Below are 72,089 nucleotides of genomic sequence, written 5' to 3'. Positions count from 1 at the left end.
TTAATTAGTGTGTAAATACTTAACTCATTAGATATTATTAATTAATGCTTGTAAAGTTCTTTGAAGATGCTAGAGTGTTAATGACTGTTATTGTTTTCTCCTTATTAATGTTTGTTATTTTATTATGGTAATACATAGAGTCCTCAGCCAGGCCAGGATCCCATTGTGTAAAGCACTGTGCAAGCAGAGTCAATATCAGCCCTCAATACAAAGAGCTTACAGTGTAGGGCCCCAGTCCTGCAAACACACAACACTAGCTTAACTTTAGATACCCATTAAAATTTAAGATTAAGAATGTACATATGTATTTGCAGGATTAGGGCCTATAAGATTGAAAAGTGCTTTGAGATGATTACATGAAAGTTGCCTGATAGAATTGCCAAGGTTATTAATAAAGGATGTTTTCACAAATTCATTCATAAATTTGACTCAGAGCAAAACTTCATTATTTCCACAAGTGCTTTGAATAAAGTCCTGTTTGGTAGCAAAAGTGACAAGATTCCAACTAAAGGTAACATGCTGAGATTTGTGATTATTTGCTATTTATGTATTTAGGTGGTATTTTAACTATGAAAAGATGCCTGCACCTAAGCTCTTGGTGTCATAACAATTGATTAAATTCATAATTTGTATGGGCAGCATGACACAATACAATAATTTAATTTGCCATCAATAAATCAAAGTAGAAGTATATCCCATTCCACTTCCCTTTAAACCCCTATAGCTTAATTCCCCCCGCCCCTCAAGCCCCACCTAATAGATGGGTATGTGAAAATTTGCCATTTCTTAAAGAACCAGATTCTTAGCTGGTGTTAATCAGTGTAGTGCCATTGACTTCAATGGAATTATGTTGATTTACCCCAAGAGAGGATCTGGCCCACATTTCTTTACAGCAAAATACAAATTTCTTCCCAGAAAACAAACCATCTTCTGTTGCCATGAAAAAGTTATGGGAAAACAAAAATTGTTTGTTCATTGTAAGATACTTTTTATGCAGCTGTAAAATTCAAGATCCTTGAGAAGAACAATGTGAAGGTGTTTCTTTCAGTCCCTCAGTGTTGAATTGAGTGACTGCCTTCCTTCTCTCTCTCTCTCTCTCTCTCTCTCTCTCTCTCACACACACACACAGAGTCCCCTATTCTCCCGGCAACCATCTTTTCCAATGCCTTGATCTATCCCTGAGGAAAGACAATTTTCCTTATAATTTATTACAGTAGCACTTAAAGAAAGTGGACAAAGAAAGTATTATCCCCATTTTACAGATGTGAAAATGAGGTGAAGAGAGATTAAGTGATTTGTCCAAGGTCACCCAGGAAGTTTATGACAAAACTAGGAACTGATTTTTTGCCTTAACTACAAGATCATCCTTCTGTCCTACGGGCACTTGCAAGGTACTGAATGGGTTCTGATGGTTCCAAGTGCCCTCAACTTTCTTGCAGATGAAAGGAAGCTGAGAGTGTTCAGAGCATCTAGAAGTTCACTCATCATCTTCCTCAATCAAGTCCTATATCACCTTCATACATCCATTGGGCCTTATGTGATACAATCATTTATAGTTGATATTTTAAATTTAAAATGGTGGGTTTTCATTTGTTCATCCTTGTCTCTGGCTCTATCCCATAGAAATGCACCTGAATGTCACAACTGAGATCCGAACTGAGGTTTGAGTAATTGGAGTAAGAGGGTATTCATAAAATTCAGATCCACGCCTCCCATTCAGATTCAAAATACACCACATTTTGAGGTGTTAGGTCCATCTTTAATGCAGAGACTGTGTCTTGACAGAGATCGCTGTATGTATACTCATATGTAATATAAATTCTGCAAAAGAGAATCAGAAGAAGAAAGAAAGAAAGAGAAAGGAAGGTTATGTCTATACATCAATCACAGGATGTGATGGCACCTTGAGTAGATATATGTGACCTAGCTTTATCAAGCAAGCTAGAGTCTTGGAGTCTTGAAGCTGCAGTAACATGTATGTCAGTGCAGGCTGTACAAGCACACCCAGAGCTCTGAGTAATTACTCACATGGCTAGCCTGCACTGAAGCACAGGCTGCTGTGGCTTCACTTTTCCAGGACCTGAGCTAGATAGATTAAGGCTAGCTGAGGTTTGTCTACACAAGTGGAAATCACACTCTGTGATTGCAGTATAGACATACACAGGCCTGTCAAGAGAAATTTGGGGCCCTGGTGCATCATGTTTGCTGGGGCTCCCCCCTTCCATCTCACTTTATTTACGCAGATGTTACAGATGTTTTGGGGTCCCCCTGAGCTTTGGGCCCCAGTATAATTGTCCCCCATTTCTTCCCCTCTCATCAGCCATGAACATAACCAAAGAAAGAAAGAATCTGGCATAACTTCATTGATGTCACTGAAGTTATTCTGGATTTACATTGGTGTAACAGTAAGCAGAATTTGGCCCTATGTGTGTATATAGATAAGGAGACAGAATTAACCAGTTTAAAAAATCATTTTATTGATTTATTAATCCTGCTAAAGAGATGTAAATGAGCCCAGAAGATACATCTACTGAGTCTGCTACTGAAGGAAAACATTGTACTGAGACTCTTTGATCTGGATGGATGGGGAATGGACTGGAGGGGGCATGGGGATCACACTTCTTAAAATACATTGTTGGGGGAAAAATCTCTTTCACCATGTTTGTGTGTAACTAAATCAATGCAAACAGGCAGGTCTGTTCCTCACCTCCCTTTTGCACATGCCCCCTTTTAATTATTATTATTTTGGAGGACACTGCACAAAGATCTGCTGAAGAGACTCGCCTGACAAAGCTTTCTCACGTTCACGTCTGGCTGACTCTCTATGTCAAAGGGGACAGTAGTCCTGGGAGAGGAGGTTGGGTTGGAATGCAGGGCAAAGCTGGGGGCCCAACCCAGAATGGCTGGAGTGTCGCTGGGAGACCCTCACCATCCAGTCCTCTTGGAGTTGCACTACACACTCACTAGCTGGCCATGTGCACACAAGCCATGGTTTGCTGCCTTTTTTTTTTTTTTTTGCTTGCTTGCAGCCAGTCTATTTGATCTCTGTGTGCCTTGGTTTCTTGTTGTTGTAAATGTCTTGCCCTGATCAAAACCTTATTATCTTGGGGTGTGATGTGGTGTCATATGTTAGAAAAGAGCAGTGGAGTATAGCAGTAGCCAGCTACAATAGGGTACTGGACAAATACCAAAGGCAGCAATAATATGGTTCAAATGTGTGTGGATACCCAAAAGGCTCAATGAAAAGTCTGTGTCATTTTATTTGTAATGCATATGGACTTTTTCAACAGCTACTATCTCCTTCTGTTGCTTTATCTCTGGTACAACTGAATTTGTGCAGAAAAATACTTCTTTATAAAGCACTGATTAACATTACTGTAGAGGACTTGATTGTGTGCAGCTGCATGGTTTGTCAGTTTCTCTACTGGCTCTGATGTTGCAGTGTGTATTTATGGCTGGATACCATGTTGCTCATATTTACCCTTTTGCTTCAGAATGAGGTCATGATGTAGTGATCTTGATCTGCTACCTGATGTTTTAACGGTTTCAGTGCTTCCTCTTAGGACTACAAAAGATTGAATCCCCCTTAATTGCATTGTTTCGTTGGATCCTTTTCTTTCAGCTTGTCAGTGTTTTATTTGCTTGTTTGCTTATTGTTTTTTGAGCCTTGTGACTAGCTGCCTCGGGCAACCCGCTTAGCTCAGAGACTTAGGGTGGCTGAGGGGAAATATTGTTGGCATCACTGTGTGGAACTCAGCAGATGCTCTCAGCCAGCCAACCAACCATGGCTTTGTTGAGGCACTTAGCTGCCCCATTGGCCCCTGGTTGATTGGCTGACCTGGGACCAGCCCTCTTTATACATGAGAAAATGCACAAGGCCACACTATTATATCCCCCCACTTCTCATCTGGAGAAAGCTTTGTTTCTGCAGGCTGCAGCTCCTCTTCCTCATTAGCAGCTTCCCCATTAGCAGAAGTTCCTGACTACTGGCATGCCTCCTTCCAATTGGCAGCTTTCTTTAGCCCCATTGGCTGCCTTATCATCTCTTGTCCCTCCCACTCTTCTCCTCACCCACTACTCTCTCCTGTTTCAATTCCTTTCTATGGCCACCTTATCTCCCTGCCCATGCCTCTTGACCACTGTATTCCAGTTCCCCAGCTCACTTCCCTCCTACTCCAGGATGATATTTGGTCATACAAGATTCATCAGGTCAGGCCATTGCCATCTGCTGCTATTGCTTCGGCCTGAGATGGTTTTAACCACATGTCCAGCACATATACTACTATCACTACCACTGCTCTAAGTAAGGCAAATCAGGCAAAGTCTCCCTTTGCCCCAGCCCCTTGTTGCCACTCCTGCCTCATTGCCAACAGAATCTGACCAAGGCAGGGCCCAGCAACAGCCAGAAGAATTGTTACTGCAGCTGTTGGAGTGTCATTTTCTCTTTCCCTCCCACCAGTTTCCCAGCAGGCTGTTCCAATTCCTATTTATTGGAGACTCCTTTAGGAGGGCACACCAGCAAGGCCCATCCAGTAACACTATCCAGTACCCTGTTTTCCTCCAGAGGTTCATGACGACATACAAACAGACTTTTGTCCAGTTTCTCCCCCTCTTCATCCAACCTGACTGAGCTCGGATGAGGATGGGTACTATTTTAATTATTTCTTTTTTTAAAGCCTGTGTGGATGTGGGATATTGTGAGTCCTTGTTAAGGACCTTTTTCTGAGATAATAGAATGTTTTAGAATTTCATTTGCCCATGGGAAAAACTGAAGGCCCTGCAGCCTTCATGACTTTTATGGGCATTGAATTGAGCAAGGTAACAGGATTACAGAAACCAGCACCCTTCCTCACAGAATGTCACAGAGTATCTGATCCCTGTGAGTAGAGCTGGGACCAGTGCCCCTGTATTAGAGCAGGTGAGCCCAATCTAGCCAATTAAAGGGGTCTGGGCTGAACCTCTGCCTATAAAGGACAGGAAATGAGAGGGGAGGAAAGAGTGATTGAGATAGGCTGTGCCTAGGGAAGGGAAACCAAAATGGAGTGGAACTAACTCTGGTGGTGGATCCCTGGTGCAAGGTGTTCAGAGAAGCAGTCCTAGGGCCTGCTGCTCCAGGAAGGAAGCAGAACTGTCTAAAACTTGGAAGCTCCCAAGAGAAGGAAAGCCAGAGACTCCTAGGAGAGGTGACCCTGAAGCCTGAGACAAAGGAATGCGTTAAAAGAGCGTTTTTTCTGTTTATTTGCCTGTTTTAAGAAAATAAACCTTCTTAAAGGAACTGAGCATGGCAGTGTGTGCTTGGAAGCTGGGGTGAAGCCCTACACTGATACATATGGTGGAGAATGTGGGCACCTCAATTTGCCCTGATATCGGGGAGGAGTGAAGAGGAAAGCTGGGCTGATCCCATCTAGATTGGAGCTAAGGGAAAGCTGGAGGAGATAATTGGCCTGTTAGTGACTACGCAGCAGCAGCAGATGGCCATAATACAGTGACAACAAGAGCAACAACAGCAGACTTAGGCCGTGCTCATGAAGTTGATGGAGAATCATCAGAAATAATAAGAGGCCCAGTTTGCAGCACAACGGAGGTGGCAAATAGTCCACTTTCAACAGCAAGAGTGGTTGCAGGAGGTAGCCCAGGATCACCAAGCAACACAGTCGGTAAAGGGACCCTGTGTCAGCTGGCTCCAGACCTGGCAAAGCTTGGTCCAGATGACAACCATGAGGCCTTCCTCCAAATATTTGAGAGGGTGGCGAAGGCATCAGGCTGTGAGGAATCAACACTGGCAGCCCACATAGCACTGTTTCTGACAAATGAGGCATTGACGGCTTACAGAGTGGCAAGCAATGACCAGGCAAACATCTACCTGGTAGTGAAGGCAGCCATTTTGAACCAATGAGGGCTGACTCCTGAGTCATACAGATGCTGGTTTTGGGTTGAACCATTTCCACAAGGAGTATTCTCATAGGTAGTGGACCAGAAAGAGATAGACACAATGTGGTGGCTCGGCTCTGAGACCAGCTTGATAGAGAAGGTCATGCACCAGATTGTCTTGTAGAAGTTCCTGAAGGTTCTATCCGTGGGAGCACAGAGCTGGGTAAGCCACTTCCAGCCAACCTCAGTGGGGGAAGGTGTGGAACAAGCTGAGGTCTCCTTTAAGGCCAAAGAAGATGAGCGGCTGGAATGGCAAACTGAGAGGGGCTCAATGGGGGATGTTCCAGGGAAACTTTCAAAGGAGAGAGATCTTGAGTGGCCATGGGAGGTACTAGTTAGGTTGGGAGGAACCATCGTTAAGGGACTTGTAGACTCAGGTTGTAGGTGCACTCTTGATCAGTAAGATAAGGAAGGGGTAAATAACCTAGACCAACGTCTCCCAGTACACATCTTGTGTATCCATGGTTAGATGTATGTCTAGCCCACAGCAGAGGTTGGCCTGGAAGTTCACGGTCAGAAAGCTTGACTTCATATTGGGGTGGTCAAGGGTGTGCCTTGGCTAATAGTTCTGGGGAAAAACTAGGTCATTTTTTTCAGCCCACTTAATGCGGAAAACTAGAGATTAGAACAACAGCCCAGGACCAGGGGGTTGGAGTCAATCAGAAAAGGAAATAAGAGAGCTAGGAGCCAGAGTAAAGATGCCAAAGAGAGGCTGAGAGGAAGAGCATGACCATTTCCGTGGAGTGAAGGATCAGCTTAGCAAGTGCCAACAGGGGTTGGACAATGCAAACATCTCATGAGGGAAAATTATTAACAAGCTAGTGGTGTTAAACAAGAGTTAGCCAGGGTGTGGGTGGAGGCTGAGAAAGAGAAGCAACAATGCTTGATCCTGAAGAAAGAATTAGCCCAACCCCAGACAGAAAGAAGTACCAAGGAATGGAAGCTAATGGGAACCCAAATGGAGTCTCAGACCCAGCAGGGTACTGTGGAGACCCAGGCAGGGTCCCAGGTTTGGCAGATTACTGTAGAGACCCAAGCAGAATCCCAACAAGGTACTATGGGGACCCAGATTGGACTCCCCATTAAACAAGCTAGCATGGGGATTCAAATGGGGCCACAATAACAAATAGAAGCCCAGATAGAGGGCCAGGGATGGAAGCAAGGCTCTGGTATGAGGAAGGAGATAGCAGGTACCTGTTTTATGGTTCCTGTTCTGAGGTCTTGGACCTCACAGAGCATCTGGAAGCAACAGAACATGAATTACAGAACCTCAAGTTTGAGAAAGAACAACTTGTGACAGATCTCTGGTTCACCAAGAAGGAAAAAGGACATTTACTCCTCATGGCTCATGACCTTGAGAATGAGGTAGAAATTCCAAGCAGAGATAGAAAGACCTATGCATGCAGGGACTTTGAAGTCCAGGCAGCAAAGATAAGACTGTATATTATGTGTGGTTGGTGAGGCTGGGCTGTGACTCTGACCATGCTGTGTAAGACTTGGGGCGAATGGGACAAGGGGTTTTTTGCTGGAGGGACTGTGCTAGGGTCCCTGGGACAGGAAGAATATTCTGTGACCTATTGTAATTTATGTGACATACTGTATGAGACTAAGGGGAATGTTTTGGTTGGTCTGGGGAAGTGTTGGGGTCCAGGAATATTATAAAGAATCTAATTGTAGAAGGAACAGAGAGAAAAAACATGTTTTTTTTTCTTCCTGAAAGGTTGGGAGTTGTATTACAGGGTACCTGGTCCATGTGAGTAGAGCTGGGCCTAGAGCCCCTATGTGAGAACAAGTGAGCCCAGTTAAAGGGGGCCGGGCTTCACCTCATACTATAGAGGGCAGGAAATGAGAGGTTGAGGAGACAGTGATTGAGACAGGCTGTGACTGGGGAAGGGAAGCCACAGTGGAGTGGAGTGGAGCTAACTCTGGTGGTGGGTCCTTGGAGCAAGGGGCCAGGTGCCCAGGGAAGCAGTCCTGAGGCCTACTGCTCCAGAAAGGGGGCAGAGCTGACTAAAACTTTGGCACTCCTGCTCCTGGCAGCTTCCGAGATCCCTGAGAGAGGTGACCCTGAAGCCTGAGACTAAGGAGTGAGTTAAGATTGTGTTTTCTGCTTGTTTACTGGTATGTTTTTAAGAAAATAAACCTTCTTAAAGGAACTGGGCATGGCTGTGTGTACTTCGAAGCTTGGAGACACCCTGTCCTAGACAAGGAGGCTGTTAAATTAATGCTACTAGAATTGCAGGTTAGGGATGCTTGTCGGGTTGTATCTTCTGCCTTTGCTTTCGTGCTACCCTGGCAGGCATTGACTATCTTCACCAACATACATGAATCACAGCTGGGATGAAGACCAACTTAGGAATTATGGGAGAAATTCGGAAAAACCTTTTGATATAGTGCCTGTTTGATGACATGAATGTCAACTGTCCCTAAAATTGCAACTGCAGTTGTACACCTTGGGAGGCATCTGTTTTGGGTGTATTTATAGGGGGCTCTTGTGTGAAGTGCACAGGCCAGAGACCTAGATGGCCTGAGGGGTAATCAGTGATATCAACTTTCTTGAGTTTTCCCTCAGAATTTGGCAGTAGTCACAGTGTGGTGACAGTATCTTTCTAACAGAAAGATGTTATTTGGAGCTGACAATTTGGCCATAGTTTATATTAAGCAGCATGACTCTCAATCTGGTTGTGTGATGGAGGTGGTCCGGGAATTTGTCCTACAATACCTGCATCTGTTTCCAGTCCTGCATGTCCCAGAGATATGCATCAGCATTGCTGAATCTCCCATCTTCACACCAGAAAGTTTCAGGGGCTTGTACCTAAGGTGAATGGGAGGAGTCTATCAGGGAGCCAGAAGAACACCTATTATCTCTTGGCATTTGATAGGTTTAGGGATGGGTGAATGATCTGTGCCATCCTAATACAGTCCTTTTTTGGAAGGCAGAGTACAATAAGTGACCTTCAGGAATATGTTTGGCTTTCCTTACCATGGAAACACATAGGACACCTCATTGTAATTCTAATGAAACACGGCCTTGCCCATTCTACTATGCCTTTCCATTTGTCACTAATATCCATCTTCTCCTAGGCAGCTGGATTCCTCAAAACTTGCAGATTATTTATTTATTTATTTTAAATGTCTGGGGGGAGATCCATAAGCAGAGCGGTGGTGACCAGACACCATTCAGCTCTCACGTGACTATATGGGAGTGTCACCTTTCTTGGCACTGAATCCCTCCTTTTCAGGGCAGCCATCTCATTAACCCTTCTTTCAGCTTTTAGGGCTGGAAAGATCCAACCTGGGCCCAAAGGCAGGGCCCATCCAGGACTGCTTTTATGAAGCAACATGTGTTTGGGTCCTGAGCAAATGCAATGGTATCTGTACTTTTTTCCAAGGCTAATCACAAATGGAAGGGATCATGTGCACCACCTTGTTGAGGGGCCATGTGAAGATAGCTTGCCATGGCAAGATACTGTAGGAGTATCTTCTCTGGAGAGGTCTCAGGCTGTTTATATGGTTTATATGGTGATAATACTGTATTCTGCTCATACAGACCCAGATCCTGGCTGTCCTTCAGATGATCCCATTGTTCTCAGGTTTACCTTGGCAGTGGTTTTGTATTTATTCCTTTAGGATAAGTGTAGCCACTCAACCCTTATGACTAGGTTTTGTATTGTTAATTAAGGCAAAACTGGACTGGACTCAGCTTTAATGTCTTTTCCCCTAGACAAAGTATATATGATCTAATATGTCGTTATGCTGAATATGGAGGGGAGCCCATAGTCCTGCTGCTATTGGTCATCCTGGAAAAATGTCAGCCACAAGGTGTGTAAGTTGACCCAGAAGAATAATGGAGAGATTTCTGGCATTGAGACAAGATGAACACTCTGCTGGAGAGAAAGGGGGAAGCATTCTCCTCAGGCCCACACCCAACCTCCAGCACCCACACAACAAAACACAGTATACAGGACCCACCCTCTACAGCACTCCCCAATATCTTTCAACAATCCTGCCTAACCAGAACACTTCATCACTCCCTATACCCCTCTGAAAAACAGCTGCTTAACACTTGCAAACCCCAATACTTTCCATCTAGTAGCCAAACATGACCAGTTTCTTGCTCCAGCACCATAATCTTCATGGTTGCAGAGGATTATGGGATTTGCATGCGTCATGGCAAGAAACAAGGATATTTGCAGGTCCTGGATGGGAAAAGGCTAAGAACTACTGATTTAAACCACAGGACATTAAGAAACATATTAATAGAGACTACTAGGGATTGGCCTGGTGACAGGTCTAACTTTACATGAGTGGAGCACTTCTGACTCATGGTCTGGATCAGATGAACCAGCCTGGTAGGCCAGTGTCCAGATGGTCTTTGTACCAGGCAGGGGACCTAAGGCCACATGGTTGAAAGTTTTAGATTCCAGGATTGCCCATTTTGTGAATATAGATGGAGTGATTATAGCTTCCCTTGTGCATGAAGAATCCTTATAGCAATTATTGCTGCCTTATTAATTTATATTGTAGCGGAAACTAGATGCTCAACCACGTTGGGGATGCCATTGTTCTAGGCACAGTACTATACAGAGATACTCTAAGAGATTGTGTTAAGTGAATATCCTCTATTTAACTGATCTGTTTAGTAAAAGTGCTTTGTGTCAGATTTTCCTTATAATTGTGCACTGTGCACCTTTCAATGTTTTACCAGCAAAAGGTACTCATAGCATTTTGTTCATTCCTTTTGAAGTTAGGTACTTATTGTTTTTTTAACTAAAAATATACCTTTATCCCTTTTGCCCATTTATGGAACACACACTTTTGCTGATATGCTATGACTATATGCCAAAGAAAATTGGTAAAAGGAAACATAATATAAAATGGGTTTTGGGAAGCAGGATAACTGTTTGTTAAGCTTAATTTTTTTTATTATTATTGTGGGAAACAGCATCCTGAGTTAACTTTTTGTATGAGAATCTTTTTAGCTGACCTTAAAATGCAGTGTAAGTGCTTTAAATGGGTCTGCTCAACATGTGGTGGCCTCTCTTGTATGAATCATCCTTCTACTGGTGGCTATTGTGAGGCAAACTGGCTGTTGTAAGCAAATGACGTGTATGGCCGAATTTTAAAATTGTCCAGCAAAATACAACACAAAATCTGTCAGAACATATATACAGATAACTGTATAACTCATAACCTCTCTGAGCAGTGTACAGAGAGCCTTTTCCAGTTGACCTTTAGTGTGACAACTCTGAAACAAATTAGAGTCTATTTTCTTTATTTATTCCTAAGCTTTGCTATGGTGCTCATCACCATAACATCTGAGCACCTCACAAAAATGATCAGATGTATTTTCAGAACAGCCTATAAGATAGGGAAGTATTCTCATCACTCCCAATTTATATTTAGCTAAGGCACAGATGGCATGATTCTCTACTCTGTTACATCAGTTTTACACTGGTGTAACTGCACTTAAGTCAATGGAGTTACACTGGCATACAACTGGTGCGTTGGAGTAGTGAATCAGGACCAGAGAGATTAAGTGACTTGCCAAAGTTCACACAGGGAGGCTGTAGCAGGGCTGGGAACAGAATCCATATTTCCTGAAACCTATTCAAAGATTTGACCGTAGCACCATTCTTCTTCTCTAATATCCACTATTAAAGTAGTCACTATGGCCAAAACGGTAGCTTGCATTTATGTTTCAAACTCCATGATGTACAAAAGGGTAATGCAAACAATATATTGCCACTGTAGATTAACATATTCCATTGCCCTCCTATACTTTCACATACAACCTGCACAAGGATGAATCAAGCCAGCACTGTCACTCTCCATGAAATGAGCCTGGAGACAGATAGGTGGACACTTGAGTCTGATGAGAGAAGTGTCACAGCTCTCAAGGTGTCATTCTGCAAACATCTGTTTCAGACCTTGAATGAACCTTTGAAAAGCAAGTTGCAGTTTGCATCATTACAGTTCATAAAAAACACACAGTGCACAACACAGTTTAAAAGCTTGAGACCAAATTGGTGTGTGACTTACTTCCCAAGTGTTCACTGATGATGTTATTCCTAAAGCCTGGTCTACACTAGGCGTTTAAACCGGTTTTAGGAGCGTAAAACCGATTTAACGCCACACCCGTCCACACTAGGAGGCACCTTATATCGATTTTAATGGCTCTTTAAATCGGTTTCTGTACTCCTCCCCGACGAGAGGAGTAGCGCTAATATCGGGATTAACATATCGGAATAGGGTTAGTGTGGCCGCAAATCGACGGTATTGGCCTCTGGGCGGTATCCCACAGTGCACCACTGTGACCGCTCTGGACAGCATTCTGAACTCTGATGCACTGGCCAGGTAGACAGGAAAAGCCCCGCAAACTTTTGAAATTCATTTCCTGCTTCCCCAGCGTGGAGAGCTCATCAGCACAGGTGACCACGCACAGCTCATCTGCACAGGTAACAATGCAGTCTCCTGAGAATCGAAAAAGAGCCCCAGCATGGACTGCATGGGAGGTACTGGATCTGATCGCTATATGGGGAGAGGATTCAGTGCTAACAGAACTGCGTTCCAAAAGACGAAATGAAAAAGTATTTGAAAGAATTTCTAAGGCTATGATGGATAAAGGCCACAGCAGGGACTCACTGCAGTGCAGAGTGAAAGTTAAGGAGCTCAGACAAGCCTACCAGAAAACCAAAGAAGCAAACGGTAGGTCCGGGGCAGGTCGAAAAACATGCCGCTTCTATGCTGAGCTGCATGCAATTTTAGGGGGCTGTGCCACAAGTACCCCACCCCTGACCGTGGATTCCGAGGTGGGGGTTGTAATCTCTGCCATGTCTGAGGACTTTGCGGACGGGGAAGATGAAGATGAAGAAGAGGAGGACGACCTAGCAGAGAGCACACAGCACTCCATGAGCCCAAGCAGCCAGGAGCTTTTTCTCACCCTGATGGAATTACCCTCCTCCCAGCCCTCCCAAGCAACTATCCCAGACAATGACGCCATGGAAGGAACCTCTGGTGAGTGTACCTTTGCAAATAGCAAACATTGTTTTTTAAGCAAGCGTTTTTTAATGATTGATTTGCCCTGAGGACTTGGGATGCATTTGCAGACAGTATAGTTACTTAGAAAAGTTTGTTAACATGTCCGGGGATTGAGCGGAAATCCTCCAGGGACATCTCGATGAAGCACTCCTGGAGGTACTCCAGAAGCCTTTGCAGAAGGTTTCTGGGCATGGCAGCCTTGTTCCGCCCACCATGGTAGGACACTTTACCACGCCATGCATGTAGCAAGTAATCAGGTATCATTGCATGGCAAAGCATAGCTGCGTATGGTCCCGGTGATTGCTGGCATTCAAGAAGCATCAGTTCTTTATCTTGCTGTGTTATCCTCAGCAAAGTGATATCGTTCAGGGTAACCTGGTTAAAAATCAGGAATTTAAGTAAGGGGGATGGCCATTTTCCTACTGGGTTCGTGGACTGCAGCAGCTTAAAAAAAAACCTTTCCTGCACATAGCCAAGCGGGGGGAGGGGAGGAGTGAAATGCCGATGATCTTTTTCGTGTTTGGTCAGCGGGGATCTTCCCCAAGCTACCAGCCACGCAGTGGGTGGGGGGGTGGGAAGGGTGTTGATTAGCAGGGAGCTAGCGTGGTATTAGCCATGCATTGGGGGGAGGGGTAAATCACTACAGAAGCCGAAAGACAGTGGCTTACCATGGCCGCATGCAAGCTGAATTCTGATGCCCGGACCTGTGTCTGTGAGATCTGTAACTCCAGAGCTGCAGGCACTCAGTATTAAGATGAAAAATGCGACCTTGTAGGGAAATCACATGTGGTATGTAAGGTGAATAGTGCTGTTCACTGTGAAAGAGTATAACCATTGTTCTGTAAAATGTATCTTTTAAAATATTTCTCTCCCTCATGCAGCTGCAAATTTTTCAAGCGTCCCTCCTCCATCCCAAAGGCTAGCACAGATAAGGCGGAGGAAAAAGAAGACGCGAGATGAAATGTTCTCGGATATTATGGAAGTTACACGCAAGGAAAGAGCTCATCTGAATGAGTGGAAGGATGAAGCACTCCTGGAGGTACTCCAGAAGCCTTTCCCAAAAAATCTTGAGCAAGGGAAACTACTAAGACAGATTAGTGGTACACATAAACATATTGAAGAGACACAGAAGAAAATGACAAATTTACAGGGACTATAGATCTCTGAAAGGGTTGTCTTAGATTTTGACACAGTTGTTGCCTACTCACATTGAAGTCAAATAGCAAAACTTCCATTCACTACAATGGGAGCAAGATCAGAACCCCCAGAGCAGGCCACATAAGATATTAATAAATATCATGGGGACAATTACAGTCCTCACACAGAAAACACTCTTCTTGACTGGAAGAAGCCAGCCATGTTTGTGAGCTATTAGGTTTTTAGTTAATCAATAACATTGCTTCTCATTCTTGTTTTCAAGGCTCTACACAACTCCAGGCAGCCAACAACTGACATTATTTTTCATTGAATCTCCCCTCTATTTTCATCACTCTTCCAGTGATGCTCATTTTCAACAACAATAATAAAATTATCACACACTATTTGTCACCCAACCTGATTTACAGCCCAATTCTATTCCTACCATATCTACAGATGTTGATGTCATTTGCCATGTGTTACATACAGATCCTAAGGAATAACATGAGACCAATGCTGTATTCCAAGCTGAAAACAAAGGGAAATATTTTTCTTGACAATTTTTGAGGGAAAAAAGTTGTCAACGTTTGAACATTCTGAATTTTTATTTTTTTCTGATAAGCTAATCAAGTAAATATGTAAATTAATTAATTGATACTTTGAAGCTGAGAGCCAAAATTTTTGCAAAGGAGTGGTTGAAACAGATGAAGAAACAGAAAAGAGACATCATAGATGCTTTTGACTGGTGCCTTTTCCCCTTCCCAAATGACCAGTATTTGATGATAGCTCACAAAAGAAACCCTTCCATCAGAATTTCCTTAAGGTTGTTGAAATTGGTCAGAAAAGCCTAAAAGCACTTATGCACATACTTAACCTCAAGCATGTGAGTAGTCCTGTTGAAGTCAATAGGGCTACTGCTCAAAGTTAAGCACATGTGAAAGTGTTAGCAGGACTGAGGCCTTTTATTCCATGGTTATGCATTTTATTCCATTATTGCAGAAAGAGACCTTTACCCCATGATTCTTATGACTACATATGTGGTATTATCTATTAAGACTGCTCAAATGAACTCCATGTTCTGCATATAGGTAGTAGAGGTAATGAATATAATGGATACTTTCTTCCATATGAACTCATTAAAGCACTGATACCTAGGATACTTTTTTAGTGGATGACAAACTAGCACAAGGCTCAGGGACTGTTTACCTTAGAGAGAAGGGAGAGGATGATCCTTGGTTGTGTTCAGCAGGAGTTTTCTGCTTGTAAGTCAGCATTATTATCATACTATTCCTCAGTAATAGGCGAGCAACAGGAAAGGTAGCTCCAAATTTGGTAGCAAGCAATACCATTACTTCTCACTAAGGTCCCACTCCTGCTTCCATAGAATTAAGTGGGAACAGGATGGGGCACTAACTCAGGTTGGATAAGGATGCCACTCAGGCTGCATAGTGCATAGTAGTGGCTGTGGCCATTCACTTTGTGATTTCCCCCCACCCCCCTTTTTTCTTTGAGATTTATATCAAGAAAGCAGATAATGGACAGAGGGCTAGGTGGCAGCATAATGCTAAGGTGTGCCATGGGAACAGGTCACCAGTAGCTGCTATTTAGAGACAGAAATGTCTCTCAACTACAGACCTCTAATGTAACTTCTTGGAATGAGATTTGTTGAGCTATAAAATACAGACCTGAAATGAGCTTATCTTCATAACTTGCCTTGATTTGAGGTGACTCTTAGTTCAGGCAGATAATATATTAGGTAATTATGCTTGTTGGGTCCCTAAGAACAGCCAACAAAGAAGAGAATCCCCTCCGCCAATGGAATGGACCACACTTCAAATTGAACCAAATCAACCCTTTCTTCCCTCTGAATATGTTACTTGTGAATGTAAGATAAGCATGTGACTTTGGTCTCAGTACATTCTCAGTAACACTGTGGTGAAATAAACTCAATATCCAACATGTACAGGCAGTTCATAGTAGAAGGACTATTATGTATGGTACTTGTTAGCTCTCTTCTTGGTTTTGCCACTCACTGTGAAACAATGAACAGATTACTGCCCTGAGGACACTGAGATAAACTCTGCTCTCATTTTCTCCTATGTACTTCTACTGGCATCTAATGCCAGAATTTGGCCCAGTGTTATTATTAAAATATGCTCTAAGGACACTTTCTATTAATGTCAGTGTGCAAAGCTGAGAAAAGCTGAACCCACAGAAAGAGTTAACTACCACCAGCCTCATGAGATTGATTTATTCAGCTTCCTAGACAAACCTGTTATTTCTACAGGAATATTAATGAACATGATATTGGTGTTGATATGAGTGGAGGATAAAGTTGTGAGCTATTGCAACCACTGCAACAGGTTGTGAATGATGAACTAATGAAGTGAAAACTCCCTGCCCAGAGAATCCAGACAGTATTGTGCAGTCACTGCTATGCTATTTGCCACATGCTATATACAGTCACAAAATATTCCACTCAGTCAGAGACATAGCCAGAAAAAGCCCTTCAAGCCCCAAAGTCTTAGACTTATAATAACCTGTTTAGCACTCCCTCCCCCACTAAAGGAATACAGCAGAACTTCTCTTTATGCAAACAGCATGGGCTAAATGGAATTTATTCAAATAAATGGGGAATTTGGTTAAAAGATGAAAGGCCTGAATCTGATTTACCCTAAGGCCACTTTACACCAATGTGGCAAAGGAACCTGAAGATGGGAGTAAACCAAATTTCCACCTACTTTAAGGTGTCCTTACACTGCTAGAACAGTATAAAGTGGCTTTAGGGTACATGAGAATCAGGCCTGGAGTTTTTCATTAAATTGATACAAATTCTGAGGACATAACCTAAATTATTATGCTGTGTAAAACATTGTTTTCAAAATTATCTGCCCTCCCCCCCATCATCATTTATGAATTGACTCCTCATGCAAGTTGGAGATTGAGGCTTTAATATCAACTGCAGGAGCTCAGAATAAATATATAGATTTTTGCAGTCTCCTTTAATGTGTTCTGTGCTCTGGAAAACGAAGGGGGAAAATGATGTGATAATAGTCATTAATGCAAAATGCTATTTTATCCTCCTGTTTAACCATGTCAACTACTATGCCTACAACTGACATTTTTAGTGTTGGTGCCACCTCTAGGAGAAAATAATGCCCTGAATAAATTGCTAGCTAATTTGCATATTGAAAACACTCAAGAAGTCCCATTTTTCAGTGGTAGTAGTACTAGCTTTAATTAAATTATTGTAAACAGTTTATTTTTGTCTAATCAGATGTGGGCTACAGATGTAAGTAGAATGTGGTGTTGTCCAGACAGACCACTCTAACTTGTGGGACATTTCAAGAGGAGAGATTTCTTCATATAGCTGCCACAAAGTACGATGCCATTTGTGTGTGTGCGGAGTGGGGGTTGTTTGTTTTTTGAGGAGGGGGCTGTCATTATTATAGGTTAGCACAAGATGGCTGCAGGAGCAGGGAAGTTGAGGATGAACAAGAAGTTGTATCAGAGTAGATCAGGAAGAAGGCTCCATCTCAGATATGGCACTATCCTAGGAGGGACCAAACTAGACTCCTATTTAGATGACTATATTAGCAGGTTGACCGTGAGTGTGTTGGAAAGACAGGAGATGTTTGCTCACAGACCAAAACTTGAATAACCACAAAGCACATGACCCGGTAGTGGAGAAGGATAGAACTATCTGATTCCAAATCTTGAATCTTTGGATTCTGGTCTATTCTTGTTCTCACCCATAACAGTTGTCTGTTACCTCAGACAAGGAGTAGGAAAGTGTAGTCATAATATTTGCTCATTGTTTCTGAATTTTCTGGGTTTTTAACATAAATCAGATTCCATTTATTCCCTATTCATTAGAGGCCATTGTTCTATGGAGGGATTGATTAGGCCACCAGTGCAGAATTTCTTTTTATTAAATGATAAAATAGAGGAAAGGGGAAGAACTGTTTCATCATGCACATGTATTCAGTCCTTAAAGTTTCATATTCTGCAATTAGTGATACAAGAATACAGTTACTGTCTATTGGAAAAAGTAGAGGAAGCATCCTCAGGAGAAAGTCTGAAGGTTAAATGGCCATGGAGACTGAACTATTTTCTCTCCTTTCAAGATGAACCCTCCAGAAGGGGACTGAAAAATATCTGTGAACAGAGTTAGTTGATATTTTATGCAAATTTTTTTCATAAAAAGGCCTTTATTAAAAATGAAACTTTCCACAATAAATTGTTGATATTGAAAATTTAAATTTTTCACAATATTTGTTACCAAAACATTTACTGAAATTTTTTTTAACAAAATATTTTTCAAAATCATTGTAGAAATATTTGGTTTTCTGAAAACAATGGTTACTTGTTGAAAACTGGGTCTTAAAGTAAAGTAAAAAATAGATTAGAAAATTATTTATAAAGTTTCCATAAAAAATTCAGTAAATGTTTAACTGAAAATATTATGGAAAAAATGGAAAATGGATTCATTTTGTACCCTATGAAAGGGAAACAAAGTAAAAAATTTGATTTCTGTTTCAAAATCGTTTTCTTGCTTTTCAACCAACTTTACCTGTGAAGAGTCCTGCAGACTCGGCTCCTTATATTATATTGGTAGGAGTATTTTAGTAAAGCACTTCAGCCTCCAATAGTGTCAATCCAACAAGATTTTCATGTAAAACAATATTTCTATACTCTGAGGAGATCTAGTTCTGAAAATTCTAGGTTGCTACAGGTTAGCTCAGGATCAGATTTGATATGAAAAAGTCAGGTGGAAAAAAGCAAAGGGTAAAATCACTTTTGCACCAAAATGTATGTGAATTTTTGCATAGGGAACATCAGTTTTGACTGAGTTCAGGCTGAGTTCTGAGCATGCTTCTTATGTGAAATGGAGAGAAATGCTGGGAGTTTGAAGGAATCTTGCTTTCAGTTTTGAGTCTGTCCAAATCTGAAACTCAAAGAAAATCATGAGGGGTCCAAAGCCACATGAATCAAAATAGAAACAAAGATTTGAATTTGTATTGTTCACCTTGAAAGATTTATTCAATTTTTGGAAGGAATGGGAGATACCTTGATATTTGCTGCTGCTGTTCCACCAGTCATCATTTCCCACTCTTGAGACATAGGCACATACAACTTTCAGTTAAGCATTCACAGTAGTGTGGTCCAAAAGGCATATCCTGTACTGAAAAGCACCATAATTCAAACTGCCTCTAGACATTATTCAAAATACTGTGCACATTTTACAAACTAGTGTCATGAAAATAGTATAAAATTCAAGAATTTCCACTATTTGCAAGATGGAAAAGAAAAACCAACATAGTGCCCCTCAAAATAGCATGATTTTTTAGGCCTTTTTTCTCACTATGGTTCTGACTACAGATGCTGGAACAAACCATTGGTTGGAAATCCTTGAGAGTGGAACATCTGTAAAATATATTGTGTCCACACACAATAGCCACCCCAGTTATTTTATGAACATTGGCTGTACAGATAGAATGCAACATGGGACAAGATCTCTAGCTTAGGTGCAATCTACAAAAATTTCACTCGAGCATGGACAAGAAGTCACAAGACAATTGCAGCTGCACAAGTCAGCAGGCTCATATAACTCCATGCCATAGTGAAGTCTAGTCTGACAAGAGGGGAGGAAAGGGTGACAATTGTACCAGGGTCGTGAGCTTACCTGTAACAGCTATGTAGATAAAGTGAAATGAGAGGGGATGTGGCCCCAGAAAACATGATGTACTGGGTCCCCAAATTTCTCTTGACAGGCCTGAGTATACATAAGAATGGCCACACTGGGTCAGCCCTATGGTCCATATAGCTCAGTATCAAGTCTTCTGACAGTAGCCAATGCCAGATGCTTCAAAGGAAACGAACAAAACAGGGCAATCATCAAGTGATCAGTCTCCTGTCTTCCAGTCCCATCATCTGGCAGTCAGAGGCTTAGGGACACTCAGAGCTTGGGGTGCATCCCTGATCATCTTGGCTAATAGCCATTGATGGACCCATCTTCCATTAATGTATTTGATTCTTTTTGAACCCAGTTATAGTTTTGGTCTTCACACCATTCCCTGGCTATGAGTTCCATAAGTTGACTGTGAATTGTGTGAAGAAGTGCTTCCTTTTGTTTGTTTTAAACCTGCTGCCTATTAATTTCATAGGGCGACCCCTGGTTCTTGTGTTATGTGAAGGGGTAAATAACACTTCCTTATTCACTTTCTCCACACCACTCATGATTGTATAGAGCTCAATCATATCCCCCCTTAGTCATCTCTTTTCTAAGATGAACAGTTCCAGTCCTTTAAATCTGTCCTCATATGGAATCTGTTCCACAGCCTTAATCATTTTTGTTGCCCTTCTCTGCACCTTTTCCATTTCTAATATCTTTTCTGAGATGGGGTGACCAGAACTGCATGCACTATTCAAAGTATGGGCATACCATGGATTTAAATGGTGGCATTATGATATTTGCTTTCTTATTATCTATCCCTTTTCTAATGGTACCTAACATTCTGTTAGTTTTTTTGACTGCTGCTCCACATTGAGCAGAAGTTTTCAGAGAACTATCCACACTGACTTCAAGATCTTTCTTGAGTGGTAATAGATAATTTAGACCCTATCATTTAGACCCCATCATATAGTTTGGAGCATGTTTTCCAGTATGCATTACTTTGCATTAATCAACACTGAATTTCATTTGCTATTTTGTTGTCCAGTCACCTAGTTTTGTTCCCTGTGTAACTCTTCGCCATCAGCTTGGACTTGAGTAATTTTGTATCATTTGCAAACTTTGCCACCTCACTGTTTACCCGCTTTTCCAGATAATTTATGAATATGTTGACCAGAACTGGTCCCAGAACAGATCCCTGAGGGACACTGCTATTTACCTCTCTCCATTCTGAAAAACATATTGTTTATTCCTACCTTTTGGTTCCTGTCTTTTAACCAGTTACTGATCCATGAGAGGACCTTCCCTCTCATCCCATGACTCCTTACTTTGCTTAAGAGCCTCAGGTGAAGGACCTTGTCAAAGCTTTCTGAAAATCCAAGTACACTATATCCATGGGATCACCATAGTCCTCATGTTTGTTGACCCCTCAAAGAATTCTAAGAGATTGGTTGAAACTATAGTAAAAACCAGAATGATCAGACACACAGAAGAACACGATATATTGGGGAAAAGTCAACACAGCTTTTGTAAAGGGAAATCATTCCTCTCCAATTTGCATGTTATTGAAGTTAGGCTTATCAGTCTGTAATTGCCAGGATCACCTCCGGAGCCTTGTTTAAAAATTGGCATCACATTAGCTACGCTCCAGTTATCTGGTACAGTGGCTGACTTAAGCGATGGGTTACACACCACTGTTAGTAGTTCTGAAATTTCATATTTGAGTTCCTTCAGAACTCTTGAGTGAATACCATCTGGTCTTGGTGACTTACTATAGTTCAATTTATCAATTTGTTCCAAAACCTCTTTTACTGACACCTCAATCTGGGGCAGTTCCTCAGATTGAATGACTCAGGTGTGGGAATCTCACTCACATGCTCTGTAGTGAAGACCGATGCAAAGAATGCACGTAGTTTCTTCTCAATGGCCTTGTCTTCCTTGAATGCTCCTTTAGTACCTCAGCTGTCCAGTGTCCCCACTGATTGTTTGGCAAGCTTCCTGCTTCAGATATACTTAAAAAACTTTTTGCTCTTAGTTTTTGAATCTTTTGCTAGTTGCTCTTCAAATTCTTTTTTTGGCCTGCCTAATTACACTTGACTTGTCAGAGTTTATGTTCCTTTCTATTTTCCTCACTAGGATTTCACTTCCAATTTTTGAAGGCCACTTTTTTGCCTCTAACTACCTCTTACTCTGGTTAGCCATGGTGGCATTTTTTTTTAGGTCCTCTTACTTTTTTTAAAATTTGAGTCATACAGTTAATTTGAGCTTCTATTATGATGTTTTAAAAAAGTTTTTATGCACCTTGCAGACATTTCATTTTTCTGAAAGGTCGTGCCCTATTTTTAAAAATTAGCCATTCCCAGCAGCGAGGATGGGACTACTATGGGATAAGTGAATATACAGATTCAGAATGCATGGATACAATGACTGTTCTGTACCTCCTATGCATGCACACTCCAAAATTGTTTTGTCAGAAACAGAATATCTGAGTGGATGGCTTGAACTATTACAAAGAGAAATAAGAAGAGAACCACTTTATGCAACCAACGTCCCTGCAATAGTCTCCTTACTTAGGGCTTGATCAGAAGTCAATGGGAGCCTTTCCACTGACTTCAGTGGGCTTTGAACCAGGCCCTTAATGTAGATCCACCCAATGTGTGTCCAATCACATCTCTCTTTTCCATGGAAACTAAAACTCCTTCAAGGACTTTCTGCTCTCACTTCCAGCAGTGAAAAGGAGAATTCCCAGTATAAAGTAGGTGTGAGATCAGAATCAGACTCTCAGTCTTTCTCAAGGGGAAAACCTAGTATATAATTAAGGCTTGTTAAATAATTACAATAATTAGCAATGCTTTGTATGCACTCACCATACCTGTTTCTTTTACAGAGATAAAGGTCAATTCTGCAACCCATTCACATACCAAATGGTGGTTTCTACTCAATGTGAGTAAAGGTTGCTAAATCCATCCCCCACCACCTCAGTTTCACTTCAGTTTTAATCAACTTCAACATCTATTTATTGCTTTGTATGCTAGAAAACAGCAAAACCTCTCCATTAATTGACCCTCTGGAATGATTAGGGATGGCAGCAAAACATTTTTTTATAAACTCCATCATTCAAGTGGGAACAACACAAGGTGCCATGTGAAGTAAAACTATATAGCAGGGAGACCTTGCAAAGCTGGGGTGGGAGATGTCTGAACAGCAAATTAGGTTCACAAATACAAGTCAAATGTTTCTAGGCAGTAGCAGCAGCAGCAGCAGCAGCAGCAAAAGTATTGCAGTAGCTCCTAAGAGCCCTGGTCATGGACCTTGACCCCATTGTGCTAGGCCTTGTACGAACACTCTGCATACATATAAATGACAATTTTTCTCTATTGGCCAAACTTCTGACTCTTTGTATCTTTTTTCCTTAGGGAACGATTGGTCTGATGATTAGTAGTGCTAGAAGTCACCAAGCAGTCAATTCAAAATAAATGCAGACCAATGCCCCTGCCTCAGTTTAAAGCTCTGATTCTGCATCTAGTAGCACACAGGTGGACTTCAATCCCACATGACTTAGATGGGTATGTCTACACTGCAGCTGGAAGCTTGCCTTCTGACCCAGGGAGACAGACTCATGCTAGCATGGCTCAAGTTAGCATGCTAAAAATAGTATGGACATTGTGGCATGGGTGGCTTGGACTAGCCATCCAAGTCCAGCCCTGCCCAACCCCGGGTCCAAGCTTGGGTGGCTAGCCAGTGCCGCAACATCCGCATTGCTATTTTTAGGATGCTAGCTCAAGTGGCGCTAGTGCGAGTCTGTCTATATGGGCTTGGAGGCACGCTCCCAACGGTAGTGTAGACATACCCAGTGGGTCTCTCTGTAGGCACAGCAATCTGCCTGTATGCAACAAGTTGCAGGATCCAAAGCCTAGGTCATGAAAGTTCATTACACAGAGCTATTCACATCCAAAGTATAGAGACATTCTTGGTTAGGAGGTAAATGAAGGACATAATTCTGAAATAGGAAGGTTTTTGTGAAAGAAGGAGAAGGAAAGGGAAGGTGCTTTGTATTTGGGGAAGTAGAAAGCTCTTCCCCTATCAAAAAAGGTGTGTTACTGAGTGGGAGGAGACAAACCTTGAAAAGTGTGAGAGCTTCCTGTGAGATACTGAGCATTCAACAGGTGGGGCTGCCTTTAGGTGGAGATGCAGAGCTGTTCTGCTGTAGGTCAGAGCCCAAAGGGAGCAATCAGGAGAGAGAGAGAGAGAGAGAGAGAGAATGTGAGGGAGTGTCTGTATTTAAAGCACTATATTCACCCTCAAACAAGAATATAAGAACAGCCATACTGGGTCAGACCAAAGGGAATGAACAGAACAGGTAATCATCAATGATCCATCCCCTGTCGCCCATCCCCAGCTTCTGGCAAACAGAGGCTAGAGGCACCATTCATGGAGGATATGTCCATCAATGGCTATTAGCCAAGATGGGCACATTCTGGCTAATAGCCATTGATGGACATATCCTCCATGAATTTATCTAGTTCTTTTTTCACCCCATTATAATCCTGACCTTCCCAATATCCTCTGGCAAAGAGTTCCACAGGTTGATTGTGCATTGTGTGAAGAAATACGTCTTTTTGTTTGTTTTAAACCTGTTGCCTATTAATTTCATTTGGTGACCTCTAGTTCTTCATAGAATCATAGACTTTAAGGTCAGAAGGGACCATTATGATCATCTAGTCTGACCTCCTGCACAACGCAGGCTACAGAATCTCACCCACCTACTCCTGTATCAAACCTGTGTCTGAGCCACTGAAGTCCTCAAATCATGGTTTAAAGACTTCAAGGTGCAGAGAATCTTCCAGCAAGTGATCCATGTCCCACACTGCAGAGGAAGGCGAAAAAACCCCAGGGCATCTGCCAATCTGTCCTGGAGGAAAATTCCTTCCCGACCCCAAATATGGTGATCAGCCAAACCCTGAGCATGTGGGCAAGACTCACCAGCCAGACACCCAAGAAAGAATTCTCTGTAGTAACTCAGATCCCACCCCATCTAACATCACATCACAAGCCATTGGGCATATTTACCGCTAATAGTCAAAGACCAATGTCTTTATACCATCCCCTCCATAAGCTTATCAAGCTTAGTCTTGAAGCCAGATTTTTTTTTGCCCCCACTACTCCCCTTGGAAGGCTATTCCAGAACTTTACTCCTCTAATGGTTAGAAACCTTTGTCTAATTTCAAGTCTAAACTTCCTGATGGCCAGTTTATATCCATTTGTTCTTGTGGCCACATTGGTACTGATCTTGAATAATTCCTCTCCCTCCCTGGTATTTATTCCGCTGATATATTTGTAGACAGCAATCATATCTCCCCTCAGCCTTCTTTTGGTTAGGCTAAACAAGCCAAGCTCTTTCAGTCTCCTTTCATAAGACAGGTTTTCCATTCCTCGGATCATCCTAGTAGCCCTTCTCTGAACCTGTTCCAGTTTGAATTCATCCTTCTTAAACATGGGAGACCAGAACTGCACACACTATTCCAGATGAGGTCTCATCAGTGCCTTGTATATCAGTACTAACACCTCCTTATCTCTACTGGAAATACCTCGCCTGATGCATCCCAAGACTGCATTAGGTTTTTTCACAGCCATATAACATTGGCGGCTCATAGTCATCCTGTGATCAACCAATACTCCGAGGTCCTTCTCCTCCTCTGTTACTTCCAAGCGATGCGTCCCCAAGCAGGGCGGCATGCAGCGGGAGGCGCTCTGCTGGTCACCGGTCCCGCAGCTCCGGTCGACCTCCCGCAGGTGTGCCTGCGGAGGGTCTGCTGGTCCCGCGGCTCCACTGAAGCCGCACGGGACCAGTGGACCCTCCGCAGGCACGCCTACGGGAGGTCCACCAGAGCCGCCTGCCACCCTCCCGGCGACCGGCAGAGCGCCTCCCACGGCATGCCGCCCCAAGCATGCGCTTGGCATGCTGGGGTCTGGAGCCGCCCTTGTCCCCATCTTATAACAATAATTCTTGTTATTAATTCCTAAATGCATGACCTTGCACTTTTACTATTAAATTTCATCCTATTACTATTACACCAGTTTATGAGGTCATCCAGGTCTTCCTGTATGATATCCCAGTCCTTCTCTGTATTGGCAATACCTCCCAGCTTTGTGTCATCTGCAAACTTTATTAGCACATTCCCACTTTTTGTGCCAAGGTCAGTAATAAAAAGATTAAATAAGATTGGTCCCAAAACCGATCCCTGTGGAACTCCACTAGTAACCTCCCTCCAGCCTGACAGTTCACCTTTCAGTATGACTCGCTGTAGTCTCCCCTTTAACCAGTTCCTTATCCACCTTTCAATTTTCATATTGATCCCCATCTTTTCCAATTTAGCTAATAATTCCCTATGTGGAACCGCATCAAATGCCTTACTGAAATCGAGGTAAATTAGATCCACAGTGTTTCCTTTGTCTAAAAACTTGGTTACCTTCTCAAAGAAGGAGATCAGGTTGGTTTGGCATGATCTACCTTTTGTAAAACCATGTTGTAATTTGTCCAAATTACCATTGACCTCAATGTCCTTAACTACTTTCTCCTTCAAAATTTTTTCCAAAACCTTGCATACTACAGATGTCAAACTAACAGGCCTGTAGTTGCCTGGATCACCTTTTTCCCCTTTCTTAAAGATAGGAACTATGTTAGCAATTCTCCAGTCATACGGTACAACCCCTGAGTTTACAGATTCATTATAAATAATGGGCTTGCAATTTCATGTTCCAGTTCCTTTAATATTCTTGGATGAAGATTATCTGGGCGCCCCAATTTAGTCCCATTAAACTGTTCGAGTTTGGACTCTACCTCGGATGTGGTAATATCTACTTCCATATCTTCATTCCCATTTGTCATCCTACCATTATCCCTAAGCTCCTCATTAGCCTCATTAAAGACTGAGGCAAAGTATTTGTTTAAATATTGGGCCATGCCTAGATTATCCTTAACCTCCACTCCATCCTCAGTGTTTAGCAGTCCCACTTATTTCTTTGTTTTCTTCTTATTTATATGACTATAGAACCTTTTACTATTGGTTTTAATTCCCTTTGCAAGATCCAACTCTACATGGCTTTTGGCCTTTCTCACTTTATCCCTACATGTTCTGACCTTGTGTTATGAGAAGGAGTAAATAATACTTCCTTATTCACTTTCTCCATACAAGTCATAATTTTATTTACCTCTATCATATCCCCCCTTAGTCATCTCTTTTCCACACTGAAAAGTCACAGTCTTATTAATCTCTTCTCATATGGAAGCTGTTCCATACCCCTAATCATTTTTGTTGCCCTTTTCTGAACCTTTTCCAATTCCAGTATAATTTTTTTGAGATAGGGCAACCTATCTATATTGCATGTAGTATTCAAGATGTGAGCATACCATGGATTTATATAGAGGCAATATGATATTTTATACCTTATTATCTATCCTTTTCTTAATGATTCCCAACATTCTTGTAGCTTTTTTGACTGCCGCTGCACATTGAGTGGATGTTGTCAGCTATGTCTCATTTACAAAAATTAAAGGCTTGTTTCACCCACCTCAGGCTGAACTCAACATGTAAAATACATGTAATCACTCTCTGGGCTGAACATCTGTTCCCTAATTATTTGTGCATCCTGCAAACTATAGGCCCAGTCTCATTGCTGTTGATGTGAAAGGGAGTTTTGCTATTGACTTCACTGGGAGATGGACCAGACTCTGGCAATGAAAATCTTAGAAGTTTGTCTGATTGAGGAGTTTCTGGCCACTGTTTCTGCAAGTGTACTCTTGAAGTTTCAAGGCATCATTTGCACTAAGAGCATAACTTCTACTTATGTGCTCTTTTGAGGTAAATCGAAACTGATGGGATGATCACTCACTGTTCAGACAACATGTCTACATTTAATAATAATACCTATCTCTTAGATTACTTTTACATCAGCAGATCACAAAGCACTTCACAAAGGAGGCCAGTATCGTTATCTGCATTCCACAGATGGAAAAACCAAGGGTACATCCACACTACCCGCCAGATTGGCAGGTAGAGATCGATCTATCGGGGATCCATTTATTGCGTCTCGTCTAGATGCGATAAATCAATCCCTGAACGCTCTGCCGTCGACTCCGGAACTCCACCAGGGCGAGAGGCGGAAGTGGAGTTGATGAGGGAGCCACGGCCATCGATCCCGTGCCGTGAGGATGAGAGGTAAATTAATCTAAAATAAGCTGAAGTTGTGTATCTTAGATCGATTCCTCCACCACCCCCAGTGTAGACCAGGTCCAAGGGGCAGAGAGTTGAATTGAACTACCCAAAGTTGCCCAACAGGCCAGAGGCAAAGCTGAAAATTGAACCTAGCTCAACTGAGTACCAGCACAGTGATCTAGCCAACAGGATCATATGCACATGGTGCTTGGCATTAAGTGCCAAATTCTGCCATGACTGGTGCAATTGCACTGATTTAATTGGAGTTGCAGACATGTAACTGAGGAAGGAAATTGGCTTTATATATAATCTCAGAATAGGGTCAAATCCTGCCTGTATACTTCATTTTAGTAACCTGCTCTGTGCAATAGTAATGGTCATCTTGAACTTTGTATTGCATGGCACTCCAAACCTCAGCAATGTGCTTGCTTACTTCTGGCATGGCTCGTTAAACAGCTCTGTCCTACTCCGCTGCTGAGATCAATCTTCATTCTCCTCATTCCTGGGAACTTTGGAGCTGGAAGTTAGAGCTAGTGAAATATCATCTCCCTGTGATCTCTTCTATCTGCTTCCATTTGCAAAAAGGGATTCTTTTTGTTCTTGTGTCCAGTGGAATCTAAAAACAAAGAAAAGCATTTCAGAAGCTGATTAACAGTGCTAAACTAAATCACTTATCAACAGTGAGAGATAAATGTTCCAGTGAAGTTAAGAGCAGAGTGGCTACCAGTGAAAACTGAATATGCATAAGGCACTGGCCTGACAGATAACTTGATGTTGTAATGTCATCAGCAGCCTTATTCTTTGATTGTGTAGTACATGCCAGAATATAGGCAGATCCCTTGTGGTGACACAAGGCAACACATGCTGTGTTAACCCAGGAGCTAGAATGCCACAGAGACGCACAGGGCCTACGTCCAGAAGTCTTAAATAAATCTCCTTTATTTTCATTAGAATGACATCTATTCTCTGCTCAGCTGCTGGGATCTCTCTTGGCACTTAGGTACTATGGGGATGAAGGACACATAATCTACTTGTAATGCTAGAGTTTGTTCTCTTTAGAGTAATAGACTCCACTCCAACCTATTGTTAAAGATAATCTACAGTATGAGCCCAACTGCAAAAGGCCTGCTGATTTCAGTGGAGGTAGGAACAAACCACAAGTCACCTCTGCAGGGAAACCAAGGAATTCACAAATCTTGGACACTGACAAGGCAGACACATAATCATGTGGTGGCTACTGGATATTCTCATGTCCAGATAGAATGCACTTAGTGTGATTCTGGATTTACTATGCATATTCTAACCTGTCACTGATGTCAGGGAATGCTAATGGCCAATGGGAGCACAGCAGATGGAGACTACCAGCAAAGGAGAGAGACCTCATAAAATATTAGTTTCCTTTTCAATGGTGTCCTCAAGCACAATACGCTGGTAAGTGCCCAGTTTGACAGCATTTCTCTCCCACTTCTATAAAACAAGGTTTGACCCTGTTACTTGCAGAGCAGTGTAACAGTTAATTAAATAAACAGAAACCTGAAAAGTAAGCCTAAGCCAAACATACCACTTAATAAAATGACCTGATCTTGTGCACTGAAGTGAAAGGACTTGACTGGAGCCCACAGACAAGATTAGAGTGTGGACAGGACATTTAAAAAGTGAAAAAATAAATAGCATTGTTAAAAGGGCTAGATTGATCTGATCCAAGATGTTTGACAGGTTTAGATGCTTTTTACACTCCTATAATTCAAATATGGCTGTTGATTTCTGAACAGGTGGAACATTAATGGGAAACATTGTTAATCCTTCGGGGGGCTCTGTTCATTTGATTTGTTTTCATTCTACATTGTTGCAATGTATGAAAACTAGCTACTGTGCATAAGGAATAAAATTCTCTCCAGGGTCCCATGCACAATTTACGTCACACTAAAGCTTTATTTTCAGGACTTTCTACTGGCTGTCCTTACAGGAGTGAATGCACCAAATAAGCACTAAATGTTGGATCTAGATATCTCATGGAAATTTTAAAATGGTACAGAGACCCCAAAGAAGACAGTCATCTCAAGATATCACTAGTGACTAAAAGTCATTGCCATCTGATGGCTGTTTGGTGACTCATGATATGTGAGCTAATGATCCCAAACTATTTGCTTGTGAGCTGAGATCCTTATCACAAAATCACAATGGTCACAATTGGCATCTCTCCAGCATGTGGGTTCAGGAACTTGTTTATTAGTCATTACCTGTATCAGTTTAGTAATCTTTCTAGTATCTCCATGACACTTTTCCCCCCACAATAGGTGATATATTTGCTAAAAGTCCACTTAACACATCCAGATCTCTTCCATGATCACAATACTGTTTGATCATGTCTTTTAGGGTTCAGATATGATCAGTGCATCCAAACCCTTTTCTGAAGCTACACTGACTTTCCTTAAGCCTACCATTCAGTTGTACCACTTCCTTGTTCAGAAGCACTCAAGCAAACATTTTTGCAAACACTGTGAGCAAGATAATGCCTCTTGAGTTTTACACTCCTTCCTGCCACCTCCCCTTTTTCTACAGTGGAAATATAATCAGTCCCATTCTGTATAACTGCATTTGAATAACACAGACAAGGTCCTTCCGCAGCCTTGTGAAATTCTTATTCCTGCAGCTATCACGTTAACACCTTTGTCACCAATATAACAAGGAGAGGATGTGATTCTTTTGGAATCTCCTTTAACATGCCTTATTTAGGGCTTGATCCAAAGGTCACTGAAATCAGTGGGAATCTTTTATTTACTGTAATAGCCTTGGATGAAGCCCTTATCATCTCATATTCTATTGTACACAGATCTCCTGTTTTCTAGTTTGATTTCTACTATTTATATTTCCCAAGATGCACTGCCATCGTTCTTTCATCTCACTTTTTTTCCTAATCTACATTCTTAGTCAATTTCATGACTTTCCTCAGTGGCATTTTATGTAAGGAAATTTCTCCTACAGATACCATACCATTCCATACCGAAACATTCCATACCAAAACAGTTCTAGTTATCCACGCACATGGAGGTACCTGAAAGCCTGGATGCATTTTGATCTACTGCTTCTGTCACTTATCTTTCAAAATGTAAAATTTTAGTAGAGGTTTGAATTTGTGAGAATCTATTTAGAAACTCATTGGGATACATTGACTCAAAGGTGGATTCATGCATCTGAAACCCAAATTGAGGTCTTAATTCAGTATGTACTCAGGCAAATCTCAAAATGGGCCAGATCCTCACCCAAAGTTTACTCAGTCATCACTTAGGCATTGACTTAACTAGGAGTTTGCCTTAATAAATAGTGAATAAAAACATTGAGTATGGATCTGGCCAGTGTGTAGGTATGTATGTTAAAATTAGAAGCAGGTAGTATCAGCATCAAAAAGCCAAATGTTAAAGGAATGATCTGACCAATCAACAATAGTGAGGTATAATCACAGCAAGTAACACCAGTGACCAAATTAAAAGGCACATAAAAAGAACTGGGAACCCCTTTTTATTTTTTTGTCCTGAGTTCTAGATTTTCCCAGAACTGTATCCACCGCTGGTAAAGGACATTTCAAATTAAAGATGAAGTGACCCACCTCCAGGCCCAGGTTGAAATGAATGCAGGTCACATTTGTTTCAATGGGAATTAGGAATTCAGCTGAAACTTTGTGATTATGGTATGTCGGGGATGGGTATTCACAAATATTGGGAAGATTCTACACATTTAAGAATCTTCTTAGCAGTCCCTTCTAGAAAGTCTAGATTCTAGGGAGACAAACTTCTCTAGAGTTTTCTTGACACTCATATCTAAAGTGTAACCATTTTCTGTTTGCTTCTTGTTGCTAATTTTAATGTTATTGCTGCCACAATAAGATGATGTTGAGATAAAGTATTTTCAGTATTGCTAACTATTGTTTATCTTCAGCACCTACTCACCCTAAATAGGGCCCCATAATGCTAAGCATTGTACAAATAGGTAGTAAAAAGACACCCTGTTCCCCAAACAGCTTATAATCTTGGGTAATGTTGATTTATAATAAATATATTTAAAATCTTATCTTACCCTAAGGTTTTGGTACTCTTGCCAAAAATTGAAAACACTATAAATCAAAAATAACGCCAACAGCTGCTTACCACCCCTAATCAAAAAATGATCACAATAAAATCAGGCCTAACAATACATTATATTCTCTCTCTGTGTGTAAGTAAATGTGTAAAATATGAACACAAACTAATCCTCTCTCACCTCAAAGTATCTGAAACTTTTAGTTACAATTCCAGGGGAATCTTCAGGAAAATGTGTGACATTTTATTTCTGCTAGGAATAGAGATAAACAATTGGAACTTATTCCAACTTCAGGATTCAAGAAACATTTTCCTTCCATTGCCTTTTTACTCTATTCATTCTGTGCCAACTCTTATAAAATAAGATACCACAGGATTTCATTCTAAAAATCTAATATTACCGTCTTGTGGTAAACTGAATACTACAGATTCCTGCTTGATAATACTGTCTCATAGGATTCCTGCATGGTAATTGAATCCCCTAGGATTCCTGCCTGGTAACCATATCTCATATCTCATTGGCCTTTGGTAGTATTTCTTCCCATTGGATAACTCCAGCCCCACCGGATAAGTGATAATGAAGCCTACACTCTCATTATTTCACATGACATTATTTTACGAGAGTCTGATCCTGCATGATTGAAGTCAATGGGGGTTTTGCCACTGATTTCCACTGCAGCAGGATTAGGCCTCTATTTAATACAAAAACAGAAATCCAAGAGAAAATAATTTGTTGGAATATTTAACTTGCTTGATGATGATAACATAAGAAAATATTGTTTTAAAATGACAAGAATATACAAAGACACTGCTTCATGGCTACGCTATCTCCTCATTATTCTTTAATTTCTGGAGGGCTGTGCTTTCATCCTTAACAACACATGGGCTAGAAAGTCTCATTGCTTATTCTGAATGAGAGAGACTGTAATAACCGCTCTCTTTCTTGCCAATAAAGGCATGCACTAGTGAATGTTTTGTATAGATTACACAGATAACTCTTGGGAAATGTTTTCCATATAAAATTCTCAAAACAAGAAATAAGTTGTAAAGGCCCCGGCACCAACTATTTATTCATCATTATTATTCCATCTAAGAGCCCCAGTCAAGGATATCAAGGCCGCATTGAGCTAGGCGCTGTACTGATAAGTAACATAGGTCATCATTATCATGATCCCCATGTTATAGATGGGGAAACTGAGGCACAGAGCAGCAACATAACTTTCCCAAAGCCACCCAGCAAGCCAAGGAGAAAGCGGAGAATAGAACTCAGATTGCCTGAGTCCTAGGCTAGTGCTCTATCCACTAGGCAATACTTCCTCTCTGTGCAAGCCTGGGCAAGATGTATAGCCAAATAGGGTTCTGTCTCATAAACAAATTGCTCAGTCGCAGGATTGCTGACTAACTGGGGCTTTCCTGCTAGGTGATTTCTAATCCTTGAAAAGTTGAAAGACTGACTCTGTAGATTACCATGCACAGTGTTAAAAATGAAATTTAGTGTGGACATAGACTTGTTTGAATAATCTGTCCCACATTAGACATTCTGGTGAGGTTCCATCTAGGTGAAGAAAGGTTTGCTGCCTTCTTTGCTCATTTACACCTGCTGAGGATTTGGCCCATTTCCCTCCTGGCACAAAATTGACTTCAGTGGAGCTGCCCATTTACATCAGCTGAGGATCTTGGCCAAATATGAGACGTCCGTTCATCTGGGAAACTAGAGACTGTTAGGATTAGAACACAGGGACAGCAGCTCTACCTGGGACATTTGAAGAAAAGAAGTTAGAGATTAAAAAAGACCTATTAGGTCACATCTCCCTGATAGTGTAAATTATCCCCTACAGAATATTTTCCAATGCTTTATCCAAATTAGTTTTAACTGTCTCAAATGATGGGGCTTCTACCTTTCCCCTGGGAGACTATTTCAGTCTAAAATATCTCCCCATTTGTTAGTTTTCTCTGATGCTTTCCCCACATTTTCTTTTCTTCATCCCTTTACTTCTAATTTTGCCCCCTTGTACAATTCTATCCCACCCCTGGGGTTTGTGCTAATCAGATATGTGGACAGTTACCATATTTCCTGTCAGTTGTTTTTAATTTAAGCTAAACATAATATTAACAGCTCCAGCACACCACTAGATACCGCCTTTATTCTTCACTCAGGATTTGGAGACAAAAACTCTTGAGTGCTAATCCTGGTTCTGACACTGAATCCTTCTGTGGTCTTGGGCGAATACCTTAACCTCTCAGCTTCAGGTTCCATGCTACAAAGGAAATAATAACAATCCTTGCCTATTTCACATGGGTTTTGTAAGGGATAATTAATGTTTGGGTAGCACTATTAGTGGGTGTGATAGATGAACCTGTGTAGAGCAGAAGAGTTCAGCATTATTACTAGTACTGGTGGAGAGTGATAAAGGGAGTCAGATTCTAAACTCACTGGTTCTGTGTCTTGTAGTTGCTGCCTCAGAGGGTGCATCCTGCCTTATGGCTGCTACATTGACAATGGATTGACTGAGTGACAAAAATGTATGTGAGTGTTATGGCTACAGCTGCAGTCAGCCTATGTAATAAACAAACAAAACAAAACAAAACACTTCTTCAAAAAGGAATTTGGACAGCCCCTTAACAGGCCCTCATGACTTTCTTGTGAGTCACCACCCAAAATATTGTAAATACTATTGGCTCAGTGGGGTTAGCAATGCAGGGTTGGAGCCAATCTAGGGAACTCTTGTCTTCAGGTCAGTGGGGGTTGGCAACATGCTTCCAGTCTTTGGGGATGAGGGGTGAGAGAAGGAAGGTGCAGTATGTGTCTTGCTGTTAGGCAGTCTGGCTGTAGAATGCTGTTGCAGTACTGGAAGCGGTTACTTGCCTTCCAAAAAACAAGCCCAGAGCCACATTGTCAATAGGAGTTTTATGTAGCTGAGGGTAGAATGTGTCCCTCCCTCCCCCCCCAAGGTGAGTACAGCATTCATACAAACTGGGAGCAACTACTGGGACACAGGGAGAGAGAGATGCTCCATTAGGAAGGGGAACATACAATTACTATAATCCCACCACCTCCTAATCTTAGTTTCTGCCTCATGCGAGTGACAGTCTCCTTGGTGTACATGTCATTTAAAGTCTGGAGGACCCTCTTACATGCCTGGAGCCCTTCCACTATAAAAATAGGGGAGAATTCTTAAAAGCTGCCTCATATCACATATATGACAAATCTCTTCTTACAAGACAGGCAACAAGTTAAATTCCTCAATTAGAAGTCAGGGTGTGTTTTTGTTTTTTGGTATGTTACAGCTAACAACGCAGCTCTTGATTGAATACCAAGGCAGTAAATCAATGGAGGATCTCTGCTACTGTTCATGAAATGCTCCAGTTGTGCTCCTAAGGATTATAGTGTCAACAGAAGTCTTGATTTGAATTACACCCTTGCCTTCACTCAGGGGCTGTATATTAGTCTTGAAGAGCAGACAGTGTTTTATTACTCAAAGCAAAGAAAACCACTGAGCTGAAAATACAGTGGTGATGTAGGGGAGTAATACTGCAGAACAACAAACTCATTGTTGCTTTATAGTGCTCATAGAGATTGTTTTCATGCAAAGTAGACTCTTGGTTAGATCTGAGCTAATGTCACTTACCATAGTTTCAATGAAGTTAATGCACCAATGCCAATTTATACCAGCTGAGGATCTGGCCCTTTATGTTGAGTATTTATAAGACAGCAGTACCATTTAACCGGAGTCGCATCTTTTTGGAAACGCATAAATAGATTGGTAAGAGAAGAGCTTTGGAGAATCTTCTTCTGAATATTTTTGACATGTATACTTCTGCTTTAAAGCTTTGTACTGTTGATGGGGAAAAGGCTGCAGTAGCTTGACAAGCATTTCTGGAAATTGTGTAAAACCTGTAGTTGTAGCTTAGGAAAACACACAAAGTGGCTGCAGAATCTTCTGCCGATTAGCAGGTGTCCCCTTGCAAACATTGTAATAAATGTCAACAACCCATGCGCAATTCCACCCCCAGTCACAAAACTGAACTCTCCTAATGTTGACCTTGAAGTTATTGACTAGGTCACAGCAATGCCGTAATGCAGCACTTTGTGTATGTTCTTTACTCCTTCAGACCTGTAGGGGTTGGTTGCCCCAAATGTACACATTAAACTAAGTAAAATCTTGATTATGCAAACCTCAGGCATCTTCCCTGTATTGCCTGACATCTATTACTTATATTGAAAAGTCTCGCAGTTATTCAAAACCTTAATTATCCAGACTTAATCAATTTCCCTGTAACATCTGGATGATTGAGTTTGCCCTTCATATGCATTTCCAAAATTAAAACAGCAACAACAATGAAATGATCACGATAGGTCTATAATAAATGGGAAACACTCATTACTTAATACTTAAAATATTTTCTACTAAAATAGCAGGGTTAATTGGATACCACATCTCACACAAATTCCAGGAATTTGATATGAGTTAGTACGTTTCAGCTGGGATTTTCAAAGAAGCCTAAGGGAGTTAGGTGCCTAAATCCCAATGAAAGTCGGTTCCTTTGAAAATTCCACCCTTCACCATTATAGTATTGTATCCAGTTCAGGAGTGGCCACAGCCAGATGAACTGCTTTACAGGCATTGGAAGAGACCATTCTGAAATCCAGTGGGATTGGAAATCTGAACCTGTGTTCTCATGATTAGATAATTTATACAGTTCTTAGCTTTGCTGGATTGGGAAACTATCATTTCCATCCTAGGTTTTCAATGAAGATAACAATAAAATGGCTCTCTTTGGTTTATGCTTTGTTTACTTCCTTGTTTGTGCATCGGCATAATTCATGAGATCATCAGAGTCCTGGAAAAAGGGTTTATTAGTCAATTAGTTCTCCTTATGCTGTCTGAGTATATCATAGGTCACCCACAAAAAGTGATTACTTAGTGGTGGATGTTAAACATGCATATACCCTTAGATGTACAATTCACATTTCAGCGGGTTTTTTTGTTTGTTTGTTTTTCTTCCCCAGCATCAGCTTTCCTTTTGGCAGTGTCTGTGTATCTTGTGTAAATTTGATTTTCAGGAGTGTAGTTTTATCACCAAATATTTGAGGTTTTAAGTGTCTCAGTAGTAACTGCAATCTCGAAAAGTAATCCTAATTTTAGTTTAAATTACAGAAATCACACTCCCTGCATCTCTCACAGTAGCTGATGAATGAAATGAGCTTTTCCTTGGCAAATAAACTGGTGATATCCCATGTCTGGGGCATCCCTCTTTAAGTAAATTGATTTATGTATTTCGTCTTCCTCCTTCATTATAATTATTTGTTTCTGGTGGCCCACTTTGTGCTAGGCATTATAGGGACACATATGGCTAGAGTGGTAGCTTGCTATCCTCGGCTGTGCTTGCTTCCCTTCCTGCCCCTACGACCCACTCATTAGCAGCTGCCTCCCATAATAGCAGTCCATGTGCTCTGGACAGTGCAGCAATTGTTCACTCCTGCTCCACTTGGAGAGCAAGAAAATAAAAAAGGGGTGGGGTAGGGTCTTTGCCACAGGCTCCCCGGTACCCCACACACTGGGTGAAAGAATGGGAGCAGCGCAATGTCAGGAGTGCAATGCAGTCCATGCTAATGGATGGCACAGGATGCATTTTTCATGGAAAGCAAGGAGCAACCAGATAGTGATTTTGCATGCCTGAGCCCTATACCACCTCCTACTTAGGTAGGCCTAGATCAGGGGTTGGCAACCTCTGGCACGCGGCTCGCCAGGATAAGCACCCTGGCAGGCCGGGCCAGTTTGTTTACCTGCCGTGTCGGCAGGTTCAGTGGACCGCAGCTCCCACTGGCCGTGGTTCGCCATCCCAGGCCAATGCGGGTGTCGGGAACCCGCGGCCAGTACATCCCTCAGCCCGTGGTGCTTCCTGCCGCCCCTATTGCCCGGGGACGGCGAACCACGGCCAGTGGGAGCTGTGATCTGCCAAACCTGCCGATGCGGCAGGTAAACAAACTGGCGAGCCGCATGCCAGAGGTTGCCAACCCCTGCCCTAGATTAAAGAATTTTGGGGGCTTATGCACAATGGAAATTGCCCCTTTCCTTAAAGCACCTCCATCCTATACATACCGCACCCGACACACAGCCCCAAGTACCCCGCTGTCCGCCACACCACACAGAGCCCCCAATGCTCACATAGACCCCCAAATCCCTTTACCAAACCCCATTTATTCTCACAGCCCCCACCACACATCCCACAGCACCTCAGTCTCATTGGCCACAACCCCCAACTCCCAACCCCACCACACCACCCCCATCCTCTCTACACCCCCAATATTCCCCACTCACCCCTATCACCCATCAACAACTCCCCGCCCCAGTGCTTCCATTGTCCACTCCACTCTCACATGGCTCCTCATTGCTCAGATTTGGCCCAACCACCGGCCCCTGATGGAGGACCAGTGGTCCATATTTGAGTGATTGTTCATGTGACCTCATGCATGAGGGTTTCAGAGCCACTCAGGATTTTTTCTTTTCTGGTGGTCAGGGGCTGCTTTGAGATGTAGGGCCTGTACAAGTGCACCGAGTGCATTGGTTAATCTTGGCATGGAAGTGCTATAAATGCCACATTCCTGTCCAAAAGAAGACATAATCTGTGCCCTGACAGGCTAACAATAATGCTAAAAATTATGTAGAAAAAGTTGTGGGGTTTTTTGGTGTGGTGTTTTTTTGTTTGTTTTTTTTACCAAATGCCATCTTTAAAGTGACTTTTAAACCATCAGGCTTCTGTTTGAACTACATCCATGACAACTTCAGCATCAGGCATGATTTGGAGATAATGAATTCATTCCTGCCATGATTCAGGTGGTTAGATGAGATGGCCCAGTAGAGGTCCAGCTCTGTGTGTTTAGGGGGGTGAGGGTGGGGAAGTACAATGCAATACATACTGAACAACCCTAGAAGGAACTTGGTAATCAAGGGGAGAAGAGAGGAGAATATCAAGATAGTGAAAGAGCTCTTACATTTTTTGTGTTATTTTAAATAAAGAATTCATTGGAATTATGCTGACTGCTTCCTTACTTCAGTGAAAATACAACAGGTCCCTTACAGCTCACAGAGCAAAGGAGAATGTGGGCTCATCAGTTCCTTCACCCTGGATTGTATCTCAGCTGAAGGGAGGACAGAACCCAAGAAAATGCCCTCCATTGCAAACCACATAGCGCTGCAGCTTCTATTTGCTCCAGGACAGCTATGAGAGGCCCAGACCCCAGCAGGAAGGGGAAGGGGGAAGTGCAGCTGACATAGACTGCAGACGCTAACAGAATTGTCCAGGCAGTGGAAAGAATTTTACAGACAAATCAGATCTAGTGAAGTATTAACATGTTTGTAATTGACACTATCACCTTGACTGGGGTTGGGAGAAGCCAGAGACTCTAATGAGTGAAGGGTGTTCATGAAGCTATTTTGATTTTCCACGCTTAGTCATTCAAGGGAGCTGTTGTGGCAGAAAGAAAGTGGAGAGGGAGGGAGATTTTTGGGGGGTATGTAGCATAAGATCACATGGGTTTGGAGGAAGGGTAAAAAACAAAAAAATAGAACCAATTTAGATCTCATCAGAAAATAATGTATGGGGACTGGGGAGAGGGGAATATGGAAATTTGCAAAACTTACTTCTGTTTTTCATTGAAAATGTTTCCACGGACATTTTGTAATCAGCTCCAGAATTATTGATGGCTAATGGAGCGGTAGGGGCTTGTTTATTTGCCTATCTAGAACTAACAAGATTGGTGTCAGCCATCACCTTGATCACTGGCTTGTATGTTACATCTCTTTCCCCTAAACTCTGTTTTTCTTTGTGGATTTTAAGTGAGGGGCCAGTGCCATTCCAAAAACCCAAATAATTCTGTGCTATATAAAATGTTGAAATTCATGTCAAATTTCCAACTCACACATTTTTCTTATGTTTTATCCTGCAAAGTTTTTTACACTTTTTTCCATATTTACCTTCTATTATGTGTTTTAGTCTGCTTTATTATCAGTGCTGTTTAGAAAAGAAGCACAAGGTTTCACTGTTATCCTGCAACCCTTTCCACAATTCATTTGTTAATTGTTTCAGTGCTTCATCACTTTGTCCAAAAAGATTTTTTCTTTTGCCTCGCTACCTCTTTCCTTCACAAAAACCAGATTTGCTCCAAAATTCACTTTGAAATGAAGATCATTCCGTCTTTCCAATTTCTCTTTAAAGCTGGAACCTCACGTTTATATAATAATGCTGCAGAGCTTCTTTTACTTCTTATGTTTGGGCCAGTGGCACACAGATTTTTGCTTCCTCCAGAGCAATAATGGTGAAATTGGTGTGTAAATGGTGCAGTTCCGACAAGATTTTTCTCACATCTCATTTTTGCTGGGTGAGACTAAAGTTACATTCAATGTTTAATTGTAACTATCCCAGGCAAAACAATGACACTGCAAATTTAACAAGCATCCTGGCATGTATTTCTTATTGAGGATGCTCTATTATCCTTAATAATTTGTATGGTATCAACAATGTGTTAGTGTTTAAAATAAGTATAATTGGTCAGTCTATATTAACAGATTTTTGGATTGTACCTCAGTGGGTAGGAGTCTCTGTCAATGGACTCAAAGAATAATCTGAATTGTATTAGCCTCCATGCTAAACTGTTTCTCTGTGAGATCCTGTCTCTTTCCAAAGAACACTTAGTTTGAATGAAATGTGAAACCATGGTTCTGACTACTTGGAATAATTAAACCTGGCATTCTGACTAAATTCCTGCTCAGGTAATTTAATTGTTGCGGCACGTTCACACTGACAAACAGAGATGGCTCTAAACCAAAACCTCGGATCTAAATTCAGATCCAATTTCCTAGCTTGGATCTAGAATGTATCTCTAATGGACCGAAACTGAGTATCCTGAAATTTGGAAAAATTCAGATTTGATTTCAAACCTCCACGTTCAGAAATGTTTGCATCTTGGGTTTTGTTTGACCCATTACAGAGAGATGAAGTTCAGATCCAAATTTGATTGGACCCTATTCAGAAATTAGCAAGAAAGGAAGAGGTTAATTTGTGGCTAGAGGAAAGATCACAGCTGCTTTTCTTGAGTGCAGGGATTTGCAGAGTAGCATGGCTGGGACAGCTGTGGGGAATTAATTAACCTCCTCCCCACCCCACTCCCTACACTATAAGAGAAATGTGCTGGAGGGACCTGGGGGATTGAGTCACAGAATAAGGTGGGAGGAGGATCAAAAAATGTGGTTGTAGCATGTGACATTTCAGACCTTTGCTTTGGATTTGGCTGAAGCAAGCTCTACCTTATACTATTACTTTAGCTGAGGGAAGCCCTGTTGTGTTTGTGTTTGGCTCTTAAACCAGCAGGAGTGGGATAGTCCTTATATTTACTTTTCAGTAAATAGAATGCCCACCACATAGGAGTTTCAATTTCATCTACAGAAGCAGGTTCCTTTCTTGGCCAGCTAACTGCAAATATATTAGAAGTACAGGTTATAATATGGTCCAAATTCTGCAGCCTTTTTAACATGTCTTAGATCTTCCAGAAACTTTCTCCAAAGCAATACCTTTGGAGAGGCAGATTTATGTGTAAATATAGGGGATAGTGCATTGGGTACCAGAGAAAGTTAGAAAGTAAATTAATTGAAATTTTGCCATAGAAATGTATTCCTAACATTTTTAATGGCTAACAGATTGCTGTTTCTAGCAGCAAATCTACAGATATGGTCTGTCACTTCCAAAAGAGTCAATGAATTACTTTTTAATTCATATATGTTAGACATTCTCTATAGGATTCAGTAACACAATTAAAAAGATCAATGCAAAATAAGGGCTGAGGGAGAGAAATAAGAGACAAAGGTGAAGGAGAAAAGATCGGTTTTTAGGGGTGTTCTAAAAACGCATGAAGAGGTAATGTGGCAGCTAAAGGGAGAAAGCTTCTGTCATCTTGAACAGGCTATAAGGGAGAAGGCTCTTGCACCAACACCGATGAGGGGCAGGGAAGATTGTAAATAAGCAGAGGGAGTAGGAAAGGGAAGTAGAAAGAGATCAGGCCTATAGGTAGTAATCACTGAAGGACTTCCATGTGACGCTTCTTTGTGGTGCATGTTTATTTGAATGTGCACTATATTCTCAGACACCTAATTTGCACCCCTAACTGATTTAAATAATAAGCCAAAAATAATATCTGACACTTGGCCCAATCCCTTCCCATTTATGTCAATGGAGAAAACTTCCTGTGACCACTAGAGGAGCAGGATCTGGCCCCAAAGGCACTGTTTAGAACAACTGGACTTAACACTGGAAATTATCTTTGTTTAAGGACTCATTGGGGTATAAAGAAATTAATCAATTCCTGGGAACCCTGTTTTGCATTGCTGGTCCCTCCCTGTAAGATCTTAGTACCACTATATTCCCCTAATAATTATTTTGAAGCCATCACTGTACAGCTATGGAAACACAACATGCTTTTCATTCAGTTCGTTAGAGGGGGAAGGAATTGGTTAATTTGATCCAGAGGCTTTCCTTTGCTGCCTACATGTGTACTACTGAATATGGCTATCAGACTCTCCAAGCAGACAGACTGCAGGACACAAATAAACTCAGTTTCTGCTGCTGTAGTTTTAGGACTGCGTTACCATTAAGAAATGTCTAAGAATTCAAGAATAATTTTCAGCTTGCTTCCATTGTCTGAGTAACACATGCTTGCTATATGCCATGGTCTGAGTAATGTAAACCATGTATACATCACACTATCACTGTGCTGCACTGTCTGAGTAATATACACCACCTATATTCTAGCATAACCATCTCAGAGGACCCTAGTAGAATTCTTTCCTTCTAGCTCATATCTGACTTCAGAAAGTAATATTTGGTTGCCATTTTCCAGCAGGAACTCTAAGGGAAAGTGGAGCTTTGACCTGTTACTAATATTTTTCCAGTAGAGTTTTGAGGCGCTTTTGTGAAGAATTTCAAGATTTTGAATGGTAATAAAAACTGAAAAAATTGAAATGCTTCATCAAGAGACATTCCAATTTTTGTTTGTTGTGGGTTGATTTTTGATCAATTTCATTTCAAGAAATCGTTTCAATTCTGACTTTTAAAAAATGTATATTGAATTATAATATAATGCAAAATGAAAGCAATTCTCAACAAAAAAAAAGTCATTTCAAAACAAAAAATTGAAACATATTTTATTCCAAATTGAAACAGGACTTTTTGACATTGCCAGAACTTCCCCCTAGCTTTCTTCATAAATGAAATTCTGGCAAAATCAGCCTGATTTTGAGGAAGAATTTCAATTTTATTGGTACTGCATAGTCCAACAAAATATGAACTTGTCAAAATTTCTCTGACTAGCTATGTTTTTCAGGCCTTTGGCATGCTATTGCCAGCATCCGTCTCTGGCAGGGAAGAGAATAGAGGCAGTGGGGATACCTGATACCTCTCTTGTTTCTATCCCTGTCCCTCATTTACTGCATGATACTGACATTTTTGTAATATCAAATTTTAACCTGGGGACGAATGGCAGTAAAATGCAGGACAATGGTTCAGGGCCTTGGCCTGGCATCTGGCTGGTCATGGCTTTTTTTAAAGAAAGAGCTACCACGTGAGCACCTTTACAATCTGATTTTCTGAGGGGTATACAATCCCAGTGCCACCAGGCTTTGAGGGGGTCTGTTCCAGTTTGTATGCACTATAGATGCAGCTCTCCGGAGTCCTCTATTGAAAGGCAGGGCGACTCATTCATCTCTCTGGTGACTGCTTCTTTTAAAACAGTCTATCTCAAAGTTTCTTTGAATTCATCTAGCACCACATAATTACACTCTCCTCATTTCAGATTAAGAGATTTAGCTGGGTTGCTGGCCTGAGTGTTCTGCACTTACAATTGCATTAAATAATTGAGCATTAAAACATAGATTTAGAGAAGCTATTCCCTGTATTCATGTTTATTCCCCTTTGAAATATTAGGCACTCCTCTAATTTGCCTTTTCCTGACCAGTGACTGATCTGTAGGGGGTAAACTAGGGAAATTAACTCATTCACAGACACAGGATCTTTTCCCTTGCTCTAAATGATCAATAACTTCCTCTCCAGGACATTTATTTTTTCCATCCAATTATATATGTTTTATATGATTTGAAAAGTATATTAGAGCTCACTATTTACCTCTACATGCAGCATCGAGATTTATTCGTAATTCCTCCCCCCCCACCCCACTTGTAGGAATTTCACAAATAAACCACTGTCCCTTGGTCCAAAAGAGTACAGATTACAACAGTAATAGTGCTGTGTTTAGGATTAGTAGTGCAGTATTTTTATAAAGGGAAGATTATGAATATCAGTGCATTTCTTTTTGTGGGCTGCATCCAGAAAGGGGATATTCTTTGGGTTTCAGAAAGGCTCCTCTTCTGCTATGCAACAGTGGCATCTAAACTATTGCAAAACTAAAATGGGACAGTTTTTTCTTTAACTGTCTAAATTTGGAGGTGGCCTGAGAATGCTAACAAAGAGGGACGGTTACCATCAACTGTTCTTTAATTATAGATCTGCTTGTTCACCTTCCCAAATCCTTCAAACCTTCCGAAAGGAAACAGGAGACAGCTGAACTTGAGCTCTGCTGAAAGCTTCAAAGGCCTATTTAAAATAGCTTTAAAAAAAAAGCCTCAGTTCAATACTTTTTTTCTATATGGAAAGCATTTTACCAGTGAAAATACAGACAACTTCCATAATAGAAAAGGAAGTAGATACGTGGCATTAAACAAGAAATTGCACCCTTACTGAAGCTATTCAGTTTTGTTATGCTCACATTCTTTTGGCACAACAAAATTTCATGAGTACCTGTTTCTCTAGGGAGTTAGTAGGTCTGTCTCATTCTCTCTGCTTGTCTTTCTGCTTTGCCCCACTGAAATGAATGGACTTGTATAGAATGTCCTCAAAGTGATAGGCAAGGTTCTTATCTCAGTGACACATGGAAATTGGTAGCAATTCCACTGGCCCAATATCCAGAAGCCAAGGGGCTTTGTTATTGTAAGCAAATTAACAATTTTACTCTGATATCCTCCTTTACTTCCTATTACATCCGCTTATGAAAACCCTGTTGTCCCCTGAACGCTGGGTAGTCTAGAGCATTGTTACAAGGCTGTTCTCACAAGGAATGATCCAGTGCCATTGGAGATAATGGAAAGACTCCTGTTGACCTCAGGAATTAGATGGCTGTAATAACACAAAGAAATTTTGGTTGAAATGCTGAAGTTTACAATAGGGTGAATTCTTTAAATGTGTATTCTGCCCACTGACTTACCTGAGGATTGCACACATGTAATTAAGAGTAAAATTTGGCCCCAAATAGATATAACACATCAAATTCAAGTAAGAATTGCTTTTTGCAATTAAAATTGCTTAAATTTCTGTGATATATATAAAAAAAATCTAGCTAGTATCATTTCATAGTTCAGAAAATGTTCTTCCCACCATTTTTTCCCCACCATAACATGTATATTACTCCAAAATGAACATTTCCAATTGTGTTTCACTTTGTGAGCCTGATTATCAGTCTTCATTATCTGCTAAGTGCAGCAGAGAGGAGCAATCTCCATCCTTCCTCACTATCCAGCTACCTTCTTACCTTACTCTACAGGGCAGCCTCAGGCAAGCCAAGCCACAACCATACCATACCCCTCCTCAGTGCTTAGTTTGTGCCAGGGCTTCCTGGGGCTGAGCCTTGGCACCTCTAGGCTTGGCAGTTCTTAGCCCTGGTACCTCGGGGCTTGCTGCATCAGTTATGAACGTAAAAAAATTGCTTGAGCCCCAGCACCTCTTTCATTACAAATTAAGCACTGCCTCTCCCTCACTCTCCTTTCCTAATTTAGCACAACTTTTCCTTTCCTTCACATCACTCCTGATGTTCAAGAGTCTGAGGGCTGTGAAAGCTGCTCATGTTCCACCTCTTGTCTGCCCAGCCAAACTTCTTGTCTTCTCATCACTAATTCCTATGTGTTCCCACTCAATGCCTTGCTGGGGCACTTTGTGGCTGAGGTATAGGTAACATTGCAAGGCCAACACAGTATCTAAGGAAGTCATGTTGCCATCGGAGTCTAGGAGACAAGGGAAGGTCTGGCCTTCTACACAGATGCAGCCAACCCTCCAAAGATGCCTTGAAATCTGTAACATTTTCCTGTGGCTCTTTGGACCCTTCATGGAGTTGGAAGACTATGCCCTCTGTCCCTCCACAGGGTTGTCCGCCAGTGAGGAACACAATGAAGGAACTCCGCATTCTCAAGACCAATAAATTTTCTGCTTAACTTGGGTCTTTCGGTGGCTCTTTATGCAGGGGGACATGATATGGCCTGATGTCTGTATTCTTCAGCACTCGTAAAGAAAACACCTCCTTTTTTTTAAAAGGGGTTGAAAAACAATTCACAAATGTTCATCCTTTTTTAACCAGCTCCTGTATTCCCTATGTTATAAGATGCATCATTTTAAATGTGTATGTGTTTTTCAAATGTTTTTGATGTAATGGAAGCCCAGAGATCAAATAAGGTTTTGATTGGCCATCTTTCTTATTCAGATATAGCTTTTCTTCTTTGTGAGTGTAATAAAGTGAGGGTGCAGACAAGTGTGTAAGAAATGGGACAAGGGAATGAAAGCTTACAAAGGCGCCACTATAAGCTCACATATATAGGTATGGAGGTTGGATTGAGAACATAATCTGTGCTCAATTTATGGGCCAAATACCCCCCACCCCTCATGAAAATTTTCTTATTGATGACCATGGCAGTTTTGCATTAATTGTGCTTAAATGTCTTATTAAATGGATAGACTAAAATAGGACCTCTGTGCTTTGTGGCAATATGATTTAGAACTGAGTTAGTACCTATTTAGTAAATAATAAAATTAATTAATAATGATTAATCTATTAATATTTATTTACTGAACAGTCCGATTTGTTAAATAAATGCTTTGGTGTCTCTACTGATATTAATGGGCCAAACCTTCAGAGTATCCACAACTTTAAATGAAATCAAAACTCTCATCAACTTCAATGTGAAGAGGCTTAGGATCTAAGTTTGAACAATGTTTAAACCCATGTTTGAACAACTTTCAAAGGAAATAATGCCTGAATCCATTTTACTGGCTGTACTGAATCCATTGCAATCCCTTTTGCAATCAGCTGTGCTGTATGTGGGCTTGATTTGCCAAGGTGCAGATCACCTTGACTCCCATGCTAACGTAATTTCAACATACTAATTGATAAGATTACTGTCCATGCATATCAGACACTTAATCAGAATATTGCTCCGTCAATATGATAATATTACCTGAATGCTAAGTTCTACTTTTCAAACTAGATATAAATTCAGAATAAAACATGACACAAACACACTAACTTTGCAAAAGTTCACTTCTGGATTCAAATCAGAAATTGCAACTGACCCCATTTCTATAAGGGATTGAACCAAAGATCACTGATCCAGATCTGGATTTGAACTTTGCATCTTGGATCTATCTCTATTAAAAATACAAGCATTAAGAAAAATAGTAATAATAGAAAAGCCATCTTAAATCTCTTTTTGCATAGCCAAACTGATCTGATTTTTTTTCTGTACTGGTTAAAATATATTAACTCTCAGAACTAAGGTTTTTATATAGAAAACAGCCCAAAGAAAATGTTTGATCAAGGGTCCTCTCCTGAAGGCTAATTTCCCCAAGGTACAACTCCCAGTTAAGTTATTGACTTCAATAGGAGTTTGGGATAGCAGTAGCAGACCCTGAGTTCCCATTTCCTGATAAGAGAGGTTTCTAATGGAAATTTGGACTCCACTTTAATATCATATTCTAATCTTAAAGCAATGAATAAGATTCAATGTATAATAAACTGGTTTATATGGTCTTCCAGCACTTTATATTAGTAAAGCTTATATCCTTTATCAGGCTTCATAGAAAACCATTAAATAACAAGATCAGATGACCTCATGTTTTAATTAAACAAATTCTAGAACACTATAACAATGTGTAGCACTGCTGAAATATTTAAATTCAAAGTAACCTTACAATTTCAGGTTAAGTTAATTTCAGGGGAGAGAAAATGAATGAAACTGACTTTGTCAAAACAAAGGTAAAAATAAATACATGTAACTTACAAAATAAACCAGTTCTGAGATTTCTGTACTCCATTATAACTTGAATGTAGTCCTGTACTGGGAAACCACTGAAAGGATTATAAAAGTGCTATGCTTTCTTTCAAGAAACAGGTAACAAGTGTAAAATGTTCATAGGAGAGAATGGTTCACTGGGGGAATACCCCATTGGGAGAGCACCCTAAAGTAAGTTAGAAAAAAATTAAATTAAGGAAAAGAAAAATATTAAAGGCCATTGACAAAATTATTACATCCATCTAATTTACATTTGAATGTGCCTCAATTTATGTTACTTGTTTTTAGCACAGGCAATAATTCTAAAATTATCTAAAAGTAAATAGGTTTGATGTGACATCCAATTATATATACATTATATCAAAAATGTCCCTGTGGATATGCCATACAGTCACAGCTGTCTGTTTTCTAGTCACACTTCGAACACTCTTCTTTGCTTTCAGTCCCCACCCCAATCCCCCCAAGGAATCCATTGGTGTCCTCTCCTTCTTCTTTTATTCTTACTCGGAGGCTTCAGTAGACTCTCTCTGTATTTAACATTTGTGTGAAATAGACGGACCATTTCATGATCTTTGTTATCCAGTACCCTGGGCAGAAAGAGAGAGGATTTCTGTGTCCTGCGGGTTTTAAAGCCCCTTCTGGGTCGGCCTTTCCCATTGATGGAGACATACCAGAGTCTCTCGGCACTGGCTTTGCGTTTGGTGTTGGCTCCATTGGGCACTGTCCGGTATAGGCGAGATGCGTAAGTGTTATAGCCCAACTCATGGATCCTTTCCACGAACTCACACTCTGCATTGTAAGATTCCTGTAAAGCAAACACAACAACCATCAGCTCCAGAAAGGCAGCATGGATAATAGTTCAGCACCCTCACCAGTGCAGGAACAGGACTTACAGAGGGGACAGCTGGCTATTAAACAAAGGACTGCAGCATATAGAAGAGGAAACCCGAGATTAGAATGAGAGAATGATGGTACAAGAGGGATTCAGAACAGAATAAGAGCATCTATCTATAAACAAGGTCCCATGGTATCAGAATATCTAGCAAGTCACAAACTAATATGTGAACAAACATTCACAAACTAACCTCAAATAGAAAACGACAATAATTCGAACTATATTACTTGTAAAATTGCTATATGTTTATATCTATGGATTTTTTCCCTCTGTAGATGATCTTTATTGATGTATCACTAATCATAACTACCTCACTATTACCTTGCTTTCCCCTAAATCTGTTTGTTGTATCCACCTATTGTCTCTTTTCTTATACTTGGATCATGTGCTCTATTTGTTATGTGCATGTGTGTACGACATTCATCACAGTGGGATCCTGATACTTGATTGGTGACTTCAAGGTGCTACCGCAATACAAATGAATAATAATAAACGAATGCTGTAGAGGTTCAGAAGGTCTGTGTTCCCAGTTTGAACATGGAACTGGGAACACAGACCTTCTGAATTCTAGTCCCAGCATTGTCACTAACTCACTAGGGATTTGGGCAAGTGGGTGGGTGAGATTCTGTGGCCTGCATTGTGCAGGAGGTCAGATTAGATAATCATAATGGTCCCTTCTGACCTTGAGTCTATGAGTTCAATTTCCCCATCTGGAAAATGGGGACAAAACATTTGAATTATGAGGATTTATTAATTAATGCCTGAAAATCACTCTGAAGATGGTGTATAAATACTCAGGCATATCATTACAGTTTGTCCAGCCAAGATGAAATTATTAGTTTGCTTGCATTTCTGGACCTATAACCATATGTCTGTGCACTGAAAATATAATACTAATTTCCTGGGTGCTTATCTACTATGGACATTTTGAAACTATTAAAGAGACAAAACTGTATATCTTGATGATGAACTACATAGGTAGATGCAATACACCTGTGGACTATTACAATGAACTGAGTCCTAAGTAACAAATGCCTTTAAACTTCCTTAATATCTGTTTTGAGGTTAAGGAGGTGTGTGAACACTCCAACCTGAATGGCCCTCTGAAACATATAACTCACAACTTCTTATGACTTTTTATATTTGCTTTTCCTGCTCTATCTCTGTCTTCTGACACCAGCTTGAGTTCTCTTACATTTGCTTGAGGCCCAATTTTATACTCTGTAAGAGAAACTTCCATTGACGTCAATGAAGGATTTTCTAGTTATTGACTCCCTTCCAGCTGACATGTACACGTACTCCCGGTGTCAAAGATAAATTTCATCTGTTAATTTGGGCCATTGTGAATAGATATTAATATCATATTTCAGAGGCTTGTTTCTGGTGTATTTTTCATGCTTAATTTGGTATAGCCCCAAAACTTGTCAAGAGAATCTTAGCCTTTGCCAAATAAATTATTTTTGTCTCTTTGGCTGTACAGGTAACAAGAAAAGTTAGAATACTTAGCACTTTGATAGCACCTTTCTGCTACAGCATTTAATCTTTTTTTCTATAAGCATTTATTGATAGCAGATAAACCTGGTCCACTCAAAATAATAATGCTACCCCCCATGAAAATTGCTGACACCCAAATAGAACATGCTTCCATTTCAATACAATAGTTAAGGTCTTAAAATAAAACTTACTGAAGCATAAAGTCTCCCCCTTTTGTTCATGGCCAGGTAGCTGCCAGAGAACAACCCTTTGATGGCAACGACTCCAACATCAACTGCAGTTATCTCTAGAATACCTAGAAACAGAGGAGAGATGGGTTTTCCCTTTCATATGTAATTTTCTGAAATACATCCGAATAGCTACTTACCTCCAGAATATGAGTTCGCCCTTATAACTTATCACTCAAGAAGTCATACTGAAGTCATGAACATAAAACAAGACTAACATAATTAGACAATACAGAAAAAAAACCTAATGAGATGGGAATGGTTGGGAACTGCCAGTAAATCCCTACTTGTTTGAGTGAGATTTAACTATTTTAAAAGGGAAAGATCTGACACTGAACTACAGGTTCACCTAATCCTATATGTATATATATAAAAAGTTTAAATCCCCTTTAATGCTTTTCTGAGGGACACCAGAGTGCTTGACTTATTGAAACCAGTCACAAAGCTACCCACTTCAGGACAATGCTCTTTCTGGGGTCTCCGGAGGGTAAAATGGAGTAAGACGGCTGCATCTTAGAGCCATGTATATAATCATGAAAGGAACTTGTCATTTAGAAAGTTGATGTAGTGCTTGAAACAAGGACAGTATGACAATAAGGGAGGAGTTATTTCAGCCCTTAGAAGATCGTGTCTAATGCACTAGACAAGAGTAAGAGGGGAAAGAAGCCCAGGCAGCCTCCCAAAGGGTTTACATCCCGCCAAAGGATGCTAGAGGCAAACTATCATAGAACTCGTGTAAGGGAAGATGCTGTAGTAGGAGCTGTTGTGATACATGTGCAAATTTATATCTTGCTTTTGGAAGCTCCTAGTTCAGCCATTCTGGTGTCAAAGAAGCACAGTATTCTCTGTAACGATATAGAAGCCGTATGTAACCCCAGAAGTGTCTTTTGACAATTAGAAAACACACTGCTCTAAGCCTTCCTGTTTTGCCGAGTTAAATTTTTGGTCTGACCTCAATCTCGACAAATTAGGGTAAAGACTGTACGTACAGCTGGTTTGAATCACCCCTCGTTTTGCCATTGACTGAACTCGGAAGAATGCCTCCTAAAAGTCTTTGATAACGAGAGGGGTTTTCTCTAGGAAATAGTGGTTTTCCTCTGTGCACTTGAGCCAGATCTTGGAGGTCTCCCTATCTCTGTGGGCTAACTAGAGCAAGGGCATAGGTTTCCCCGGAGCACCCTGGGCTCCAGTCACCCGACGTGGGATGCTTTGTACAGAAATAATGCTGTACTTCGTATCCTGGGGAGTGGGAAGAAAGGAAAGTCCCGGATCTCTCGGGATTTAAGGTTCCGCTGTGAGAAGAAAGCTGTTTCCTCCCCAAAGCATCTTCATGAGACACCGAGTCCACAAACCGGCTGCAATATCTCCACTGGTCTGTTAAGAAAAGTGTTTGAAAATCCCGATCTTTCCTTCCCTCCCTCTCTCACTCCCAACCCTTTGCTCTTGAAATATCCCGTTTCATCTTAATTGCTGCTGATTTCCAGCACATTTCCAAGGGGGTAAAAGTCATTTAGTCTGTACCACCTCACATGCCCCTAGGAGCAGACAAGCAAGAAGCTTGGGGGCGGGGAGGCAGCACGCAGCCTGAGCGGGAGAACTAATCTGAAGCCCAGTTTGAGATTGAAGAAGGCCATTGGTCGGCCTAAGGACTCCTCAGGAATTAGCACTGGTCCTAGCTTGGTGACAGGGGGCTGTGAGGGAGCTTTGAAAGGAAATGTGAGGAGAGATGCCTGCAACTGTAGCAAAGATGGTTAAACAAAGTGACAGTTGAGTGCAGTTCGCGGTTGTCTCGACCCTGGTTGATCCCCTTTTAGACACAGAGGAGCTGCTTCCTACGCTAATGCTATAGCCCGAGGGGCTCAGCCTGGGGTGTGTGTGTGTGGGGGGGTGGTGGTAAAGAAGGTGTACAAATCAAAAGGGGCTTGGGACACAAGTTGCTGCATCTTAGACCTGAGCTGGTTGTTCAGAGCATGGAGAATCTGGGGCAAGAGAACCGATTCCCCCCCCCCCGCCCCACACACACACACAGATGCTTTGGTCTGTAGGCCCCCTCCTATCACCAGATCAGAGGCAACTTGAAAAAACAAATTTGTTTTGACTTCTTGGAAGCCGGGGGTGGGGGTAAATTTCTTTCCCTTTGTCTCATTCGCTTTCTGCACAAGCCACTGAGCAATTCCGGGGGTATGTGTGGGTGTAATTCTGGAAGCTAGTTTAAAATTAACTAGTCATTAATAAGTGCGCCGATTCTGGAGAAAAAACGAGGACCAGATCCTATTCCCATTGATCTCAGCCATAATTCTGCCATTGATTTCACTGGGTCGGGTCCACATCTGTATTTCTCCCATCTGTGCCTTGCGTGTGGGCAGAGGAGGTTGGAGAATACGCTGCATGAAAAGGACCGGGGGAAGGAGAGAGATGGGCTTTGTCTGGTAGCATTAAAGATCAAACAAAATCCAAACGGAGGAACTCTTGGACAGAGGAAGTGTATTACTCTAACGGTTATTAGCTGCTTCGGAACTGGCTGTTTCTGCCAGTGTTATCTGGGAGGCACAAATGTGTGCTGCAAAGAAATTCCAGCTTTGCAAGCAGATCAGGGCAAAATCTTGCTGAATTTAAATCTGGAAAAAAATCCTAATAATAAAGGAGCAGCTTCTGCCCCCCTATTTCCCCTTGGGTAGCACCTTATTCCTCAGGCAATCCTATTTAACTCAATTGGGACTATTCCGCGAGTAAGACGCTGGTCAGAGAAAGGGTGTCAGAATCTGGCGCCCAGTGTGTCTGTTTCACTGTCACTTCACTCTAAACAGCCCCTGGATCGTTAATCGCCTTGGTTTCTAAGGTTAGACCTGAAGGACAATTCAACGGGTCACAGCGAATAGTAATTGAAAGCCACTCTACAAAGCTAATAGAGGAGGAAATGGGCAGGGGAGAGGCATGCACAGTACTTACTGAAGACGCTGTTTTTCTCCAGGCTGCCGTTGATTTTCCCATTGGAGTGGATCTGGAGGTGATACTTAGTGGCACAGTAGAGCTTCCTGCGCCTGGGTGCTCCCCCGAGATGCTCATAGACCCCGCCGCGCCCCCCAGCATCTCTGCGCAGCCTTGGGTCACACGTCTGGCCTTTGGCACAATAAGGTACCTTGGGCACCTCCGCAGCCAACCCTTGGGACCAAGATTCCTGCAACAAACTCAGCAGCAAGATCCAAATTATAACCATTGTGGCATGATGGCCGCAGCCCTTAGTCTGCTGGGGAGATCAAGGCTTGGCGCAGATGACACCAGGGGTCCCATTAAAGAAGTCTTGCTAGCAGCCCTCCAAAGTTGCAAAGCACACACTGATTCAAATCGTTAAGCATCGGCAAGTTTTTATCTGCCTCGATCTGTCCCCTTGTATCTGTCTTAGAGCTACTTAAATCAATAGACACGGGCAGAGGCCACCGAGGCGTCCGAGCTGTTTGGATTAGATGGAGCTGCAGTGATCAGAGTTCTCCTTGGGTCTCCAGTTAGACAGACTGCACGCATGAGAGAGAGAGAGAGAGAGAGAGAGAGAGAGAGACCCACTGAATTTCAGGAAGAGACTGTGGGGAAAATTCGTTGATCGACGGAGCATAGAAATGAAAGAAGCTTCCTGCAACAATAGCCTGATCTGCGACCAATTGATACAAAGCAGGGAGCAAAGGTATCAGTCTTGTGTGAACTCCCAGAGTGCAGCCTGGATAAAATTACACAGCATCACACACACACACAGAGAGACACACACACACACACGGTGGCTTCTTGCGGATAACCGCATCACAGAGGGGGTGGGGGAGGAGGCAGCAGCAGCAACCCAGCTGAGGGGCAGAGAGCTGCTTCTGCCTTGGTTTCCCCTGCTTTGAAAGATCCAAAATAGAACAATTATGCATCTGAAAATTATACGGTGAGGAGCTCATCCCTGGGGTCCGTCACTTATCCCTGGCAACTCCCTATCGCAAACCACAACACATGACAACTGGGATGACTGATGTCCAAATAAAACAACTTGGGGAAGCAGCTTTTACAAATGCACATTTAAAAAAGGAGCATAATAAAAGGGGTTCAGACACTGGCTGCTCCGGTGGCTAAAAGGAAAATACGCATTAAAGGATTTCACTGTCAGTCTTTAGTGACTTAAAGTTCTTTCTTCCCTTTGTCCTGAACGCTGAAAGAAAACAGTTATTAGTGAATCAATCAATTCACGGTTGCTAATATGCAATATTTGGATGGGTCTTTTAAAACGGACACATTTCTAAATTAACTAATGCAAAGTGCGCCCAGTTACAGAGAAAGTATATATATTCGTGCATATATTTGCAAGACATTGATTTTAATCTTTTTTCCTTAACTTATTATTTGTTGTTGTCTGGTACATTACATCAGTCATAACAGTTAGGTCTGCAATTGTTGGTATGTAGCTTCACACATCTTTATCAGCTTTTTTTCTCTTCTAGTGGAGTTACCTATAAATCAAAATGGAACGCAAAAGGTTATTCAACTTCTATAACAAAATTATGCTGTCCAGGTGTGCTCGTCTATTAGATTTTCATATGAAACAGTCAATAATTAAAAGTTTCCTGGAAGTGTTTGAGAAAGAATTAGTATTAATGTGACTGAAGGCCACACAAATGCGTCTTTGAATGGAGCCATGTCAAAAATCGACCATTTGACCTTGACCAGTATGATTTTTTATTCACTGTCGTTTACAAGAAAATATATCAAATAAGGCTTTCCTACGGAGGGAAAGAAACGTTTCTTACACTTTAAAGCACTATAGGAGAAAATAAGCGTTCACTGGACGGAAAACTCAAAGGGAACCAATCTTTTTCTACAAGGAATGGCAGGCGGAAAAAGCGATCTAGAAAGCTATTCCCTTTTAGACATACTTAAAACTTAGTAGCCCTCCAACCCTAAAAGGCTTTTCATCCTTTAGTTGTCTGGAATACAAGGAAACACGTAAAGAACGAACAAGCCTCCCCTCCCCACCAGTAGCATCCTCTGTCTTTTTTCGACAAGTTGTGCCCTAACCTCACAAGGAGAGTTTGATCTGAGAACTGATACATGTTTGTATAATTAATTCTTTAGTGTTGTTTTTTTTGCAATGCCACATGCACGCAATTATGTAGGTACAGTTTATTTAATAAAACGTGATTAAAATATAATAGCCAATGAAAAATATGAACCTATAAACACACACGGCAATACACTTAAAAAAAAAAGATCATTACGTAACGGCCAAATCCTTCAGCTAACACTGAAACAAAAGTCCTCCCTGAAACAAGCTTTCTCTGAAGGAGAATAGTGCATTGAGTTTTATGAATCCTTTATCACCCACCAATTACTGCACAAAATAGCACCTAGGTACTAAGATGGCGAGGAAAATAGTTTGAAGATATATAAACAGATAAATATAGAAGGGCAAAAATATAATGATTATTTAGAAATATTAGGTAAGTCTCTTCATAGCTAAACTCGGAGTGATCGCTACGATTGTTGGATCCCCATACAGATGTGAAATTGAAAATGTACAGTTTTAGATTTCTAGGGAGTTTTTCATTAGTGCTCTGGAAAAAAATCCCGCAAGATACTTCTTCCCTCCCACAATAGTAAACCAAAAGACTAGTGGGTGGAAGAGTAACACGTTAATGACTTTTGCTCAAATTGCTTCCATCTTGATCACATTATGGTTACCATTTTTATAATTAGCACCATCATTGACAAATCTTTCCGCCTTGGGCATCTAACAGAGACATGCTTCCCAAACGATGTGTATTCTACTTATTAGGGAAGAGAACACTTATAGGTCTGTCATTAATGGTTCCCTTTCAAATGAAATGAATACGACCTCCAGTGAAATATCAAAGGGCTATAGCTACCTTGTCTCACTTGGTGCAACATTGAATAGCAAGCAACCTTAAGTCGTTTTGCTCTAGTCAGACATCTATACAATAAAACATAAGCCCACTCTTGTATATTGTAAGTTGTCTGGTGACCATTTTTGAAAACAAAAAAGGTCCCTTTGATGTGGTCTAATTCTAACAGAGGGTGGGACGTCAGATGTGGTCTACAGATTCTTTCTGGAAATATTTTTAATTATGCCCCAAAGCTCCTTGTAGCCCCAAAGTAATAATCAGAAAGCAGTTTGAGTCTGTTACTTAATGTGGAGGGGGAGAATAGGCTCGAGACAGCGTGCAACTACTTTAGAATTACAACCTGTAATGAGCTATTAATTCACTTGAAATGTGTAATTTTAAGTGGAACACGTTAAGTATTGGTTATTTTTTATGCTTGATCTTGTTAGTGAAATATTTCTAAATGTTCTTACATTTAAATGTAATTCAGATAATATTTCTCCTACCAAGTCACCATGTAAAGTGTTTGAGGCAGATTATGTTAGTAGTAGTGTACTTCAATTTAATAACCAGAATTTCTGATATATAGTTCCAATTCACTACTATAGAAGAATTACTGATATATGTATATATACAGATATGTGACGTATTATGACTAACACTACCTTATATTATTAATTCTGTTTAAATAATATATAAACATAACTATTAAACAAATCTGAAAGCAAATAAATCAGTTCTGAAATTGTTAGATGGTAATAAATTTTACAAACACCCATTTTGCACTGATGCAGTGATGATGTTTTAATACTGAGTGATCTACAATTTGGTTCCACTACTGGTCTGATTCATCTACTCCAAGCACAATGATCTGCATACTCTAGGGTACACACTATGTTTCTTTTAACATAAGTCAATGATTTACAACTGACCCTGTTAGTCGAATGCAAGAAGGAAGTTACAATTTGTAGAGCAATAAATACCTAGGCAGTAGGCAGAGCCCCCAGTAGAAAAATTGCCTCCCTCTCCCAATTAAAAATCCATTACTAGTTCAAACATGGACTGTGGGATGGTCTCAAAGAAAACATATTCAAAGTGATTATTAGGTGTTTGTTTGCAACGCAGTTAACAATCTCACTCTGTATATAATTCTCCTCTAAGATTCAGTTAGATCACACCTGCTGCTGGTGGTTATTGTATAGACCTTATACAATTCTATTTGATTTTATTCAACTAGGTTTAGTTTCTTTGTGGTTTCCCTAGTGGGGCAATTCTGCACTTTGTGATCTGTATAACTTTACTTAAATGGCTTTCCAAACAAAACAGCATCACATTACTTTGTTCCATACGTGTAGGTAATATTGTTTATTGAATTGTATATTGTTTCATGTTTATATTTTAAATACAGTTACATATGAGGTGCTGGACATACAGTTGCATATGAGTTGTATTTTTAAAAGTTTAATATACATTTTCAGGTGGATAAAGTAAGATTTAGTTCATCATGCACTGAATGAACATAGATAATAAGATTTCCCTAGTGGAAAATTAGATAAATAGAAGACAGGTATAAACATTTCTCTCGCTTTTGTTTTCTCATCTAAAATGGTTTTCAGCTTTGTAGCTATTTTAGACTTTTTATTTATAAACAAACAATAAAGAGCCTTCACATAATGCAAGCTCTTTAAATTAAGGAAAATACAGTCAATACTATAGCTACTGTATTAGCTACTTAGCTATTTTACAACTCAAATGTAATAAAGCCAGCCAGAACGTTTAGTTATATAAAACTTACATGGTTTACTCATATCATTTATCTCCATAAACTCATATGTTACATACATTTTAGATAATTGTTATTCTTTACAATTTTGTTAATGTTATTAAGAAGCTAGTTCTTGAGCTCCTTACTGAGGGTTTAAGCATGCAGGCATTTGCCTGGGTGAGCATTGCAGGATTAAATGATTCTTTATGGGCCTGATTCAAAGAACATTGAATTCAGTGTGAATCTTTCCATTGACTTCATAGGGCTTTGGATCAGGCCCTATATTGTTACTAAAAACATTATAAGAATAGGAAGAAAACAACCTCTTATTGTGTTAACAGATTCAAAACAAAAAATGCAGAGATGTTAAGCTAACTTTTAAAACAACTTTCTTTTTCAGTGTTATTGTTTATTCCCTGTGGAAGAAAGGAACAAATGAAAGAAAAGGAGGAGCAGAAACATACAAGTACACAAAAAGCCATGGTAATAATATCACACAGTACCGATGTCTGTTTGTCTGCCATGTGGTCATGTCATGTGGTTTAGTATTGAAGTATATCTCTCATAGATCCAAATGAAACTGTAACAGAAATATATAGAGCAATACAATATTGCAAAGTAGAGTAATGAAAATAGTTCTGTGAAAGGAAAAGACTGTGTACATGTGTGTGGAGAGAGAGAGAGAGAGAAATTAGAAGAGTAGAACAAAAGAAATCCAATACATTGAAGACATGGGGACAGAGTTTCAAAAATAATCAGCTCCCATCGGTTCCCATAGACATTTAAGAAGCTGAGAGCTTCTGGCCCACAGTGTTACTCTGGATTTATACTGATGTATAATGTGACTAATATTAGTGTCTGGCCTATAGTTATGAGATGCTTGTCATATGTGACTAATCCTGCAATTTAATTCTAGCTAATTTCCCACTGTTTTCAGAATTTGGTCCTTATTTCTTTTACAATCAGAGACTTGTTATGATGTCACTAGATCCTGCACATTTTAGAGAACTGTATAATTTGAAGGGAACAAGATTAATCTTCCCCTCAGCTACATAGATGTGATCAGATCATCTCATACTCCATACAATCAGATGGCAGACATTGTGATTTAGACTGTGATAAAGTGGCCCTTATGCAAGATGTAAAATAGGTCCTGTACCCTGAGGAAGTGTCAGCTATGTTGGGAGGTAAGATGTGAGGGGAAGGCAAGAAGGAGGCATGGGTGACCAGGGAAAGGTTGAGCAAGTTTCATATTGAAAAATATAATGGAGAAAAAATGGAAGTCTTGGTCCAAGTAAATATGATACATGAATTTCCTTGTGTTCCAGTTTTAATCTACCTGCAGTTACATAGGGGAAAGCACCTCAGAGTGGTACCCCCAAGAACAAACTGTAATCCTAGTATGCTCCCACCTCTACATACACCCTCTTCACCCTCCCACATGTCATGGAGGAGAGAAAAAACATGGCCAGGGATGAGGAAAGAAAGGGAAAGGCAGCTCCTTGTGGTACTGCCAGCCCCCATCTAATGTTCTTTTTGAAAATGGAACATGTACAGAAAATGGGCATAAAGTTAACTGTCTTTGTTTTATCAAAAACTACCCCATGCACTTTAGATATGATTCCATACATGCAGCCTACCCAGAACCAGAACAGCTCCACACTGTCTTTAATTATGCTAGTCCACCCACTGGTCAATCCCACTATACCCACAACTACACTGATTGGGGGAGGGGAATAGAAGGCGAAGGGAAAGGGAAAGTGGGGAAGAGAGTGGACAACTGACGAGTATTAATTACTTCAGTGAGAAAATACTCTTCCTTTGTATCACACTCAGTGATTATAATGTGATGATCCTAGAAGCCCAGTGGCATAAGATGTATCAGCAATAACTTTTGGGGCATCATTTGTGGTGGATTAAAGAGCACTCTGTTCTCTGATCTAAACTTTTTTGTCTGACACATGCACATCCCTTAATAACTTATAGATCTCTAAGGGCCAGCTTTTTAAATGTACATATCTATCTATTTAAATGGACTTATCCGCATCTTAAGGTGTCTAGTGAGATTTTCAAAAGCATTGCAGTTCCTAACTCCCATTGAAATCAATGTACTATTATCCCCATTGTACAGATGGGAACTGAGGCACAGAGAGACTAAATGACTTGCCAAAAGTCACACAGGAAGGCTGTCGTGAACCGAAAAATTGAACCTGAATCTTCAAGCCCTAAGCTAGTACCCTAACCCTTGGGCCATCCTTCATTTAAGTTTTTATTTCAAAATACCTGACAGCAATTAAATATTATACAGTATATATTCTTTACTGGATAGATTCCGTCTATATGGGATGTACATGCCCCTGGAATGCCAGTTTGAAACTTTCTGGAAAGCAGTGTCTATTGGGGTAATGCACACAACCTACCTATCTTTTTTCTTCCTTTCTTGAGGGTGTATAAGGAACTGCAGGGCCAGCTGCTACTCATTTCCTGTAGGCAGCAGGAAAAAAATGAGCCATGACTGCCGCTACATCAGAATTAATGTATATGCACTTTAGGTATGCATGTGTAATCCACTTCTGGGAAGGTAGCTTTTTTTTTCCTTAGAATTTTTTAAATTATATTTTAATATGGCTGCTGTTAGCCTTATGACAAATATTTTACCCTATTAGGCCTCTCACTGTTAGGCTCTTTGAGGTAGGGCCTCCCATGGCTTAGTGCTTCAGCACCATGCCCCTTTGTGCCTGGTGTCTTGATATCAAGGTCCTTTCTTGTTGGCATTCTCCCTCAAAATCTGGTGTCGTAGTGTTGTCTATTCTAATGGCCTCAGTTACCTTGCTACCAGGCTCCTGAATGTCAGTAGATCAGCCCATAGTATCAACTATACTGACACTGACTGCTTCTTTTTCCCAGGCATCAGGTTGAATTCCCTCAGCAATAGCCCTGTCTGCATTATCCTTTCTACTGGTTTTGTCATTTTCCTCTTCCATGGACCCAAGCTGGAAACGCTCTCCTGCATCCCCTATTTAAGTATCATGTGTACCATATCCTGAATGATATAATGAATTTCCAGAAACACTGGGGGAGACTGGCTGAAGCTTGGATCTACAAGACTTTGTCTCCACTTTCTGTCATTCTTCAGACAAAATTGCTTTGGCACCATAGCCTTCCCAGTTAACTAGGTTATTCAGTATCTCTGGCAGACCCTCTACTCAAAACCCAATATACCTAAGAACGTTGGTCAGTGTTACCAGGTTTCTTGGAAAGGATTTACATATTTTTAACAGTCACCATGTCCTCAGCTCCCCAGCCAGGCCTGCAGCTAAGGACAGTTCAAGTCAGTCTGACCCTGCGTCCCCACTCAGTCCTAGTAACAAATGACCAAAGTGGCTAGATCTCCTAGGTAAGAAGATACCTTCTTCAGCCAGATTGCAAATGGAGAAAGCTGACTAGAAAGCATTATTATCCAACTATGACTTCCAAGCCTAGGACACACTTGTGCTCATTGTTATTACTATTATTATTCTTACTGTACTGTAGAACCCAGGAGCCCTAGTCATGGACTAGGACTCCATTGTGCTTGCATTGTACAAATACAGAACAAGCATACGATCTTTGCACAAAAGAACTTATTAGAAGAGGCTTAGAAGATATTGGTAAAATCTGTGATTGCTGAGAATGAGCAAGTGAAGAAACATGGCCTACATGGCACCTATGATGCTATGGTATTGCAGTGAAGGACAGTGATTACTTTGGTAACTATGCACTAGTACTTATGACTCATATCCTCTGGTTTACCAAGAAGGATACAGGCCACAATAGAATATCTGCCCTTTGAGCAGCTTGAATTGTTCAATGGCAAGGTGGAATACTCACTGTACCACCTTAAAGACTCCAGGCCACTTTCAGATCTTTGACCCCCTGTACTATGTTTGCCAAATGACACACTTCAGTCATCAGATATGGAACACAGGGTTAGTTCAGGAAATACTTGGAGTAGGAGCTTGCACATAAGCAGTCACCTCACCATCTGAAAGGGAAAGAACAAATCCTACCAAAAAAAAAAAAAAAGGCCATCTTAGATCTGGCTTTATCAGCATCCAGTACCAACTTCCACTTTTGAGGGGTTTGTTTAAGAACCTCATGTCAATCTGTTTTTGTGGACATTTTTCTCTCCTTGTTCCTTTTTGGTTACCAACTTGCTGTTTTCTTATGGTTTGAAGTGGAATTACCTCAACAGAATAGGACTTGGAGATAATAATAAAGCACTATTTCATCCATTTCTACTCTCTATTGCTGCCCCCTCATCCTGCTACACAATCCCCTTTCAGAGGTCCATGTACAAGAAAGGGCACTCCTCCAAATGGGATCTATAGGAGGGTGTCTCTGAGCTATAAAGGGCAAGAAGTTCTACTCATATCACTTTTGAATATACAAAATAAAAGGGGACTTACATCCCAAAATCATATATGGGTCTCAGATGTGTGAACAAATACATCAGATGGCTGATGTTCCACATAGTATCACTGGTATTTATAATTCTTTCTTTTTAGCTACAGCATTGGTTCATGGTTCTCAGTGTATAAGGTGTGAGTTTCCATATTGCGATTTGCACTGTTCATTGGAAATACCTCAGATTCTGTGGGAGACTAATATTACCAGTATTGCATTTTGCCATTTATGCTCTCCACGGCCTAATTAGTCCTCATCAAGGCCCTGATTAAGAAAGGTACTTAAACACATTAACTCTAACAGGCATGTGCATAGGCGCTGACTTACATGGGGCTCTGGGGCTTTAGCCCCATGAATAAATCCCAAGCAGGGGCTCTGCCCCACCAATCTCCCCTGCTTGGAGCGCGCCGCCGCCGCCAGGGCTGGAGAGCTTCCCCCCTCCCCTCCCCTCCCCGCCCGGCCCCAGAGAGCTTAACTGCTTGAACGCAGGCAGCTGCGTCTGTGTGTCTCGACTGTACCATCTCCGAGTGAGGGGGAGGGGGAGGGGGAGGGGGGCCCACCGTGCTGGTGGCAGCCCTCTCCTCTACCCCACCCCGGAGGCTGGAGGCTTAAACGCAGGCATGTCTCTCTCCCTTGCCTTGCCTGTTGCCTCTGCTGCTGCCGGCTGCTGTTGCTTGCTGGAGCACTGGCCGGAGTGGCCGGGGGAGGGGAGGGGGCTGTGCCATGCTTGGCAGCCCTCCCCTCCCCCTACCTGCAGGAGATGCAAAGGGCACTTCCGGCCAGGACTCAGAGACTGACCTCACCCACCTGAGCAGGTCCTGGGCTTCCGTGAGTGTTTGACCCTATGATTCCCCCCCCAGCCCCCACTCCTGCCCAATGCTGGGGAAGGGGCAGCCCCATGCCATCCCCTCCCACCGTCCCCCCCCACTGAAGCTACGGTGAGGGGCTGCAGGCTGCAGCAGGGGGCAGGGAGGCAGGAAGCCATATGTGAAGGCAGTGCCCCTCCCCTCCAGCATCCACCCACCACAGGACAGATGGGGGAGGGGGATTCATAGACCTACCTGAGCAGCTGGGGCTTGGGTGAATTTTATGACACCCTGCTCCCCTGCCCCATAGCCATCACCATGCAGACCCCACTTCTGCCCCATGCTGGGCAAGGGGCAGCCCCATCCACAGTGAAGTTATGGTGAGGGGCAGCATGGAAGGCCACCTGTGATGGCAACCCCCCCGCCCAGTACCCATCATAGGGGAGGGGAGTGAGCTTTCTGGACCTGAGGGGCCCTAGGAGCAAGTGCAGTGACTGTGGTGCAGAGTGAGTGTGCTGTGGGGGCAGGGGGACAGAGGAGGGATCCCTCCCCTGGAGCTTGCTGCTGCCAGTGGTGGTGATGGGGAGTCCTCTCTGGCCCTAGCCCTGGGCAGCCTGTCTGCACCCCAAGTTCCTCATCCTCAGCCCTGCCTCATCCCAAAGCCTGCACCCCCAGCACCAAGCACGCTCCTGCACTGTGAACCCCTCATCCCCAGCCCCACCCTAGAACCCTCACCTGAGGGGAAAAACGTGCAACTTAAATTTGGTGGTCAGTTTGGAGTATCATTGTATTTAGCACAATATTTGATTATTTTACACCCTTCAAAGTATGTAACTGGTCATATACAGGTGTTTTCTCTGAATACTGTCTGTGTGCCTCAGTTTCCCCAATGCATTTCTTAAGGCTCTAGATGGTGGGATAAGGGGGTGTGATTGTTGTAAAGCCCTAGAGGGCCAGTGTGATGCCGTCTGCACAGATAGTTGCCTGGAGGCAGGGTTGCAGCCATTGATGGCCTGGGCCACCCCCCTGCAAGGTGCCAACTGAAGGTGTTGGAGAACAAAGAGATCAGGTGGCCTCCTAATGCCTGGAAAAGAGACAAAGGCCAGAGGAGGGAGTGTCAGTGCCTGTGCGGACTTCCGGGAAGCGCATGGTATGGAAGGGGATGCTGGGATGCTTTGGAACAACTCCATACAAAGCCAGTCAGGACTCTGGGGGAGCCTTCTGTCTGAGCATACTGTCTCCAGGGCAAGAAGCTTACACCTTCCTGGGTCTGACCTCGGAGCATTCAGCATGCCCTTCCACACCATGCACTTTCCGCAGCGAGTGTGCCCAGGCTGGTCCTGGGGTGCAGGGACCTCTGGTTGCCCCAACTCCGCAGTCAGATGTGACTCTCAGCCAGACAGTAAAACAGAAGGTTTATTAGATGACAGGGATACAGTCTAAAACAGAGCTTGTAAATACAGAAAACAGGACCCCTCAGTCAGGTCCATCTTGGGGGGTGGGGAGCCCAGACCCAAGTTCTGGGCCTCTCCCGATTTCCCCAGCCAGCTCCAAACTAACACTCCCTCATCTGGCCTTTGTGTCTCTTCCGGACAAGGAGGCCACCTGATCTCTTTGTCCCCCAACACCGTCAGTTGGCACTTTGCAGGGGAAACTGAGGCACCCACAGAGTATTCAGAGAAAACATTAAGAACATTCCCACTTTGTCACAACAGGTGCAACAACATTTAATACTGTATATTGAAGCAGGCAAGTGCTGCTTCTGATTTTCCACTTTTAATTGACCCTTGTAATCTTGTGGTGCTGACGCATTGTAGCTTCATTTTATATCAGCTTACAGGGTGAGAGGGGGGGGGGGGACCACCATTTTGGGCCCCACCAAAAATTATACGAACCTGCCGCCTATGGGCATGTGCTTAAGTATCTTGCTGAATTGAGCTCCAAGTATCTGGCAGCCCACTGGAGAGGACTGGGACAGTACCTATATCTTTAGGACTGGCTGAGAAGACTGCTTTCGCCAATTTGCTCTCAGGACACTCTGCCGGATATTCCAATTATTGGGCCTAAGAATCAACCTAAAAAAATACACTATCATCCTGACATATGAAGTGAAGTTAATTGGGACTGTTCTGACTGCAGATCATGACCATGTATCTCCCACAAAACCATGTGATAAATAATACTTGAGTTCCAGTCAACTCCTCACACAACTGTCAGATTATTTCTCAGGCTGTTAAATCTCATAGGTTCTCAAATGTATGTAGGCCAGATTCCAGCTGAGATTATTGCATATAGGTCATTAGCCAGTATCGCAGCCTCACCCTGGATCAATGGGTGACATGTTTTTTCTGTTGTGGTGGATGAAACCAACACTTGTTTGCAATGGCATCCACTTCAAACTCCACGTTCTGTTGTGCTGGTAACCAATGCTTTTGGGATAAGGAGCTCATAGGGGTCAGCCCACAATCCAAAGCTTCTGGACATGGGAGCAGACCAACCTCCACATAAATGTCCTTGGATTGAGAGTAGTCTCTCTGGTCTACAGGATATTTCCACCCTCATTAAAGGACAACTCTCTTCTGATTTTAATGGACAATGTGACCACAGTATATCCTATAGCAAGTTGCTGCCAAGAGCAAACTATGTACTTGACACTTCTATAACAGGAAGCAATAAAGTTTGGGAGTAAGGGTGTCCATCTTTGTATCACACCCACAGTTTTCCACTTTCCAGGGAAAGACAGTCTCCTAGTGGGTAATCTCAGCAGAAAATACAGCACCCAACAAAACCGACCCTTAAAGAGACGATAACCCTCATTCTGAGAACCACTCAGATGGAGAGGTTGGTCTTATCTGGGGCATCTAACAGATACATTCTTCTTGGGAAGGAGCTAGATATTTTCCTGTACATTCCCTTCAATTACCCTGGACTGCAAGGTGTTGAAGAAGATCAGACAAAACTGATCCAAAGTGCTGCTCAGAACCCCATCTTAGATCCATTAGTTTTGGTAGTCCAACCGGTTAGACCTGGCAGCGGATTCTCTAGTCTCCTGAACAATCTTCTAGAACTCTTGTGCCAATAACGGGATCAGATTCCTATCTTCGCTCAGACACCGTCCAAGTAAGGCTGTATATTTTCTCATTATGAACTAGCGGGGATTCTAATACCAAGAGGTGCTAGAGTACATTCCATCACATCCAAGGCAAATTCATCTGCATATATCCAAAACATCTCTTTTGTTGGGAGTCCATCCATGTATTTCTGTAGCATTATTCTCAGGACTTGGCCTCTAGATCAAATTCACAGTTCAACTTTTCTTCAGAGCCACCTCCTAAGGGAACTACAGAGATCCATGCAGACTATGCTTGAAGAAGAAAGAATTGTTATTCACCAAAGTAACTGTGGTTCTTTGAGACTACTGGCTCATAGTTCCCACATCCCTTCTTACAACAAATTCTTGATACAGTAGAAGGAAATGAGTGTTGCTTATGGCTGCGCCGCATTATATACCCTTAGTTGGAGATGTAAGTACACAGGCAGGGAATGAACACAGCTGCAAAATACACTGATTTACAAAGTTTCAAGCTTGTGTGCTGTGGTTCCATTCATCACCTATAGTGGGGATCCATGCTTGCAATCGTCTTGAAGAACCATAGCAATTATGACAACATAACATTTTTTTCTGTGTCATTTATATCTTGGGTATCAACAATTTGGCTACAAATGACCTCTTATATATTAAAAATCTGGTTTTACTGCATATTTCTATTTGAAGTGTTTTTAACTCTTTTATAAAAAGAACAATTTTTATTGTAATTGTTCTTTAATTTTTATAAGATTCTCTTCAGCTTTTCAAGTATAATTCTCACCCACCATTATTGAAAGAATAACACTTTAGAGACCACTCTTTAACAGTCCTTTGAATGGACAATGAATATAGGTTTTTCATATATAATGATTTTTGGATACTGAGCACGTTTTTGTCATATAAATAAAACAAATATACAATCAAATTTGTAAAATAAACCAAGATGGAACTAACATCATGGGTGTCTGCTACCCTTTGGATAACTTTGTTAGTATATTGTATCTCTTTTTCCTTGATCTTTGTCTATTTTTTGTCTTTTTATATTGGACCATAAAATCTTATGGGCAGGGACCGAGTCTTCCTAAATGTTTATAAAGCACCTAGTTCAATGGAGCCCCAGTCCTGATTGTGGCCTTTGGGCATTTCCACAATATAAATAATACATTAAAATAACTAATATTGACAAGGCATTCAGGAGTGGTTGTGGATGTTTACTCAAAAAGGAAGGGTATTTCAGCCTCAGTCATAGAAATTTCCTTTTCTTCAGTCAGAGGCAAGATCATGAAAATGTGAGTGATATCATGTTCTTCATCGGAGGAAATCTTGACATGGAGTCTGAAACATCTTTCCACTTACTTGGAAATACACCATTTCCCCACATAAATGTACATACTATTTTCAGGATCATATCAAAACCAACTGAACCATAAAATTTCAACAAATATTTATTATTGGGTTAAGACAGAAGAAAAGAAGAGGGTATAAAGACAGGAGCTTGCTCTGACCTCCTCCATCCCTCTTTTCTGCTTATCTGTTCCTCTGCTCCATTCAAGATGGAGAAGGTGAAGCCAAGGAATAAATTCCATGTAACCACATCAGACATGATTAATGCTATTTTGTACTGAGAAACTGGAGGCCAGGTCACCCTGCATCTTCCTGCAGAGGTTTATGCAAAGGTTCCATATCACCACAACTATCCTCTGACTTAGAAGGCTTTATTGACCTCTTTTCAAAGCCACTCTTGATCCACTAGTATGGCTCCCACTTTTCAATGGGAGCTAAAAATGCCAGATCAAGGAATGAGACATTTAGTTCTGGATTCAAATGTAGAGCGTACTAGTTTCTAGTCCAAAACAATTTTTTAAAATGTATGATTATTGCGGGGAGATCCTGAGCTGGTATAAATCAATATAGTTGAAATAGAAAGATCTCTGTCAATTTACACCAGCTGAGGATCTGGCCCATTATTTTTATTTATGTGCAGAATCACTCCAACTGCTTAGGTCTGAGGGGGGTAATTTTTTAAATATTTTAATATAATAGAAAACTAATGGATTAACTTACTCTTTCAACAAAGGCTTTTTACCACCTGAGATCTTACAAACAATTTTTTAAATAAAAATATTTTCTCAAATTACTCATTACACTCCTATTTTTATTTAAAAACATGAAATGCCAACCTCTGAGGAATACACACACACACACACACACACACACACGAATGTCTCCAAACCAAATTTAGTGCCCAAGCTTGCAAACCTGTACTCTTTCTGTGCACTTGAAGAATTACATGGGGCTATTCATGTGATTAAGAACTACTCACGTGAGTAAGGATTTTTCAGGATCAGGCCCTTGTTCTAAAAACAGCATTTTAATTACAGACAATCCCCAAGCAATGTGTACAAAAGAGTTTTTTCCTGGACAATAACAAGGGTTATTAGCCTGTTCTTTTTCCCTCTTGCTCTTTGGTTTAAAAGGAGGCACCAATAATCCAAACCAAATAAAACTGACCTTTGAACCTTTTCTGCTGTACTTTTTCTCATGCCATGATTTCTTTAGTGTGTTAGTGATCTGAAGGCTCGTTCTGGGCTACAGCCACTTTCCCAGACAGGACTGCCTTTCGTCCCCTGACAAATCACTGCTGAGCCCCTTTTGTCCTGCACCACTTTGATCTCACCTGCCTGTCAGGAGAAAAAGAACTCCCGTACAGTCAGAATGCATTGCAAAGAAATTGGCAACCATTTCATTCCCATACACCATTTCAACAAAGATCAAGATAGTGATAGAGAATTTTAACCCTTTCGTTGACCCACAGACCAAGAAAGGAATGCTCAGTTATGGTGGAATGATAAGATAATTTCTGAAGGTTAAATGAAATATCCTGCTAATTGTAATTATGCAGCATATTACCTATCAAATAAAAATATTCTTGCAGAGCAGACAGTGTTTTGTTCAGCTATGAATTTAATGAAAGATCCATTCCTTTTAATTAGATGGCTGTTTAAGCATAAACTAAAGAAAGATAATAGGTATACTCTAATGTGAAAGAAATTAATCCCATAGTAAATAAACATTGGTGTATTTAGTGTCCCATCTGAATCTTTTCCAGTACACAATCTTGGCTATAGGTGTGCTCCTTCCCCAGTTTATTTCCTGAAGTCTATTTTTTTACACTTAATACCCCGCCCTCACCTCATCAATTCTATGTCAGTTTAGAAAAATGTTAATGTACAGTGATTTTTCCCCCCAGTCATTTAGTGCCTGGCTATTTATTACTTATCAAAATCAGCATATTTCATTCTCTGACATTTAAAGATTTTCAGTCATTTACTAGATCTGCCGTTTCCACAGCTAGAGGGCCAGACCTGCTCACAATGGGCCACATCATGCCTTTGATTTTAAAGCAAAATCACCATTGACTTCAATGAAATCTAGATGAGCCATTAATATAGGTGAGCTCCAGCTGTTTATAGCTTCTCTACTTAATCTCTCTCATCTCTTATAATAGCCCGGCTTCCTCCTCTCCATCAACAATGGCAGCCTCATCCATCCTGGAGTCAGCTTCTTACATAAATACCTCTGCACCTTTTTCGGTGCTAACCCTTATGCATGGAATGTCCTCTCTGAACTGATCAGTAAGATCAACAGCCTTAACTTCCTCAGAACCCACCTCAAAACCCACCCCTGCTTTGATACCTATAAGGAACCAGCCAATTACTGATGTGTACGTGGAAGAGCAGATCACTGAGGCTTACTTTATCTATTTATAATAACAAAAAGCCTCCAATGTATATATGGATATAAAAATTGTATAATCTGATTGCACCCCTCTTCTTTCTCCCATTTGCCACGGTAGATTGCAGACTTTTGGGGATAGAGTGGGTGAAACCGTGACCCCACTCTAGTTAATGGAAGTTTTTTAATTGACCTTCATGAGGTCAGGATTTCGCCCCATGTCAGTCACATGCATTATTTGATCATTTTACAGAGTCACCATACCATAACTATGACAGGATTAATGTTTTCAGGCCAGTCAGATTGGTTGCCTTTATACCCATCTATATGTTATTTTATTCCATTTACAAGGCCTTCACCTAAATATAAAATGTCTCTTGCAATTCCATTGTTAAAAGTTTAAAAATTATACTCTAACCATTAGCTGACCTGTCCTATAAATCTTTTTCTCTTGTCACAAATTACAAAGATGTTGAAGCCATACGGGTCAGATCCAAAGCATCTTGAAATAATTGGGAGTCTTTCCATTGATTTCAGTGGTCTTTGGCTCAAGCCACAGATTTGAATATGAAGATCAGCTCCTCTCCCAAAATGTGTATACTGAAATTATTAAATATCAGAGGGGTAGCCGTGTTAGTCTTGATCTGTAAAAAGCAACAAAGAGTCTTGTGGCACCTTATAGACTAACAGACGTATTGGAGCATAAGCTTTCATGGGTGAATACCCACTTCGTCAGACGCATGTGGTGGAAATTTCCATAGGCAGGTATAAATATGCAGGCCAGAATCAGTCTGGAGATAACAAAGTCAGTTCAATCAGGGAGGATGAGGCCCTCTTCTAGCAGTTGAAGTATGAAAACCAAGGGAAGAGAAACTGCTTTTGTAGTTAGTTCACAGTCTTTGTTTAATCCTGCGCGGGTTGGTGTCAAATTTGTAAATGAACTGAAGTTCAGCAGTTTCTCTTTGGAGTCTTTTCCTGAAGTTTTTTTGTTGCAGGATGGCTACCTTTAAATCTGCTATTGTGTGTCCACGGAGGTTGACGTGTTCTCCTACAGGTTTTTGTATATTGCCATTCCTAATACCTGACTTGTGTCCATTAATCCTTTTACATAGAGATTGTCCAGTTTGGCTGATGTACATAGCAGAGGGGTATTGCTGGCACATGATGGCATATATTACATTGGTGGATGTGCAGGTGAATGAACCGGTGATGTTGTGGCTGATCTGGTTCGGTCCTGTGATGGTGTTGCTGGTGTAAATATGTGGGCAGAGTTGGCATCGAGGTTTGTTGCATGGATTGGTTCCTGAGTTAGAGTTACTATGGTGCAGTGTGTGGTTGTTGGTGAGAATATGCTTCAGGTTGGTGGGTTGTCTGTGGGAGAGGACTGGCCTGCCTCCCAGGGCCTGTGAAAGCGAGGGGTCGTTGTCCAGGATGGGTTGTAGATCACTGATGATGCGTTGGAGAGGTTTTAGCTGAGGACTGTAGGTGATGGCCAATGAGTTCTGTTGGTTTCTTTCTTGGACTTGTCTTG

At 41.4% G+C, this 72,089-nt stretch overlaps 1 protein-coding gene across 1 annotated transcript; it reads right to left on the bottom strand.

The window, feature by feature from the left end:
- Positions 1 to 48,674: 48,674 nt before the first annotated feature.
- Positions 48,675 to 54,068, bottom strand: FGF3 (fibroblast growth factor 3). Its single transcript, XM_045016634.1, has 3 exons — positions 53,801 to 54,068; positions 50,816 to 50,919; positions 48,675 to 49,040 (listed from the first exon to the last, which is right to left on the bottom strand). Exons 1-3 carry the CDS (start codon positions 54,066 to 54,068, stop codon positions 48,675 to 48,677), a joined length of 738 nt encoding a protein of 245 aa, XP_044872569.1.
- Between the last annotated feature and the right edge of the window lie 18,021 nt (positions 54,069 to 72,089).

The sequence above is a fragment of the Mauremys mutica genome, chromosome 4 (genome assembly GCF_020497125.1).
Source record: "Mauremys mutica isolate MM-2020 ecotype Southern chromosome 4, ASM2049712v1, whole genome shotgun sequence".
In the NCBI taxonomy this organism is placed as follows: domain Eukaryota; kingdom Metazoa; phylum Chordata; order Testudines; family Geoemydidae; genus Mauremys; species Mauremys mutica.
Note: the sequence above shows the minus strand (reverse complement) of the source record. Positions and strands in the feature narration are given on the sequence as shown.

Bases quoted from the DNA above. Each gene is read 5' to 3' on its own strand.
- FGF3 (XM_045016634.1), bottom strand. From the start codon at position 54,068: ATGGTTATAATTTGGATCTTGCTGCTGAGTTTGTTGCAGGAATCTTGG. The intron at 50,920-53,800 runs GTAAGTACTGTG...CTCTGTTTCTAG, and splicing joins GGAGAAAAACAGCGTCTTCA to GTATTCTAGAGATAACTGCA. The intron at 49,041-50,815 runs GTAAGTTTTATT...TTTGCTTTACAG, and splicing joins GGGGGAGACTTTATGCTTCA to GAATCTTACAATGCAGAGTG.